This window comes from Ochlerotatus camptorhynchus, unplaced genomic scaffold (genome assembly GCF_037179485.1).
Source record: "Ochlerotatus camptorhynchus isolate MF236.1 unplaced genomic scaffold, CSIRO-AGI_Acam_v1.1 ptg000341l, whole genome shotgun sequence".
NCBI lineage: Eukaryota > Metazoa > Arthropoda > Insecta > Diptera > Culicidae > Ochlerotatus > Ochlerotatus camptorhynchus.
In genome coordinates, this window is record NW_027040829.1 from 258,107 (window position 1) to 330,195 (window position 72,089).

General features: G+C 41.4%; 4 protein-coding genes and 1 pseudogene across 4 annotated transcripts; 3 read left to right on the top strand and 2 right to left on the bottom strand.

The window, feature by feature from the left end:
* Nucleotides 1–1,590: 1,590 nt before the first annotated feature.
* LOC135708907 (uncharacterized) lies at nt 1,591–22,720 on the bottom strand. The gene is made up of 4 exons (XM_065231088.1): nt 22,647–22,720; nt 21,018–21,366; nt 1,745–1,880; nt 1,591–1,679 (listed from the first exon to the last, which is right to left on the bottom strand). Exons 1-4 carry the CDS (start codon nt 22,661–22,663, stop codon nt 1,591–1,593), a joined length of 591 nt encoding a protein of 196 aa, XP_065087160.1. The 5' UTR covers nt 22,664–22,720.
* Nucleotides 22,721–38,331: 15,611 nt separating this feature from the next.
* Nucleotides 38,332–39,021, top strand: LOC135708908 (G2/M phase-specific E3 ubiquitin-protein ligase-like). The gene is made up of 2 exons (XM_065231089.1): nt 38,332–38,367; nt 38,440–39,021. Exons 1-2 carry the CDS (start codon nt 38,332–38,334, stop codon nt 39,019–39,021), a joined length of 618 nt encoding a protein of 205 aa, XP_065087161.1.
* LOC135708909 (DNA topoisomerase 1-like) lies at nt 39,018–40,067 on the top strand (annotated as a pseudogene).
* Nucleotides 40,068–43,228: 3,161 nt separating this feature from the next.
* Nucleotides 43,229–46,706, top strand: LOC135708919 (sterol O-acyltransferase 1-like). Its single transcript, XM_065231100.1, has 5 exons — nt 43,229–43,469; nt 44,764–44,831; nt 44,907–45,259; nt 45,322–45,467; nt 45,525–46,706. The coding sequence occupies exons 1-5, from the start codon at nt 43,376–43,378 to the stop codon at nt 46,586–46,588; spliced, it is 1,725 nt and encodes a 574-aa protein (XP_065087172.1). The 5' UTR covers nt 43,229–43,375; the 3' UTR covers nt 46,589–46,706.
* An 11,085-nt stretch (nt 46,707–57,791) lies between these two features.
* LOC135708920 (mucin-4-like) lies at nt 57,792–62,740 on the bottom strand. Its single transcript, XM_065231101.1, has 4 exons — nt 62,622–62,740; nt 62,347–62,543; nt 61,783–62,274; nt 57,792–60,842 (listed from the first exon to the last, which is right to left on the bottom strand). The coding sequence occupies exons 1-4, from the start codon at nt 62,642–62,644 to the stop codon at nt 57,832–57,834; spliced, it is 3,723 nt and encodes a 1,240-aa protein (XP_065087173.1). The 5' UTR covers nt 62,645–62,740; the 3' UTR covers nt 57,792–57,831.
* Nucleotides 62,741–72,089: the final 9,349 nt, after the last annotated feature.

Below are 72,089 nucleotides of genomic sequence, written 5' to 3' on the forward strand. Positions count from 1 at the left end.
GTAGAGAAAAATGCGAGTGTGGTGCTCTCAGAGTGAATTCAAGATGCTCAGAAAGAAGAAGCGATTGCTGACAGGAATCAATAAATATAATGATGATGATGATGATGATGATGATGATGGTCCCACTTCTTACCCCTACAAAGGTTTGAGCTGGAAGATTTATCTGTAAGCGAAGACAACATATCAAGAAGACTGGCAACTCTTCCATTTTCTCATACGTCCGGTATGGCCCAGGCAGAATCGCGTCATCTGTCGCTCAAAAGTAAACGCTCCGAACGAATTCGATAGCAAAGGTTCCATCCTCAGAATAATGGTTTGTGTATTTGCTCATTTTTCTATACGTTGCTTCCACATTCACTCGAGCGCAGCGCTACCATAGAGGAAACTCTAAGACCAGAAGGTCCCGAAGAAACGTGCTCAACTTTTTGGCTCAGCTCTGATACTCTCTTCGGTCCCAAGCTAATCGATTCAACCCTGGAAACATAGGAAAATCCACTAATCCCTCATTTTATCTGTCAAACTTTCATAGTGAATCAAAACAAACATAGTGTAGTACTGGAATTTATATTAGAATGGGGTACGTTAATCGATTTGCTTGGGACCAATAGGCTAGTCAAGTAGGGAGCCAATTTAAAATTAAATTGATAACGGTTATCGATTAACAACCGTGGTTAAAACCGAGGGGGCGACACATCTAAATCTCATTTCTAGATGCTCAAAAAATCTCACACCAGCGAATTAATCTTCGAAAAATCTTCTCTCATTTCTCGCATCTACTTGCATCGGGCATAATATTTTGCAGGAAATCTTCAGAATCGTCATCAATCTTCTTTCTATCTACTCAGCGTGCACGCAGCTAGTCACAGCAAAACACAATCTTTCCTGCATCGTAGATAGAGTCGTCCCCCTCGGTTAAAACCATGAAGAATAAGATAATACGGTCGTTAAAAACGATTAACACAAAAAAATGTAGAATTCAGTTAATCCTAGATGGGTATCGCTTGGTTTCAGTGTTCTTAGTTTCTTTCTCTTTCTGTAGAAACAGGAATTTACTTCCCAATGCGAATTCCGTCAAATTTGCATTCCTCCGTTATCCAAGATATATGGACATGTCTATGGATGCATTCCACTTTTATATAAACCAACTGTTTTGTTTTGTTATGAATATACCAACACTTGTCCAGTTGCGTGTATAATACATGCGTGCATAATAAATTCTTATCAAGGCCCGGTGACAGGGTGGAATGCGATAGAACAATCTTTTAAATTTGGGCAATTTTGGTGGTTGTATCAGATGGCGACGACGACGGCCAGCCACCTTACCAAGTTCAGAGTTAATGAAATTTGATCTTCAAGAAAGCACATACATAGTATATAGGCAATATACCAACAATTCAAACACGAAAAGTTCTTGGGCGCGTGTAGTACGTTGATTTACGTCACCCACTGCATACTACCCGTACCGTCTATGTAGAATATGCGGTTTTATCAGAAGTGGTTGTGTTTGACCTAGTTTTTTCCCTACATAGCCGTATCGGGCTGTATCCACATTTGTACACATTAGAATTAATGCTTTTTATTTTCAACTCATTAGAGATTATTCTCGGATGGTCGTCGTTGGGGGGTCGGACCTTGCTCAAACAGTTGCACGCTGGGCAAGTCGTCTCCGTCGTCGTTGCCTTTGTTGTTGACGAGACTTATGGCCGATAGAGGAGCTACATATATCTCATATTATGCTACTCACCAATCCACGAGCCCATCTCCATATCGATGAGCAGCGGCTCGCTGACGTTGTAGAGCTGAGGAAGCAGTACTGCCGAGTAGCCAATTGGCATACCGCATGCTGCTGCCAGCAGCAACACTGCACATGTTACAAGACACTGAAACGAAAGAACAAACAAACAAACACAATGATCATTGAGTAGCATCAGCAACTGTTGTGTTTTGACGACATCGATTAGGGCTTTTTAATTGGTTAGAGTGGTTGGGGTTACCGAGGGTTAAAACGAACGCGTGGAATTGAATCAGCTGGTAGACGGTTTTGATTGAGGACCGTCAATTGACTGTTTTAATTTGTTGCATCAAACCGGTTGCTTGATGATCCCGCTGATTGCCAGGCTTGTCAGATGATTGAAAACAAGTTGCTTTCGAGCGGGGCTAGATCGCTAGACGATGGGAATGTGTGACTTTGTCACGTGTACAGTGTTCAAGTTTTGTTTGCATTTTTACAAGGTGCCAATTAGCAATCGAATTATTCATATCTAATGTGCAAAGAGACGTTCGCAAAACTTGTTTATTAGAAAAGATTCATATTTGTTTAGCATCGATCAACAGCCGCCGGCCCTTGTGGAAATAGCTAGATTCAAGAAACGTCGAAACGTGAGGTGTCACATGCAAATTTGCTTTGAAAAATTGTATTACAGTGCTTTCCAAATTTTATCAGCTCCCTATTTTGTCTACCCTCGATTTTGTTAGGTTTTTTTTCCCGATTTTGTCAGCCTGCAGATTTCACTAAATTTTTCAGTTTCTAAATATGAATTGTCATACTTTTCGCTCTGAATGATGTTTATTCTTACCCTTCGCTAAAATTTGAATGCTAGGGGAAGTGGAGGTAAAATGGGCATACAGGGTGAAATGAAAATTTGACGATTTTAAGTGCTTATGAATGCAAATATCAATCATTTCAACGCACAGGACTTTCAACCAATGTACCTTTTAACTTTTAATTAATTTACATTCATAGATTTTGAATGAATTCACTGTTGAAAAGATCGGTTCATTCTATTCCCTGTTCCCCTACTAGGAACTATTAGTTTTGAATTGCTGTTTGCTGGAAAAAAAACGGAAACCTACACTTAAAAAAATCTACACGCGCCGTTCATGTGTTTCACATTTGAATTGGCGCAATGTGGCAAACACATTCATTTCAAATGTCTAACTTATGAAATCAGCCATACCTTATCCATGCTCCATTCACTTACAGCACACATGAATTTCATGTGATTTAAATGTCAAAGTCATGTGCATGATTTATTACCATGATATGTTTTGCATATGAATATGTTCTACAACACATGCTAAATTTAAACACGATGCACATGAATTTGATGAAAGACCTTGTAGCAATCTAATAGTATAACTATTGGATTCCAAGTTGATTTGTTGCTCTGAAATAGATAACTGAATTTCATTTAAGCAAATCGTAGTCATGCATACTGCATTCCAATAGTATCATACAAACAGAAAAATTGTTATCTGATACGCTTGAAACTCAATATAAAGAACTACGGTCTACTTAAAAGATAATTATTGAACGGGGTTCAGTATGTAAAAATGATAAACACGATACATTTCAATTTTGATACATTAATTTACATTTTCATATTGTTTGTACAGTATATTAATCGTAGAAGATAGCTTAACCTATGCCCTGGATGCTCTAATCCTGTTTTTCGTTGGATCAATGCCGTGTTCTGTAATGAAAATATTGCATTAATGTTATAAATATATCTTATCATACAAACAATGTACTCACGGTTAATAATTTCTATAATTTCGTTAGGAAAACCTAACTCCACTAACAAACTTACTCTCCTCGCAAAGTTGCTGGTGCCTTCCATGTTTGTTTTGACACTTTAGGCACTCTTCTCATCATTATAGTGAGATCCGTACGATTCATGTGTCATACACGTTAAAAACACTAGTGGAAAACAGTAGCGCAGAATTATATGAGGATCTCATGGATTTCGATAAGTAAACACATGAAATCAATGTGTGGTTAGTATTGATTTCATAAGCAATAAAAACATATTATTTTTTTGTGTAAATCTCATGACATCCGAGGGAAAAGCACATGATTCTATGGTGACAAGCAATGAATGGTCTTCATATTCCAAAACACATGAATGGAACGTGGCATTTTTTTTTTGAGTGTACGTTTTCTCGAGGGGAACGACACATCTAAATCTCAATTCTAGATGCTCCAAAAATCTCACACTAGTGAATAAATCTACGAAAAATCTTCTTTCATTTCTCGCATCTACTTGCATCGCACATCATCTTTTTGCAGGAAATCTTCAAAACCATGATAAATGTTCTTTCTATCTACTCAGCGTACGCGTAGCTAGCCACATCAAAACACAATATTTCCTGCATCGTAGATATGTAGAGTCGTCCCCCTCGCGTTTTCTATACTATTGGGATGAAAACATTACTTAATTGTCAACAACATTTATTCTTAGAAATTAAGAAAAAAGAGTAGGGGAATTTACGTATTCTCGTCAATCTAAGCAGTGTCCACACTTCTATTAGCATTTTCTCAGCGTCACGCACATATATGACGTGTCTGTTGGTTTACATTCATCTGCTGCTTGCTTCTCTATCCATTTTAATCGACAGAATTCTTCAAAAGTGTTTGAAAGCGTTTTTACAACGCTCAAAACTTCTCAGGTGAGTGTGGCTATTGTCGGCAGCCTCGTTTTCTTCGGCATCCTTCCCATTAGAACTGCGTGTTAACCAGCTGTTCTATTATTGGCAACTTGAAATCAACCCCATTTTAGAGTACGTATGCTTCATTTGAATAAAAATCTGCCATAACAGGACTGCTCAGACGTACACATACAATCAGATTGAAGCTGAAAGACTAAAGAATCGTTTGGATGCATTCAGGGAAGTGTGTTGATGGGAAAACATAGTGAAATTAACGTTTAAATTTTGGTTGCCGAAAACAGTCAATGGGTGCCGAAGCCGACATTTACCCTATCACAATTGTAAAAAAGTTGCATAAAAGTTTTGATTGACTTTCAATTTTCAAGAAATTTTGTCATCGCAAATTCTCGAATTCGACGGAAATAAATAACATCACAAGGGGTCCACGGATAGAAATCTCCTTATACCTTTTGGAAAATTTCAATTGCTGATTATTCATAAAATGTATAAATCGACTAATAAGCAGACGCGTTGCAAAAAGTTAATGAAGATCATGTGTCAAATGAAATATATAATCGGTCACACATATCTTTTATAAATTCTTATAGGACCTATGTGGTTTGTCTTATGGAATGTATAAGGCTGATGTTTTGGCAAAAATGGTTGGTTGGTTGGTTGTCTTTATTAAGGAGATTTTCAGTCAGACGCTGGTTCATCTCCGTGGCAAAAATGTATAAGTGAAACACATGAATAAAATAACTGATTTTCGTTCCGTGTAGGTCACTCAGCACAGTGTGCCAAAAACACAGTAGGGCACACCATGGCTCACTCATTGGCACTGTTTGGCACCCATGGTACATAATTTTTGTGATCTCTAAAGTAGCTGACATCACTGAATTATTTCTGCGCCTGTGCAGTGAGGATGTGTCAAAATTTGATTGTTGCACCAAAAAAATTTTTTTGGTATCCGCAACAGATATTTTTGCTGGAGCCTCCAACTCACCCTTACTGCTATGGTCCACAACCGGAGCAACGGAAGATGTCGATATCACAACGACGACCGGGGGGATTTAATAAAAATGTTTGGAAGCCAACGCAGGAGTGCAGAAACTGACACGGAATTGGGTAGTTTATTCCAGATGTTTCACTGATTTAAAACAGTCACTAACATTGTCTGTTGTAGACCTCCAGACATGGATACGCTATCCGGCACACCAACCGGCCAAATCACCAGGAAGCATTTAGCGCTCAACCAGGACTAGTTCAGGATTGATTAAAATAGAATCACTGCTACTTCGCCACTAGACATTTTAACCTCGAATAAAAATCATTTAAAACGAATCCAAAAATATAATAATTAAATAGCAGTAAATCATAAATAAAATTACTGAAATTCTACAAATAAATGATTGAAAAAGGCAGCAATTATTTTGCTGACTTAAACGGTAATTTTGGTCATTTAAGAGATTCTGCAATTTACGTCATCGGATGATTTCCTGCTCCAAGTGAAAGGTTCGGAAGCAACAAGAGAAGCATCGACAGGATGAATAACAGAGTGATACACTGAAACAAATCGACATGTACGATTTATTGGATCCATCTTATAACATAGCAACGTCAGAAGATTTATTCATTTTATGTGATGATTGATAGATTCCATTGGATTATCAGTTAAAAACTAAAACTACGATATGGAATGATTTCTATCGTAATTTCACATACTTAGTACATGACATTCCCTTGCTTCTGACGTGGTTAGCGATGGGTAAGATGTATATGCAGTGTTGTGAAAATATCAAAAGATCTAATCTCACCAATGTGCATAATCCATTTGAGTATCGTAAACCAAAAACTCAACACGCAAACAACAGCCGATGATATTACAAGCTGTGATACGGTTGCTATGATATCATGCTAACAAAACTCCCCGGCTACAATTCTCACCAAACTGTGTTGAGTTTGAGCTTGAGGCAGCAGTGACTTCGTGTCTGCCATCTGTGAAGCGTAAAGAAAGATAGCAAACTATGCTTTCTCTTTCTAAGAAAACGATGTGCAAAGGAATCATTTTTGTGATAAGTCAACTCGTGGCTGCAATTTTACATGTTCTGAATAGTCTCGCAATATCAAAGGAGCTTGTAAAAACAATATCATGCTTGATATTTTATTCCAATATCATGCGTGATATTGGGAGCCCTTGAGAGCGAAACAAAATCATTTGAGTGAGGATTATGCCATCACTGTGTATATGAATATTGTCTGATATATTTTATAGTGAAAACCTGTTGATATGTCATGGGTGGGAACAGAAATCTAGAAACTAGTGGAAATTCATATAAGTTTGCACTATAAGCAAATCCAGTAAAACAAACCTGTTTTCGTGATGAATATTGCTCACTAAAAGATATATCTTATATGACAGTCATGTATATTTTATTGAAGTTGCTTTTAACGATTTTTGACATTTGTTGATATTTCGCGTGTAAAAAGACATGTAGAAAGTATTGGACAGTCATTTAAGTTTGAACTATAGGAAAACATTTATATCGCTTGTCGGAATAGCTTCCGACAATTTTTGAAGTTTGTAGATTGTTGACAGATCCATGCCAATCATTAGATAGTCATATAGATTTGCCTTTTGAGGAATCCAACAGCAAACATTTGTTTTGGCATGGTTTTTGGGATGAATATCGCTCCCAATAAAATACATATTATATGATTGTTCTGCATACATTATTGAAATAATTTTCAACGATGTTATCGTATACTCATTGAACATGATTGTTAGTCGAACTAAATACTGCTTACAACAATGATACTTATAATCTTTACTTGTTATTGTCCAGAAGAGAATGTATTGAAATTGAAAAAAAAATCTACTGCAATATTTACTTTGCTAAAATTATAATTGTAAGCCTTCTACATGGCTTATTCGGATTCCCCAGCACTAGTACTGGAACTTCATGAACCAGTTCCATGAATGCATATAATTTGGTCATTGTTTTATTGCACACAGTAGCATTAAGATGGATTAGAACCACCACCGAAACGGAACATAAGTTTGTCAGTGCTTTATTTCTTCACTCTAGCATAACGAGCATAACGTTGCACTACATTCCAAGTTCGAAGAGTTGATGTTACTTCATGCTAATTGAACGAGCTCAATCTCCAAGTCATTCGTGGCCCAGTGGAACCGAGCGCAGACACCGACAGCATTACACCTCAACAGTCCTGGATCGAATCCCAAATCAGCTACAATAAAATAAAATAAACGCAACTGTGAAAGCACTCGAAGCACCACCTCCCACTGTCGGATGTTTATTTTTCGATTTATTTTTAGAACCGATAAAATATATGTGTCAAAACAAGAATTAAATATCATGTGATTTTCATATAAATTTTAATAAGATTGATTTATGACATGTATATGATACTGTGGTGAAATGTAAAGCTTATGCTGATGGGTTTCAAATCCATTTCAGTTAATTCTTATAAGTTGACCAATTTTCATTCATCATATGAAGATCATATAAAAGTTACCTACATATCAGCATTGGAAATGTATCAGATATTCATATAAAATTTACCTGATAGATTTTCAATCATATCGTTTTCATTGGATTTTCTTATAGCGCAATTTTATTAGACTTCCATATAACAGGAATATGTCATATTGGTTTAGTGTAGAAGTACGTACGTAGGTGTAGCAAGGTGTAGTGTAGTAACCGAAGGTGCATCGTCGGACAACAACAACCATCAGGAAACAGAAGAAGGTCCTGGAGGAAGACGTGCTTGAAGAGAAAATGGCACAAATTGACAGTAACCCTGTTACCGGGATAACGAATACTACAAATATTCTTATACAACCATAGCAAAACGATATAGTGCAGTGGTTTTCAAACGGGAAGCGGTCTAGGGGGGTTATGCGTGAAGGAATATAACATGTCATTATAATTGTTGGTCAAAACTTCAAAGAAATTTTCACAGCAGAATCATTTCAGTACTTCATGATTCAGCACAAAAGTATCCTATGCAGCATATTAACATTTGCTTCATTGCAGTTCAGATTCTTTTCTTTGTCTCGGTCTTCCCAAGGGGGTGAGGTAGCTGTCAAATACGAACAATCGTCGCCTACCTCGCATAACTGGTTCCAAACGTACACAAGCCATAAGAAACCTATAAGGTTTGTTTACGTTTGTAACCAATTTCATACAAGAATGATCAGTAGGCTGATTTGACAGCACGTCCCACCCCAGGGTCTTTCTCGGCACTCTCGATCAGTTTCGTTATTGGCGTGCATCAACAAGCAAACATCAACGTGGTTTTTACTTAACTTTAAACCCGTTTTCATTTTTGTTCAAGCTGTGTTGAGATATTTGTTAAATATTCCAGAAAGAACGTTGGTCCTAGATATCACAGATTTAAGATAATCAAATCGTGACCGTGATTATTGTGTTGTTATTTGCAGAATATTGCCATGGGAGATAAGAAGAGAAAATTCGCTGGTTCATATCTCCAGTTTGGTTTCACATCCATAACGGCGAACGTGAGACCCCAATGTCTGATTTGTATTAAGGTTCTGGCCAACGATTTCTTGAGAACCAGCAAGCTGAAACAAAATCTCCGGAACTTCCATCCACAACATTCCGATAAAGGTGAGGAATTCTTCGAAGGCAGTGAGCGGAATCTTAAAAAGATGAAGATGGATAGAACGGGATCTTTTTTCGCAACGAAATCAAGAGTTGTGGAAGCATCATATGTCGTTTCGCTAGAGATTGCCAAACAGAAAAAAAAACCTCATACAACTGGAAAAACTTTGGTTAAATCTTATGCAATGAAGATGGTGGAAATAGAACTTGGAAATAGCCTGGAGAAAAAGTTAGCGGCTGTTACATTGTCTGATAACACTGTCCAGCGACTAATAAGTGATATATCCGTGGATATCAAAAACCAAGTGGCAGATCAAGGCGGCAACATTTGGACTTTTCAGTATTCAGCTTGATGAGTCCGAAGATGTTTCATCTTGTGCCCAGTTAATGACCTTTGCGAGATACGTTCATGCCGGAACTATCAAGGAGGAATTCCTGTTTTTTCGGCTGTCGAAACATCAACGAAAGGAGCTGATATTTTGGCGAAAAATGGTTCGTTTTTTTATTCTACTATAACCACTATAACAGACTTTCCTGGGACAGTGTTTGTGTGGTTCCCGTACCGATGGTGCACCAGCAATGTTAGGAAGCAAATCAGGATTCCAAACAATGCAGGGGAAACATGTCAGAAGGGTCTAACTCGAAATGTAAACAATGACTTGGATCGTCGGTTTCTTACGAATGACTAAATACCCACTCAAACTAATAGCGAATTCGTTTATTATCGGGGTTAACACCAGTTCCAACCCAGTGCGAAACCGAACTTTTTGTCAGTGTGAACCTCAACCTGAGCTAGGTTTTAAAAACAAACGAGCAAACTGACGTTTGTCAGAAAACAAGCAGACCCAATCTTGATACCCGATCCAGGTTGGAACTGAATAATAAACGAATTCGCTATAACTAAATCATCTGACAGAGAAATGAGTGATCAAATTCCGTGGGTGTGTGGTCATTCAAGAGAAATCGACGTTCAAAGTCATTGTTTACGTTTCGAGTTATACCCTTCTGACATGTTTCCCCTGAATGGTGAAGAAACTTAATCCGAAAGTAACAGGGACTCATTCCATGATTCACCGACAAGCAGTTGCTTCTAAAACGCTACGAAAATCTTTGGGTGTCGTTTTGGATCAAATGGTTAAAATCGTAAATTCAGTAAAATCAAGTGCATTGAATTCGACACTTTTCAAGCAACTTTGTGCCAACATGGATTCTAAGCATCAAACGCTTCTGTATCATAACAACGTTCGTTGGTTATCGAAAGGAAATGTTACGGATAGATTTTTCAAACTAAAAGCGGCAGTGAAATCTTTTTTTGAACTCTAAGGAAAAACTGAACTTTTGGATGTAGTCAGTGCTGAGATTTGTCATTGTCATTGACAGACTTTCGCGCGATATTGACAAAATTGTTCGTCACATAGTCACTGACAGACTTGATCCTCAAAAAAACCTTCGTCAAAAACTCATTCATTTTTTCGTCAATGACAAAGATTCACCTGGTAACAAAAAGTGTAATTTAGTACATTCTGTGTCATATTATTGTTATTCAAGTAGCTCAGGATGTAGATACTTGTTCACTAAAATGGATCCATGTAATTGTTTTGCTCAAGTCATTTAATTTTGTTACAAATTTAGCTAATAAACAAATCTGCACATGTTTGTCACTGACACTATTGTCATTGACAATTGACATGGTTTGCCTTGACTATTACTGTTAGCTAAAATGAGTGACCAAAGCAGAATTGTCAATATCACCGTGTACACTGAAGTCTTTTTTTACACGGTTTTTTTTTACACGGTTTTTTTTACGACGATTTTCGAAATAACGCGGTTTTTTTTTACACGGTTTTTTGAAACAACGCGGTTTTTTTACACGGTTTTTTGAAATAATGCGGTTAAAGAGCCAAAACATTCGAAGTGTTTTCTGAGGAATGGACTTAGCCAAAAAAACAAACTTGGAAGTGTACTTCGAGTGGATTCACCGGACAACATGGGTGCATACATATTTTCGGAACGGGAACGACGTATAGAGGCCGGAAATCGATGATTCACGCCATTTTGGAATTCAAGATGGCGGTTTCCGGTTTTGTAAAAACTGTCAAATAGCCAACAATATGGATATTTTCGGAACGGGAACGACGTATAGAGGCCGGAAATCGATGATTCACGCCATTTTGGAATTCAAGATGGCGGCTTCCGGTTTTGTGAAAAACTGTCAAATAGCCAACAATATGGATATTTTCGGAACGGGAACGACGCGTAGAGGCCAGAAATCGATGATTCATGCCATTTGGAATTCAAGATGGCGGCTTCCGGTTTTGTGAAAAACTGTCAAATAGCCAACGATATGGATATTTTCGGAACGGGAAGAGGCCAGAAATCGATGATTCATGCCATTTTGGAATTCAAGATGGCGGCTTCCGGTTTTGTGAAAAACTGTCAAATAGCCAACGATATGGATATTTTCGGAACGGGAACGACGCGTAGAGGCCAGAAATCGATGATTCATGCCATTTTGGAATTCAAGATGGCGGCTTCCGGTTTTGTGAAAAACTGTCAAGTAGCCAACAATATGGATATTTTCGGAACGGGAACGACGCGTAGAGGCCGGAAATCGATGATTCATGCCATTTTGGAATTCAAGATGGCGGCTTCCGGTTTTGTGAAAAACTGTCAAATAGCCAACAATATGGATATTTTCGGAACGGGAACGACGCGTAGAGGCCGGAAATCGATGATTCATGCCATTTTGGAATTCAAGATGGCGGCTTCTGGTTTTGTGAAAAACTGTCAAATAGCCAACGATATGGATATTTTCGGAACCGAGACGACATCCAGAGGCCGGAAATCGATGATTCATGGCATTTTGGAATCCAAGATGGCGGCTTCCGGTTTTATGAAAAACTGTCAAATAGCCAACGATATGGATATTTTCGGAACCGAGACCACATGCAGAGGCCGGAAATCGATGATTCATGCCATTTTGGAATCAACGATGGTGGCTTCCGGTATTGTGAAAAACTGTCAAATAGCCAACGATATGGATATTTTCGGAACCGAGACCACATGCAGAGGCCGGAAATCGATAATTCATGCCATTTTGGAATCCAAGATGGCGGCTTCCGGTTTTGTGAAAAACTGTCAAATAGCCAACAATATGGATATTTTCGGAACGGGAACGACGTGTAGAGGCCAGAAATCGATGATTCACGCAATTTTGGAATCCAAAATGGTGGCTTCCGGTTTGTGAATGTTTCAAAAAAATGTTATGCAACAAATTTTAATTAACTTTAATTTAACATTGAACTTCATAAATTCAATGTTGAACAACATGTGATACCAGTGACTTGGTTGTGGAATGCATGTAGCACTAGAGGTTATACAGGTACAAGTGGTAATGGCCTGCCAAGATTTGCTCAGTCGAGCTCGGTAGAAAAAAAACTAAGTGTGTGGATAGTACTTAACATAACAGGAACTGGGGTTGAAGTTGTCGCTGACCGAATAGTCAAAGTCATGAAACACAGTGAACGAAGAATCCTTGTCACTGAAATCGATGTTTAGCCAATAAGACATCATGGACACTGCCACTGCCAAAGTAACTCTAGTTGGAAACCTGGCAGACGTAAATCTTATTTACATAACTAAGACTTATCGATACTTAATACAAGCAAATGATGAAATTAAAGCATACCCCGTCAGTCAATGCTAACCAGTATATTATTGCGGTAATGCTCTTCGACAGAGGAACCATGCCATTAGTGCGAAGCATTTTTAGTCCACTGATACCAGCGCTCATTTCTGGAAAAAAAAACTTATAATTTTTTCATTGCTTGCAAAAAGAATAGATGAATCAGGGCACATGTATCAGAATAAATCAAAATATAAAACTCTATAGTGTGAAAAAAATCAACAAATTGAAAAATTTACTCGGAGTCGTATGTTTGCGAAAATAATTATTTCGCGAAGTTCTCTTTTGCGCAATTCCGATTTGCAGAATCCTATTTTGCGGAATAAGGATAACATTTCTGCAAGGTAGGACATTACGCGAAATGGGATATTCTGCCAAATAATATTCCGCTTGATGAAACAGGTTACCCCGTAAATCGCGATTGAAATACCACTGCCGTCAAACTATAGGGCGCCTTGATTATGTTGAGCCGACTCTTTCAATTCATGGATGAAATGGTTTTGCAGAACATACATGTATACCACATTTTTTTGACCATGTCAAACAGTGGAATTTAAATTGAAGTTTAATTTAAATGGTCTACTTCAGTACATACCGTGCACTGGTAGTGGCAGTGTCCATGATGTCTTATTGGCTAAACATCGATTTCAATGACAAGGATTCTTCGTTCACTGTGTTTCATGACTTTGACTATTCGGTCAGCGACAACTTCAACCCCAGTTCCTGTTATGTTAAGTACTATCCACACACTTAGTTTTTTTCTACCGAGCTCGGCTGAGCAAATCTCAGCAGGCCATTACCACTTGTACCTGTATAACCTCTAGTGCTAAATGCATTCCACAACCAAGTCACTGGTATCACATGTTGTTCAACATTGAATTTATGAAGTTCTTGTAAATGTAAGAAGATTAATTACAGATTATCGAAAAAAAGATTAATTAAAATTTGTTGCATAACATTTTTTTGAAACATTCACAAACCGGAAGCCACCATTTTGGATTCAAAAATTGCGTGAATCATCGATTTCTGGCCTCTACACGTCGTTCCCGCTCCGAAAATATCCATATCGTTGGCTATTTGACAGTTTTTCACAAAACCGGAAGCCGCCATCTTGGATTCCAAAATGGCATGAATCATCGATTTCTGGCCTCTGCATGTCTTCTCGGTTCCGAAAATATCCATATTGGTGGCTATTTGACAGTTTTTCATAATACCGGAAGCCGCCATCTTGGATTTCAAAATGGCATGAATTATCGATTTCCGGCCTCTGCATGTCGTCTCGGTTCCAAAAATATCCAGTTTTTCCAAAAATATGACAGTTTTTCACAAAACCGGAAGCCGCCATCTTGGATTCCAAAATGGCATGAATCATCGATTTCCGGCCTCTACACGTCTAGATTATACCATGCAAGAGTGGAAATGGCTGAATTCCAACACAAACCTGTTTCATTGTCTCTACCGAACAATTACAATTGAGGGAGTTAGAAGGAAAGGGGTGTAAGTGACTTTGATCGATTCTCTCTTTGATCGATTGACCCCCAGCTTAATGTAATTCTGAGAGGTAAAATCTGAAAATCGTTTAATTTTTCGCTATTTGGCGAAATTTTGAGGATCACCATAATCAGCAAGTTTATGTGTACCGTAATGTACACTCAAAAAATAAATCACATTTCCAATGGAACATATCCATTAGAATTTCACATAACTTTACATGTGATCTCATAATTGGGAATCGCAATACAAAATCTAATGAACCTTATGTGTCCAATGAAATTTATGTGATTTATCACATAGAATTCATGTGATCATATGAATGTTATGTGAATTTCAGATAAGAATCATTAATTTTGTTATTGGAAAAATATCATGTGCGTTCCCAATGGAAACTATACGAAAACTTTTTTCGGTGTACCCTAATTCAAGAGCAAACTTCCATTACAAAGCAATTAGTTTTTATATTCAAAAGTCTGTTTGCCCTCGTCGTTTTGCTTTCTTATTATTAAAGTGAATAAATCGAACTGTTTGTTGCTAAGATGATTTCGGTGGTCCTAAAATGCACATAAGGAGACGTGATTGATAATTCTCCCGAATATCCTGGTAAAAAAACTTTGACTTAAGTAACCTTATGGGGCCATTAAATGACGTATAATAACTTTTGACTTGAAAACCAGTACTTTTTAGCATTAAAGCTAGTGATCTGCTTTGTATGATTAAAACCCTGCTTAATATGTTAAACATTGCTATCACTATGAATTGAAATTAGGATGCACCACGGTATGCACATTTGCACCACGTAGATATTTAATTCATACAAACATATGTATGTACCTACAACGTTTTACTGTTCATTACTCAGCTACGGGAGCAGCTTTGTGGAAGCCAGCTGCTTTCAAGATGGTTAGGATTTACAAATGAGAGAAAATTCCGAAATGGTGTGATCAAAGCATTCGGAAGGTCTTTACCTCCAGAAGAACTTTATCATGAACGAATATGTTCTAGGTGATCATGACTTACAAGTACCGAATAAAATTCCATGCACACTGCTCAGTTTTTTGTTATGATGAATTTTGAAATAACACGGGTTTATCACACTGTTTTGTGAAACACATGGTTTTTTTTAAACGGTTTTGTTTAAATATCGCGGTTTTTTTTTACACGGTTTTTTTAAACAACACGGTTTTTTTTACACGGTTTTTTGAAACAACGCGGTTTTTTTTTACACGGTTTTTTGAAACAACGCGGTTTTTTTTTACACGGTTTTTTTTTACGCGGTTCGTATCCCCCGTGTAAAAAAAGACTTGAGTGTACTGTCGAGATTTTGCAGCACTGGATATAGTAAGTGATCCTCATTGGATCTTACAGTTAGCTTATTTGGCTGGTAGTTTTGAACAGCTAAACAAACTTAACCTTAAACTACAAGGCAGACATACCACAATCACACAATTTGTTGATTCGTTAAATGCGTTTCTAAGCAAACTACTGAAAGATTTCCATCGGTAATTGATGAAGAATCCAATGAAGTCCCGATAAGCATCAAAAGTGAAATTTCTCAGCATTTGGCAGCACTTCAAAATGAATGCGAGCGATATTTCCCTGAATTCAAAGAACAAGATCTTGACTTGGTTCGAAACCCTTTCCGATTAACAGTGGATAAAGTGCTCGATAAATTCCAGGATGAACTTATTGAGTTCCAACATGATTCTACCGCGAAAGATTTGTCATTTGTGTCTACATACTTGTACGAATCCGGATTTTCTACAATGTTACAGATCAAAACAAAAACCCGTAACAGAATGGACATCGAAGACGATATGAGGTGTTGCTTGTCAACGACAGCTCCGAGAATCAAGATGCTAGCTGAAAGTGTTAAGGTGCAGGTTTCGCATTGGATTTTATCTTACAAAACCAATGTTTCCCATTATTTTAATCAATAAAAGATTTGAATTGTTTTAACTAAAAGGTCCAAATTTTGTGTAGGGTGTTCATTTTGAATTATTCGATATGTGTTTCTACATGGGGGGAGGAGGGATTGCGAACAAGGGGGAATGAAACGGAAATGGTTGGGTGTTCGAACCTGACGTTTGTTTTTTTCCGTGGTGTTTTTTTATCTATAATCGGTTGCTGATCTGGCCATAACCAGGCCCAGGAGACAATTTCTAGGTCCCTATTATTTGCCGCTGAGAAGCTGTTTCGAAGCTAAGTAGAACCTCCACGAGGCGTTCCATCATTCGTCCCATCATTCGTTCCATCATTAGTTCCATCATTCGTTGAGTCGCAGCGTTGAACCTGAGTATTGGCCACGAAAAGGCTTGCCAATGCACATCAAAAATCGACTATTTACATCCGAACATTTGTTTATCTCAAATCGAAGGAAGACATTTCGCGCAACTACCATAAACTGGACTAGTTTATGTTGATCTTCGTCAAGCTTCGTCTACAATTTGGACTTCTACATTAACACATGTCAGGCAGCCTTTAGGTTCAATTGGCTAAACTTGGTAAGTTCGTTCCATTTTATTATTTTTTAGCTTTTCAAACCAGTAACGTTGGGAGATCACCTTTTTGTGGCGCGTTACTGGTATAAGATCTACCACCGAACCCTAGTCGTGACAACTTCAAACTAGGGAATCAGGATTTTCCAGTAATCAAAGGATCACATTTTAGTCCTTGTTACTTTTTATGACTTGACAAGACTCGGGTTCTGCATTTCTATATTGTATATTTCAAATAAAAAATATTGTTTATGTTAATAGATTTCACATGATCCTTTTACCTTTGTCCTTCTCCTTTTCCTTTCCCTCTTCTCTTTTCAGAAAGCGAGTAATGGCGCTATAGCCATAAGTCATAAAAGGCTAGGACAAGAGTTAGTGCTCATACCCCAACCGTCAGAATAAAATGGAGCATCACACCTTTCTAGCTTTGATGCTTCCAACGACCAACCAATCATATAATTACCAAAATCGGAACGTACGGTACGAGATGTCCACGTTTCATCCATTTATTGGATTCTGAAGCATCGTGTTTAAATCATCAATTTAAACAGGCCCGATGTTTTCTGAATCATCTTGCCCCTTAAATGCTGCACAGTAGGCCTGGCCGTTTTAATATGTGTGACGCATCTTCGATGTGAAACATATATCAAATAGACAAGAAAAATGATGTAGGTATATATATCATTTTCCAGGATGCTTTCAAGAACTGGCTGTGTTGGTGTTAGATTAGATTAGATTAGATTAGGGGGAATGAAACGGAAATGGTTGAAAACCACTGATATAGTGGTTCTCAGAATTTCGTAAAAGTTGGTAGTTCTGTTCCTTATCGCAAAATATTAGACCCGTATTTTTTATTTTGTCATTAGGATTACCATTTCCATATTAAGGTGGTCCATGGTCAAAAATTACCCTTTTAAAGAATTTATAAATTTCGAACCACTGGGCCAATTTCAAAGATCAAAAAATCAAATGAAAAGTACCGTAAGAGGAGGTAACAATTGGCCATGAAATCAAAAAAATTGTTCACTACCTTCCAACATTCAAATTTTAGCAAGGAAAACAGTTTGAAGCGTGTAAATATATTCATCAATGATATTTTTTTCCTTTGATTTGTTTTCCGTCGATCTTGTTTTCCGTGCTGAGCACCAATGCTACCAACGCCAGGAAGGCAGCTCCCACACCTGGACCCTACCTATCGACCCATCAAACTCATGGACCGGGGACCAACGGCTGTACTTCCCTTCCGAAGGAAGGCATGATCAGAGGTGTTATGCCTTAGAACATCCCGGCGGCGCCGACTGGGATTGAACCCAGGCCTGCTGGGGTGAGGTGTGATCATGCTCAACCACCGGCGCTGCTCAATGATATATTTACAACTGTCATGGAAATGTAAATCGAAATTGATACCTCATTTTACTAAAATTAAATAAAAAATAGACCTCTGTAAAACCGAAGACTACATATCAAGAAGACTGGCAACTTTTCCTGTCACAGTAGCGCTGAGCTCGAGTGAAGGTGGCAGCAACACATAGAAAAATTAGCAAATTCACAAACCTTTCTTCTCAGGATAGAACTTTTGCTATCCAATTCGTTCGGAGCATTTACCTTTGAGCGGCAGATGACTCGAAATATCCTCGAAAATATCTTCAAATATGTAAACGTAACGTAGCTATTAGGAGTACACTTGGTTATGATCACAATGTACTTCGTATGTATTGGTAAAGATCGCGTGTAACCCTCGTCTATCGACATAAAAGTTTTGTTCATTTTTTTGTTTGCTTGTGGACATTTAAAAAAACGTATTTTGCTACTATTTATGATTTTTAACTTTACAGCACTATTTAAATAAAACAACTGGTCAATTCATTCATAGTGTTTTATGTTACTTCATACGATTTTCATGAGGTTTTCAGAGTTGGTGAGTGTGATAACACATTAGCTAGATAATGGTCTTAGAAGATGGTAGGTAGATAGTTCAATTAGAGTACGGCAGTGTGAAAATTTAATAGAAGTTGAAAATGTGCGAAGGGCCATTAATGCGACAGTGCAAGTCAAATGCACTCTTTGCCTAACCCGTACGATGTACGCGGAGATTTGAAGTATGTATTCAAATCTACAGACAAAAAGTGTGCGCTTGACTTGCTAAAATACTGCCTGCGGCTGTGGAATAGTTCTAGCGACGTTTCATCACTACCTAAAGTCTCACGTTGCCGAAAGCATTTCCTGTCGAGCGTGTGTTATATGTTAAATTTTGGCCCAATGTCACCCCGTCTTACGGTAATTAAAAATACTATTTAGAAAATATAATGATATTAAAAAATTGGAATTTTGTGCTGAAGAGCATTGATTGTATTTGTGTTTTATGGTTTTCATGGTTTGTAGGCAGAGGGCGCAATATGTTTTTTTTTTATATTTTTCCTTGAACATTTAGGCTTTTTTACACAACATATAAAAAATTCACCGATATGTGTGTATTTTTTTGTTTTTGAGTTATATGTTTTTGAAGTTATCAAGTTTTGGGTTTTCACTCAATACTCCTATGCGACTAGACTACCATGCGTCATGACCATGTCACTATAAATCAATGGAAAAGCATGGAAATGGTCACCCTAATGACAAAATAAAGAAATACGGGTCTAATATTTTGCGATAAGGAACAAAACTAATAATTTTTACGAAATTATGAGAACACTATATCGTGTTGCTACGGAATGGCTGTAATTGTGAGGCAAGTACAATCATACTCTATGCCCAGGGAACTTCCCAACCCGAAAAATTCCTAGACCGGACCGGAAATCGAACCCAGCCACCTCCAGCATAGTCTTGCTTGGTAGCTGCACCTTTACCGACTGAGCTAAGGGAGGCCCCATATGTACCGTGATGCACCCGAATTCCAATCAGCGCCTAGTTAACTCCGTTCACGTGGGTCGAAGCGTTGAATATCAAGTCGATTTGTCGCTACCGCTGCGTTGTGAGAAAATTCCGAATGATCTGAACTGAGCATCCGGATCCGGAAAATCTTTACCTCCAGAAGAACTTGTATCATGAACGAAAATTTTCTAGGTTCATTAACTACGTAGACCTACGCGGTCTTTTGGTGGTTGTAAACATTAGGGTATGGTCACGTTCATTATCCAAGTAAAATATCCGTTGAATTTGGTCAGCACCTGGTCATAAAGCTTAGGGGTTCGATTCATTTGTTTGCTGACTGAAAGCCTTCCCAGAAATCACTTTGCCAATGATACTGTGGGCGGGCTGCACCGAAGTTTGAATTAGGTTGATTCCACTAATGTGAAGTTCCAGGTCAAATAGCGAAAAAATAATCAAATTTTAGATTTCACCTCTCAGCATTCCATGGAACATCGCATAATCGATCGCAAGGGGTCATGAACCAATTTTGTGCTGAAATGCGGCCATAGGTTAACTTTTCAATATGGCGTCTTCAATATTTTTCGAAAACGGCTCATCTAATCGAAATGGCGTCTGAGACAATGTAGTGGGAAACTGGTTTGTTTTTTTCAAAAATAAATACACACTTAAAAATATCTAAACTTTTCGTCAAAAAAAAAAAAAAAATAAAAAGCTGTTAAATATTTAAATAACAAAAAAGCGCATTTTTAAGATTTTTAAAATTATGTTTATTTGAAAGCATATCAAAAATGATAAATGGACACAATGGACACTTCAAAATTGACCAAAATCGTAAAACATAAACTTTTAGTCCAAATTTTGAACTTTTTATCACGCAATATTTATGTGATTTGTACATGAGAAACGATTTTCTGGACTAAACAAATATGCTTTCTGAATAAGAAACTGTAAAAATTAATTATAGTAAAAAAAATGCAAAATGTGATAAAGAGACAAGGACAGGTTTAATGCTTCAGTTGTAGCAAAATGTGCATCCAAAATGATCAAGTAGTAGCATATGTGGGTCAACCATGTAAATAAACAACACCCAAACGAGTATATTAAATTCTCATTCTGAAATATGAGAAAATGCACCCGAACAATAGTTCTGCTCTTGTTATCTGTAATAACTCGTTAACATGTAACAAGATACAGTGAAACTAGTAAACAACCAAACTAGGATAGTGGGTGGCGTTTGCGTAAACATAATTAGGTTAATCTTGATACACACGTCTAGTTAAAACCTTAAATGACCAACCACTTCACTCAACAAATGGTTTGAATTGCTTCACCACTTGTCTGTTATATAGCTATATCAGCTGACATCATGCATTATTTGAAAACGTTCAAACCTACCTGATGAAACACTCCTTCGGTTGTCGAGTTGAATTTCTCGTCGTCGGCTTCCTCTTTCTGCTGCAAATACTGCGCATCCAGTTCCACTAGCTTCCCATCCATGTAGAACGAAGCCAAAACAGTCGATTCCAGAAGCTCTTCCGTTTGATCCTTTGCTTCCGAGGAATCGTTCGTCAATGCTCGACCTGATGGCAGCGAGTCTAGCTTTTGCACTTCACTTTGACCGTTCAAACTTTCTTTGCTACCCCTACTGGCGGTGACTGCCAGCCTGACTGAGCCATGCTGGTATTCGGCCGGTTGCAGCTGCGTTTCGATGACGGTATCACCCGCGAGGGGAGACTTTGCACTGCTGTTGAGGTAAATAATTTGCACAGTGTTGGTGGTTATTGACGGTTTAGCAAAATATATTTCCCGGAAGAAACATGTTACTGATTCTAAGAAGATTGGAATTTGTAATTGATTCTGTAATTGATAAATGATTCTTGGACTTCGGACCGCAGTTTGGAACATCTATAGTTCTGTTACACAATAAACTATGTCATTTTTTTGAATTGTTATTTTGAGAATGCTTTGCAAACCTAGAACAAATTAATTTGTGGATATTTCAAACTAATTTTTGATTTGGAACTGTTTTTGAAAATTCCGACTCAGGATAAACTTTAATTTTTTTGTTTGGAATGTTCAAAATTTCAATATTTCACAATACTTGAAGCGTGCGATTTCCAGTCTCTATACATTTTTGGGCCTGTTGCAGTGAATGTAAAATTTGTTCAAACTTGTCTCTTAAAATCTGAGTTTGGGAGTTCCTCAACACAATCTAATATAAATTTGAAAAACCATGATCTTTGTTAAATTTGTTGAATTCAACATCCTAGATTTTTTTAACCGCCTCAAACTTTGAAAAGAATTTTTAAAATTTTCTACTTGTGAAATGTTTGACCATAATCCTCAGAAAATCTGATGATTTACGGATGTATTTGCATCCAGGTCCTCGTTCAAACTATTTTTGAATGTATTGGACTTAATCATGCTAGTCGAAATAATTGTAAATGTGTTGTCCTCTGATGTTATGTGCTTACGATTGTAGCATTAAACATCAAGTTAACATTTTTCAAACCAAATTTAGTGCTCTTGTAATTTCTCTGCTGCCGCCTTAGAATTCCCTTCCCACTTTCTTCGTCCAGATGTTCGACTTCACGGACGGCACTCAGAGATCGCCTCTCGTATCACTTCGCTTTAAATTTAGCTCACAAAATCATCTGGCCCATTTCCCAAAATTATGTCATTGCCATCGTTTTATCTATACGAGCGCGATTCTGGTGTTCTCGATTCGGTACACGCACGTATACATTGTGCATATAGACCTGTGATGCCACCCATCCCACACTGTCGGTCTTTGACGTTCGGGGACGTCTCTAAGGTTATTCTCTTCGTCCACATATCACTTTCATTCGCACTCGAAATGGTATTGGGACCTTTTTACGCTTCTGCCCCTCGTTTATGTATTATCCTTCCAGAAAGGACCGATCCATGTGTGGGCTGCTAACGTTCGTTGACCTTTGGCTATATTTACACATGCCTGTATGTACTTCCACTCTGCATCATTAACCACACCTATCGACTATTTACCTTTTATCGAACTTCATTTTGGTTTCTTCTTACTAAACTTGCACACTGCCGTACATAATTTCTTTGTAGACAATTCACTTCACCGAACAAGCTGGCACTTCAGTCTCTCAATCAATCAAACACTCAATATCGCCAGTGAAAAATCGCAAAGATCACGCGCACCCACTTCGACGTCGTCGTTGGAGGGTCTTATCAGTACAGCAGTCCAGCAGCGAATGTCCACTGGCCGCTAGAATCGATTTGGTATATATATTTTATCCGGTTGTGGTGTGGACTTGCACTTTCAACGACTCCGTGATGATGTTCGCGCGTGAGGCGACTGATATGCCTCGCAGTCTCGTGCCAGTTTCGGTGGATGCTGGTGGTGACGTGATAGTCATCGATTCATTCGAGAGAGAACTATGACGTCGCTGTTCTGTGAGCGACGAGTGAGAAATTTTCATTCGTGAGAGCGTGATTGCGAGAGTAACTCTCTGTTTTTGTTTTGGTTGGAAGCGATAGCGAAACCATCAACAAGCGAAACAGGTTCCAACAGCTGACTTGTGTAGCAGTAGTCGTGTCATCGAGCGTATGACCCTTTCGGTACCCGATGTCTTTGGTTGGCTTCTCAAGAGTATACATACTCTTTTTGAAAATCTTTTCCAATGTTCTACGAAAACCATGCACTTTTTCAGTGTTCTTATTGCACCTTAAACATCCATCCATCTTGAAGATGAATGAGAAAGATTTGGAATTACGGTTATGTGAAATTGTTGAAAGATAGAAGTCTGATGCGCAGAGGGGCTGGCAAAATCGGGTCATTACTGTATTGCGAAATTTTACTGCACTTAGATTCGATCGACATTAAGGTGCAAATCAGATTGGATTTAGCCTTTGTATGTATAAGTATGCATAAATGATTTGAACGTATGTATTGGTTTTGGTGCAGGTGTACCAATACATACAGTAAATTAGTGTTTCTCTTTATAAAGGGGGGAAGTATTGTAATTTTGCAGTTTTAAGTTTAACTATATTTTTTTCTAAAAACTTCAGGGCAAGTGTAAACTTCAGATTCAAATAAATTCATACATGTAAGGGGTCATGTACTTATTACGTAAGGGTTTATTATTTATCGGGGGAATTGAGTTCAGCATTTTCTTATTTTTCAAAATTGCATTATTTACCGTCGATTTCCGTCGATCTTGTTTTCCGTACTGCTACCAATGGGGGGGGGGGGGTATGGAAATCTAACTCATGACCATCCACTTGAGAAGCAAACGTGTAGCCAACTACGCCACGGGACCCCCCTCTGTGTACTTATATCTCAGATTTGTTAGAGAAAAAAGGGTTGAAAAAAAAACTTAAAATAGAGTTGTTAATGGACGGGTCCTAACTGATAGGAATAAGTATTTAGTTTACATGACACACCGAACACCATAGCACAACTTCAAGTTTTCGGTTATGGTCTAATCTATAATTTGTGGATCCGAAGTTCCGAAAGAAGCAGCAATTTCAATAATGCTCCTTCGACGATATTGATATGTTTGATGAGAGAACAGATAATAATGGTATTTTTTTGTGTATAAGCTTGTTCAATATGTGATTTTCAGATAATATTTACTCTTTATTTCAAAATCACTGAGATTGCATCTTATCCGGCCATAAAGTTTATTCGGTAGTTTTTTATCAACTCAAATAAATACATAGCTATCAATACACAGACCATCAAAAAAAATATACACACACTTAAAACGTTCGTAAATATCAGCATTTAATAAAAGTGTCATCTTCGACAACTTTTAGTGACTGCTACAGAACGGACTTGCCATGAATCTTGGTAAAATATCAACGATGGTTTTTTCGCAATTATGATTCAGCTACTTATTGTAGAGGAGTAAAATTATTAAAGAAATATAATTTTCAATCTCTGTTCTTGCGGAACAATATAGAAAAAGTATTTTGGAGAGTACTCGGGATTTTTTTTGCTTCCAAGGTTTTCAGGAAAACATATTATTTTGGAAAACGGCATTCATTGTGGTCTCTCCTTAATTGTAATTTGACAACACAGGGAAATCGGCATCAATAAAACTATAATTAAGAATTATGTATGACATACCTTCATCCTTTTCATTTCTGTCATCATCATGCACATGCCGTATATTTTCTTCATTTTCCTCGGCCATTTTAACACATTCAAAAGCACTGCCTATCGTTTCCATATTGTCAAACAAATCCATCTTTTCAATATCCCCGAGAGAGAAGTTCTGCAGCTCACTGCATGTGGAAGCATTAAAAGTTTCCCATACACTTCCGAAACCAAACGCGCAGGTCTCATTACCGGTTTCGATCATCTGAACATCATCTTCCTCGACATTGGCATCTTTAACCTTAAGAAAACACTCAAATTCACTGCCCTCACTATTGACCGAACATGCTGAATCAGATTCAGAGAGAAAGTTCAGAATCTCTTCAAACTCCTCATCGCTTTCCGGTTCCGGTTCTGGATTATACATCGCCACGCTTTCACATACTGGATTCCTGTTTTTACGCTTTAAAGCTTCGCGTTTTAAAGCCGCCTTTTTTGCCTTCGTTAAATGCGGCATTTTTATCGCTGATTTAAAAACTGCACCCAGAACACGAAGAAGTTACGCACGAATTGAGCATAATTTTTGCATACATTAGTCAGCTGGCAGTGCTGCCAAAAGCAAGTTTAGTATTTAGTTATAATATCTGTTAGTACTCGACATTATCATTTACGAAGTAGAAATGCATTATTACGCGTAATAAGCCATCGCAATCAATATTTCTTTCAATTTTAACGCAATCCTCACGCAACATTCATTTGAGAATTGATGTTTTATTTTGAATTCGGTGAAACGATTCTAGCAACCTTGTGAATCAGCACAACTGAAAATAAACACACACACCCTCTCCGACTGTGCCAACAAAACAAGACTGGTCATGTGTTTTTTTTTGTCCCTTTCTCACTGATGTTCGGCAATGATGATGACGTAAAACATTTTGCATTTTAAGAGTGCGAGTGTAAAAGAAACAACAAGCCTGACAGCCAGACCAATGCATAGAGAATTGAACAACAGGAAAGTGCTAGTACGGCGCCGGGGGGAAGCTCTCGACGTTTCCAAATTTTCGCAAAGTTCGTTTGGTGAAGTTTTCGCGATTTTGTGCTCGTCGCCGCGGATTTTTTAACGTTTTTATAATAGTTGAGTCATAGACCAACAAAGTGAAGCCGTGTACAAGAGCGGAAAGTGTTGTGAAACATAAAAAAATTAGCAATGAACCAAAACATTGCTTTTTTGGAGTGTGTTAGTGTAGTGTAGTGAGAGGGTGTGCGTTGGCGGCCCAAAATAAAATCAAAGCGCGCCTCAATTGAAATGGGCAGCTTTTTTAATCGTAAAAGGTTAAAACTCAGATTCATGTGAGCGGTATAACAAGGTAAGTGTTTCAAGTTTTTGTTAATGGTATTCCCAATTTTCACTGTGTGCCGGAATCCACGTAAAAATGGGTAATTCAGTAGTGTCTCTTAAACACACATACACTCGCAAGTATGAGTTTGTATGTAGTTGAATTTTTTGAACTGAATTCCACCTTAATATCGTCGTTTGCAATATTTCAAGAGCAAATTTTCATTACGTCGAAAGTAACAAAGGTAAACAAAGTCGATCTATCAGTGTCAATCGATGCTCCTGCTATTACGCTGTATACTGTCCGAATATAGGATCACATCCCATTTTTAAATTTATTTACCAGTCAAATTGCTTTTTGACGTAATCACCTTCCGATCGAAATATTTTTCGATGTTACAGAAGTCACCCGATTTCTATGGGGATGCCGTTTGTCTCAAGTAACAGCGCAGGGAAACCCGTAAAAAGTGTACGTTCGTCGTTTTGCTTTCTCATTACTAAAGTGAATAAATCGAAATGTTTGTTGCTAAGATGGTTTCGGTGGTCCTAAAATGATGAATGGGCTGCACGTAAGGAGACGTGATTGATAATTCTCCCGAATATCCTGGTTAATATACTTTAACTTAAGTAACATTAGGGGGCCACCAAACGACGTATTATCACTTTTTACTCAAAGACCAGTATTTTGACGCAGGACTACGTCTGTGATTTATATATGAGGGTACACTTTGTGAAAACCGAAAATGGAACATGTAACAAAATTATGGAAGATTTTGAACATTAATAATTCAGCTGCCCCTGGACCAATTTCAATAATTTTATCACCAATCGATCAGAAATATTTCTACGCATCAATAGTGATGCTTCCGACTGATGATTTTCAACAAGAAACTATTGCAAAAGGGGTAATGTCAAGCATTATCCAATGAACAAATAAAAAGTGATAATTTTATCACTGTTTTCATGAAATAAACGTTATTTCCCAACCCAGTCGTTATAATCGAGTACCACTTGGTTGCACGTCATTCTGCTTTAACCTGAAAAGATATAAAAGAGCGCTGCTATCTAGCCTCAACTCATGACTCTTTGCTCGACTGTTGAGCTGTTCAGTTCGTTTTCTTTTTCGCTCGAGTTCTCGCTTCGATTCGGTTTGTGCTGTCGCGTTGCGCCGTGGAAGCGTCGCCACCTTCGCGCGTTCTGGCAAGTTTACTGCAACTTGCCAACACGAAACAAATGGTGCGTAAACGTACCAATGATTCAGCAGCGGGCCCTTCAAAGAAGGTGGTAATCCAGCACATCGCGTCGCAGGATGACGCCGGAAAACGGGTACTGCAAGCCAACCAGTTTGCGGTGCTCCCCGAAGAAAATGGCGATGGTGACGTCGTTCCCATCGCTGCAAGAGAGCGGATTCCCCCGCTTTTCACGCCGGAGAAGGATGTTGCCAAGCTGCGTGCCGAACTGGCAAAACACAAGCTGCTGCCTCGCTTCAAGCTTTGCAGCATCGGCACCAAAATCATGTGCTCCAGCCTGGAGGAGTACAATCAAACAGGATGTTTCCTAAAGGAAAACAACGTTGACTTCTTCACGCACGATCTGCCATCGAGCAAGCCACTGAAGCTGGTATTGCGTGGATTACCGTCGTTCGAGGCGGCTGTGGTTAAATCTGAACTGGAGCGGCTTGGGCTCAAACCTGAGGCGGTGTTCCCAATAAACCGGCGTTCCAACCACAACACCAGCTTCCGTGACCAGTTGTTCCTGGTGCACTTCACGAAGGGATTCACCAGTCTAGCGGCTCTGAGATCCAAAATCCGGGACCTGTTTCAGGTCATCATCAGTTGGGAGCATTACAAATCCCAACATCGTGATGTTACGCAGTGTATGAACTGCCTCTCCTACGGCCATGGCACCAAAAACTGCCATATGAAGACTATCTGCGGCAAGTGTGCTGGAACTCACTCGACTGCGTCCTGTGAGCAAGATGATGACATCGAGCCAACGTGTGTCAACTGCGGTGGTAACCACCAAGCCTCCAATCGCGGATGTCCCAAGCGAGTGGAGTTCATCAATATCCGTCGGAAGGCTACGATCAATAATCAGCCCGGTCGCCTCCGTAATCATCGTTCGCCTCCTGCACGCACGGAAGTCCAGTACCCAGCTCTCCAGCCCCGTCGACATGTTCCGAACTTAGAACCACTTCCGCTCAACAACCAACAAGTCAAGCATGTGAGTATTCCTAACAATCGAACAGTCCAGCATCGTCTCGCTGCTGCTGCTGCCCAGCCAATGCCAGGTCCCTCCACCGCCCCTGGTTTATCATACGCTGGTGTTGTCTCAGGTGAGCCTGTCGACGATTCTCCGTTCACCTCGGAGGAACTTGTGACGCTCGTGGCCGAGGTCATCATCATCTTGCGCACCTGCAAGACTCGATCTGAACAGCTTCATGCTGCCCTGTCCCTTGTCACTAAGTATGGACCGTGAAGCCATCAAGATCGTAAATTGGAACGCTTGCTCCTTGAAGAGCAAAAACATCGAGTTTGTTGAGTTTCTCAATGAACGAAACATCGACATTGCCATCATAACTGAAACCCACCTGAAGCCTGAAACAAACGTCTACCTTCCCGATTTCCGGCTCGTGAGGCTAGATCGAACCAACTCTGGAGGAGGAGGAGTGGCTATTGCAATAAGGAGAAACATCTGCTGTCGACTGATGCCCAGCTTTCAGCTGAAGATCATCGAAGCCGTAGGGGTGGAAGTTTCTACTCCTATCGGCCCCATCACCATCGTCGCGGCTTACTGCCCCAAACAAGTCAACATCAGGGACGGATCGGCAGCAGATCTGCGACGAGATATTATCAAGCTAACACGACGACGGGAAAACTTTATCATCGCTGGCGACCTGAACGCCAAACATCAAGCTTGGGGCAACAATCGGCGCAATCAAAACGGCACCATCCTGAACAACGACCTGCAGGAAGCGCAGTACAACATCTTGAGTCCGGAAACTCCCACCCGGTTGAGTCGGTCCGGTGTTCACGCTACCATCGATATCTTCATCAGCAACATGGGCAACAACATCGCTCAACCTATCACCTATCAGGAACTCAGCTCGGACCACTACCCGGTGGTGACTGAGGTAGGATCCTCCGTAAATCGATTTGAAGCTTTCCGGCGCAACTATCATCGTGTTGACTGGGGTCAGTTCCAACATTGCGTCGACACCGCTGTAGACTACGATGTCCAACCGGAATCGTCCGAAGATGTTGACCGGTGTCTGCGCTCCATCGATCAAGCAATTTCCCGGGCCAGGGAGCTACATGTGCCAGTATCCAGACAGGTGAGTAATACTCTGAACCTTGACAGGCCTACTAAAGACCTTATTAGACTCCGCAACACGATTCGTAGGCAGTACCAGCGTACTGGGCTGCCTAACCTGAAGACCAATTGCAACCGTTTGAACAAAATCATCCAAGCCAGGATGGTGGATCTCAGAAATATCGATTTTGCAAACAAGATTCGCTCTCTCCCAGATTGTGCTAAGCCATTCTGGAAAATGGCAAAGGTTTTGAAAAATAAGCCGAGGACCATTCCTCCCCTTTCCTCTCCTAACCAAAATTCGGACCCATCTTTACTAATAACTCCATTTGAAAAGGCCAATGCTCTTGGACAACACTTTGTAAATTCACATAACCTTGGCCACGCCATGGTGAGTCCCCACGAGCCTGCAGTATCACAGGCAATGGCTAGTGTCGCTGCCACCCCCGTAGTTGTCCCTGACGAAAGTAGAATATCGGCTGATGAGGTGATAGCAGCGATTAAAGCAACAAAGAACATGAAGGCCGCTGGTGTCGATGAAGTGGTCAACCTCGAGCTGAAAAACTTGAGTGTTGACTTCTTCAAGCACCTTGCAGTGGTCTTCAACAAGTGTTTAATGCTTGGCTACTTCCCTGCATGCTGGAAGTTAGCCAAAGTTATTCCAATTCACAAACCTGGCAAAGACCCTACCAGTGCCAAAAGCTATCGCCCCATCAGCCTCTTGTCCTCCATCTCAAAGCTATTCGAAAAATTGATACTCAGCCGTCTGCTGGTGTTTTCAAATGATAATAACATCTTTCTCAAAGAGCAGTTCGGGTTTAGGAAAGGCCACTCTACCATCCACCAACTCGCACGGGTTACTAACATCATCAAGCGGAACAAGTCCGTTTCCAATACATCTGCCATGGCATTGTTGGACGTCGAAAAGGCGTTCGACAAAGTCTGGCATGATGGTCTAGTGTACAAGCTGCATCGATACAACTTTCCGAACTACCTCGTGAAGATCATCAAAAACTACTTGTCGGGCAGATCATTCCAGGTCTACTTGAACAATGTCTCCTCTGATACGTTCAACGTTGATGCAGGGGTCCCTCAAGGTAGCCTGCTTGGGCCTATCCTATTCAACATTTTCACGTCAGACGTTCCTCCCCTGCCGGGTGGTGGTATCCTGTCAATGTTCGCAGATGACACCTCCATCATCTATAAGGGTCGAGTGATCCGTGCTCTGGCGAGTAAACTACAATCAGGCCTGGATGTTTTGTCCGACTATTTTAAGAGCTGGAAGATTTGTATCAATGCAGCTAAAACACAAACCATTCTGTTTCCACATACGTATTCACCTCGGCTTGTTCCGCCTGCTAACGTCAAGATCCATCTTGATAGCACTCCCATTGAATGGTCGAGTGAAGTAGTCTACCTTGGTCTCACCCTCGATAGCAAATTGCTATTCCGATCCCATGTGGACAAGACATCCACCAAGTGTAACATCTTGATCAGGTCGCTCTACCCTCTGATCAACAGGAAGTCCACCCTGTCCCTTAAAAACAAGCTTGCTGTCCACAAGCAAATCATTCTGCCGGCTATTGAGTATGGTATGCCAATCTGGGAGAGTTGTGCTAAGTGCCACCACTTAAAGCTTCAGAGGATCCAAAACAAGATCCTCAGAATGATCCTTAACAGTCCACCGCGAACTCGTAATTCTGAGATTCACCACCTGGCCGGTCTTCAAACACTCGAGGAGCGAAAGACTTCCACGCTGGAAAGGTTCAGAGTCGCCTGTCTGCGATCAAACCACCAGATCATTCGTGATTTGGCAACCTAGTTTAAGTAGTTAGGTGCTCAAGTAGGTAGGTTATCAAATTTTTAAATTCAAACCAAAACAATCCCACAAAGGGTATCCTGTAAATTAGCGCTAAACGCAATCATCACATTAGAATAACCAATTAACTAGAACAAAGATGAAGAGCCAAAGGCTAACCAATTGAAATGTTAAATCAAATGTTGAAACATAAAACCCAGAAAATAAACGTAAATTTTACTACTAGCCTCAACTCATCATTCGTTGCAGCATAGTTCGTTCGTTCGTTCGTTCGTTCGCTTCGCTATCGAGTTTTTTCTAGTTCGTTTTATTGCTACGTTCGCGTCGTGGAAGTGCCGTCATCGACAGGCGCATTGGCAAGTCTAATTGCACTTGCCAATAAACAAAGCATGGTACGCAAGCGTACTACTGCTCCTGCATCGGAGGGCCCTAGCAAGAAGGCCCAAACGGATCCCAGCGCTGCTTAGGATGACGCAGCAAATCGGCTGCTACAGAGTAACCAATTCTCTGTGCTCGGAGTAGGAAATGGCGGTGGTGACGCCGCTGAAATTGCGAAAAAGGAACTGGCAAAACGCAAATTGTTTTCGCGATTCAAAATCTGTAGCGTTGGAACAAAGATCATGTGCTCCAGCCTACAGTACAAGTCGGTCGGTGACCTGCTGAAGAACAGCACAGTGGAGTTTTACACTCACGATTTGCCTTCGATGAAACCATTGAAGGTTGTTTTACGAGGTCTGCCGTCGTACGAAGTGGCTATCATAAAAGATGAGCTGGTGAGGCTCGGATTGAAACCAGAGGCAGTCCACCCAATGAATCGACGGCCTATACCCAATACCAACTATCGTGACCAACTGTTTCTGGTCCACCTCACGAAGGGCTCCACCACCCTTGCTGCGCTTAAGAGCAACATACGTGACCTGTTTCAGGTAATTATCGACTGGGAATACTACAAGCCGCAACACCGTGATGTGACCCAATGCACAAGTTGCCTCTCCTTCGGCCATGGCACGAAGAACTGTCATATGAAACCACGCTGCGACAAGTGTGCTATGGCCCACTCGACGGCGACCAGTGCTCAAGCTGATGACACCGACCCAAAGTGCGTGAATTGCGGCGGAACTCACCGTGCCACTACTCGGGACGGTGGCTACTAGCAACCAGCCAAGCCGGCATCGAAACAAACGTGCACCACCAGCCATCACGGACGAACAATACCCGGCAATCCATCCTCGTCGTCTGGTCCCAAATCTTCCACCGCTACCTCTCAACAACAGTCAACGAGCCGCCCCCTCAGCTCAGCATCGCCTCACTGCTGCTGCAGCTCTGCCAAATCAAGCTTCTGCCTCGGCGCCTGGACTATCGTATGCCCGTGTTACCTCAGGTGACTCAGTTGACGAATCTCCGTTAACATCAGAGGAACTAGTAACGCTGGTTGCAGAGGTGATCGTCATTCTGCGCACCTGCAAGACTCGATCTGAACAGCTTCATGCTGCCTTGTCACTCGTCACCAAGTATGGACCGTGAAGCTATAAAAATTGTAAATTGGAACGCTTGCTCACTGACGAACAAGCATAGAGAGCTACTCGATTTCCTCAACACCAAGGAGGTCGACATTGCTATCATCACCGAGTGGCATTTGAAGCCCGAACTGAACGTATTCCTTCCCGACTTCCGGCTCGTCAGACTTGATCGCACCTGCTCTGGAGGTGGAGGAGTGGCCATCGCTGCAAGACGGAACATCAGTTGCCGGCTGCTACCAGACTTCCAGCTGAAAACAATTGAAGCCATCGGAGTGAAGGTGAGCACATCACTTGGCCCAATCACCATCATCGCGGCCTACTGCCCCAAGCAAACCAACATCAGGGACGGGTCGTCAGTGGCCCTCCGCAAAGACATCATCAAACTCACCCGGAGGAGCGGGAACTTTATCATTGCTGCGCAACTACCATCGAGTCAACTGGGCGCAATATCTACACTGCGTCGACACAACCATCGACTACGATGTCCAACCGGGGACGTCCGAAGATGTTGACCGGTGTCTACAAACCATCGAGGAGGCGATTTCCAGGGCCAGGGAACAACACGTGCCAGTATCCAGACAGGTGAGTAACACTCTGAACCTTGACAGCCCTACCAAAGATCTCATTAGACTCCGTAACACCATTCGTAGGCAGTACCAGCGTACTGGCCTGCCTAACTTGAAGACCAATTGTAATCGATTAACAAAGATCATTCAGGCCAGGATGGTGGATCTCAGAAATAACGATTTTGCTAGTAAGATCCGCTCTCTCCCAGATTGTGCTAAGCCCTTCTGGAAACTTACAAAAATTCTTAAAAACAAGCCTAGGCCCATTCCCCCACTGACCCCACTGGATCGTCCCGACGACCCAGTGGTTCATATGATAACTCCTGAAGAGAAGGCTGCCGCGATAGGTCAACACTTTGTCAGCTCCCATAATCTCGGACAAAACATCGTCAGCCCTCATGAATCTGAGGTTGCTGAAAATGCAACCAATCTTCTTCAGGCTCCTAACATTTTTTCAGAGGAATCCGAGATTATGCCTGACGAACTGTTGGCCTATATCAAATCATCTAAAAACATGAAGGCTTCGACAACATCCTGCATCTGGAACTCAAACACTTGAGTTCCAGATTCTACAACCATCTGGCACTGATTTTTAATCAGTGCCTCAGACTTGGCTACTTCCCCTCGTGTTGGAAGTCAGCTAAAGTCATACCCATCCGGAAACCTGGGAAGGATCCGTCCTCTCCTTCAAGTTATCGACCAATCAGCCTTCTCTCAGGGTTATCAAAACTGTTCGAAAGAGCACTGTACCAGCGGCTCCTAACATCTGCCGATGAAAACAACTTGTTACTCGAGGAACAGTTTGGTTTCCGGAAAGGTCGTTCGACCTTCCACCAGCTGACTCGAGTAACAAACATTCTCAGACGGAACAAGTCTGTTTCGAAAACATCTGCCATGGCGTTGTTGGACGTTGAAAAAGCGTTCGACAATGTCTGGCATGATGGCCTGGTCTTCAAATTGCAGCAGTACGGTCTTCCAATCTTCCTAGTGAAGATAATAAACAACTATCTATCAGACAGGACGTTCCAAGTCTCTCTGAATGGCATCACATCGGATGCTTTCAACATCGGTGCCGGGGTTCCACAAGGAAACATCGTTGGCCCCATCCTATTCAACCTGTTCACCTCCGATATGCCGGCTCTCCCTGATGGTTGATCGTTGTCTCTGTTCGCTGATGACACATCCATCGTCTACAAGGGTAGGGTCATCGGGCATTCAGGTCGCCCCCAACGATGAATCGGGAGCTAGTACGGGTGATGACGGTCAGGTCTTGAATTGAATTCCTAGTCCATTGTTGGTGGTGCACTGGCGTGGGCAGTAAGCAGCGATACACCGGACGTTTCCAGTTGGTGATTCCACCTCCACACTAACGGCCTCGATGATAGAAGTGCGGACGTGGGGCAGAGTGCAGAACTTGATTCCCTTTCTGACGATGACCGCTACACCACCCACCTGGAGCTGGTGCGATCAAGCCGGATAATGTAGTAGTCAGGCAACCAGAAGCTGTCGCCGAACTTTAGATGGGTCTCGGTTAGTAGGCCCACGTCGATGCTGTGGTTGCGGAGGAAGTCGGCAAGCTCAATCTGTTTTGCTTTTACAGAGCAAGCGTTCCAGGTAGCGATGGTTAGCGGTTTAGACACCATATTGGATTATTGGCTTATTGCGGCACTTATGTAGAGCACCGGTCATGTTGATGGAAATCTCCATCAATTCAGCGGCTGAGAACAGATCGGGATTATTTTGTTGAGCTGTTGGTTGTCTCCAGAATCCAGGGGGATGGAGAGCTTAGTCCGGCAGAAAAACCAGATGTTTTTTGAAGGGGGGCGGATCGCACCCTTGGATTCACTTGTCCGTGAAGAGGCGGAAAGTCCTCCGCCCTGAAAGCCGGAGCCTTATCCTTCCTTCGTCCTGATTGATTGTTGATGGACGCCTGTTTTCGGATGCGCTTGAAATCCTCGCGTTTAGGGCACTGCTTGTCAGATCCTTGGTGAGCACCACCACAGTTGGTGCATTTGGACGCCACAGCTTCATCCTTAGCACATTCGGAGGTGGCATGGTCTTGAGCGCAATTTCCGCAGCGTGGCCTAATGTTGCAGTTGCGGGTACCGTGTCCGAAGTTCAGACACCGCTGGCACTGAGTCACATCGCGATGACCGCCACGGTATGGCTCCCAGCGAACGATGATGGAATTGATGGACCGGATGGCTTTCAGTGCGTTGAGCGTCACCGTTCCCTTCTGGAAGTGTACCAGGAAAAGGCTATCCGGATACGCCTTCACATTCTCGTCTCTTCTTGTCATTCGATACACGGCACTTGGGGCCAGCTTGTACCGGTCCCTGATTTCTGATTCGATAAACTTCGGGTCGAAGTTTGGTAGGCCCCTGATGACGACCTTGAACGGCTTCTCACCGGGAATGTCGTGGGTAAAGAACTCCACCTTGGAAGTCCTCAGGTGGGCGACGACCACGTCATACTCCGTTTTGGTACGGAGCACCACCTTAGTGCCGACTCTGCCCAACTTGTATTCGGCTTTAACGCCCAGCGTCGCTAGATCCGTAATGAGCACATTAAGGTGGGCATTTTTCACTACCAATGGAGGTAGCTTCACTTTTGCCGTGCTCATTTCGGCAGTATTCTCGGTTTCGGCCGAGGGGGGCGACACATCTAAATATCAAGTTTAGATGGTCAACAAATCTCAAACTAGCGAATCAATCTTCGAACAATCTTCTTTCATTTGTCGCATCTACTTGCATCGCTCATCAATTTTTTGCAGGAAATCTTCAGAATCGTCATCAATCTTCCTTCTATCTACTCAGCGTGCGCGCAGCTAGCCACAGCAAAACACAATCTTTTTTGCATCGTAGATAGAGTCGTCCCCCTCGGTTTCGGCAGCGTCACCGAAATCTCCAACATCACTGTTGTTCGTCGGAGTGACATCGGACTGGCCTCGATTCTTCTTCTTCTTGTTCTTGCTATGAGCAGAAGCAGGAGAGCAGCGCTGATTTATATTTTTTCAGGTTTAAGCAGAATGATGTGCAACCAAGTGGTATTCGTTTATGATGACTGGGTTTGGGAAAAAGGCTTATTTCACGAAAACAGTGATAAAATTATCATTCGTACATTTTCAAAAGTTTAATTATGAAAAAAATTGAAAAATATTTATTTCAGCAGGTTTGTAATGTAATATCCTATCGATTGGCGTATTTGGATTTAAATTTCATCTATAAATGACAAAGTTACAAGCGTTCAAAACCTAACACCCTTCACCACACATATTTTTCGATTTGCACCCCAGTATAGTCGACAAAGACGTAGTTCTACCAACAATCAATACGAAACTAACGATTTTAAATTGGCTCACCACTTTAGTAGCCTATTGGTCCCAAGTAAACGATTAACGTACCCTATTATAGTTGAAATTCTATTACTACACTATGTTTGTTTTGATTCGCTATGAAAGTTTGACAGATAACATCAGGGGTGTGTGGATTCATGCAGAACATGCAGGGGTGAGTGAAATAGCTTGGGACTGCTTGGGACCGTTGTTCTGGTACTGAGTGAGCCAAAAATAATAATGATTTTCTTCGGGACCCAGTGGTCTTAGAGTTACCTCTATGGTTCTACGTCAAAACTAGCGATCTGCTTTGTATGATTAAAACCCTGCTTAATATGTTAAAAAATGCTATCACTATGAGATTATAAAGGGCGAACACGAAATTATTGCGACACCGAAAATGTCATGCCAATTTTCTTATAATGTTTAGAATCAAACCAAAATTTTAGGGTAGTTTTATACATATATTTACTTCAAAAATCAAAAGAAAAGTTAATCGATGGAGCCTTGAGTGTAAAATTGAACACATTTTCGCTTGATGCCCTCCATCAAAGTCTTTACAGTGTCATCCGGTACCAGTTTCTCAGTTTTTTATTCCATTTTCTTAACATGTCCTTCTCGTCTTTGACTGTCTTCTTGCTCTTCCGAAGTTCCCGCTTCATTATTGCCCAGTACTGCTCCACCGGGCGCAGCTCCGGACAGTTTGGCGGATTCATGTCCTTTGGAACAAAATGGACAGAATTGGCCTCATACCACTCCAGGACACTTTTAGAATAGTGGCATGATGCCAAATCTGGCCAAAATAGCGGAGCTTCGTCGTGCTGCTGCAAGAACGGAAAAAGGCGCTTCTCGAGGCACTCAGATTTGTAGATCTCGCCATTTACCACAAACGAAGTGACAGACGGAGCGGCTCGAAATTTGGTTTGACGCACTTACATTTGAAATTTTCGAGTGTACCTCACGGCAACACTATCTACTCATATGTACTAGCTTAAAGTAGTTGATGCTATTGGGGCACCGCCTGTTATCTCTTTTTCTCTAACGAAAATTGAAAGGGAGAGCCTGTTGTCAATGTCACTATGTTGTGTTCATTGTTATCTGCACTTCTTTTGTATAATGAAAGACCTTAGGCCAAAATGATTAGGAGTAAACACATCGGGTTAATATTTGCTTACAAATAAACGATGTTGAGCTGTCAATGACTCGCGCTTTTTGGCGGCAATTGTTGCTAAAGATTTCATCAGTCGGTGCTCCTAACCAAAGCCATGGTCATTCGCGACCGAGAAGATATCGTTGTTGGACGCCAAACAGGACCCGCCCGTAAAAAAATCCAATAAAAATACAATGATTTTGAATGGAGATTTTTGTTGATTATCATAAAATCAAAACGAAAATCATGGTATATGAGAAATGTACAGTAAAAAAGGGGGGTTGTTAAGCATCTTAACAATAAAAAAACTGATTTTTCTCGAACAAATATGATATCATCAAATTAATTTTCATTGAGAATTGTATCTTTTAAAACGAAATTTATTTTTTCACCCGTCCAATAATTTAACAATAAATTTATAATGTGCCCGAAATTCAACCGTAAAAATCATTGTAATTTCGTTATTTTATTATAATTATTTTATTTTTCGGGTGGCCATACTCGGTATGCATTTGCTCCTCCGTAGAGGAACTGAAAGCTTTTGACGAGGGCGATCTGAAGAAGGAAAATTTACTCCAAAATCATGCCGAAATCCATCGAATCGATCGACGTGCTGAAGGTGAGATGGTGAGAATGAAGGAGGATCGGATGAAACCAATTTTGTTCAATTTATTATTTATTTCGGCTAAAGATGCTGTATGTCACGCGTTTGAGCATGATTGCGGTACGATGGTGCGATGCTCTATTCTGGACCGGGCTACTAGACGTGGCAAAACTAGTCATTATGCCTGCTACGTGTACCTTGTTACCTGAAGACGAGGAGGGAATCTTCGGATTCATGGAGGAGGACATCAGAAATGAGGAAGCTCGTATCCGAGGACAAAAGTGTTACATCTGCAAGGAACGGTATGCAAACGTTTGGTGTTGCGCGAAGAAGTGCTTCCGTTCATTCCATACGCTTTGTGGGATGCAGAATGAGTGCCTGTCGCATTACGTGGAAACGTTCCAGTCGTGGTGCGATAAGCACGTAGCGCTGGTGGATAAGGTGAAACACTCCGAGACCGAAGCCTGTGGGATTTGCTACGATGATATGGGACCGTACAGGAAGCTGGAATCGATTCGTGACCCGTGCTGTCAGAATGGCTGGTTCCATCGGAGCTACGTGGCACAGTTTGCCCAATCGGCGAGGTACTTTTTCAATTGCCCTTTGTGCAACAAGGACGACTTTAGTCTGCAGATCCATCAACGTGGCATTTATATTCCGGAAAATTAAGCGAAGCGGCGGAGGTGGGTGAATCGGTATTTGAATACTGAATATTTTATTTTAATTGTTCGAGGGATGCCTCGTGGGAGCTGGAACCGAATGTATTCAACGATCAGTTGGAACGTCCTTCGGAGTGTGACGCTGAAGAGTGTCGCTGTCGGTATGGGCGAGATTACGACGATTGCAAGCGTTGGGATCTGATCCTTTGTGCAACGTGCGGTTCGACTTGTCGCCAAGATCAGTGCATGGAGGTTCCCTCGAAGAACTATGTTTTCACCTTTTGTAGTCCGATTGTCCGAAAGACGCCGGAAGCGGTTTTGAAGCTAGCCGAGGCTTCCCGAAGAGTGGAAGCAGCAAGATGGGGGAAGCCGGTAACGATAGCAGAGAGGGGAGTTCTAGGGGCCGATCTAGTGGCAGACGTCAGATTGAATCGGATGATTCAGATTCTGAAGAGTCAGTTGCATTGACGACCAAACGCAAATCTCAGAAAAGACGAACCGCAATAGACAGTGACGACAGCGATTCCGATCTGGTTTCTACACGAAAGAAACCAACGTCGAAATGACGGCTGTCCACGTCTTCATCTAGTTCTTCCTCGTTCGTTTCTTCGAAGCGAAGAAATCAGTCTGGAGGAACTGGTCAAGAAGATTCCACTGCCACGAGGAACTTCCGTCGAAAAATCACTTCGAGTCAAACCGGTCGTAAGGCTCGAGAAGCTCAGCTCGGAAAAGATCAAATCGTTGACTTCTTCGGAGAATGAAGACGAAGCATCCTCCGCCGGATCGTCGACCGTGTTCGATTTCAAGTATCGTGTGAAGTTAAACAAAAAGCAGGGCCGAAAATCGATGGTAGAATTGCAGCCGATCAAACAGGTCATCCGCTCCGACACGAACACGCTAACGGATGCCTCGGTGGAGATCGTGCGTCCCAAGACGCCTGCCCAGAAATCTTTTAGAAAGCAGTTCAAACTGAAGCTTTTTGGGTCGAAAACCGTCCCACGAAAACGTTCCACCAGCGAGTCTGATCCGGAGTACGTTACAGCGAAGAAAAGTTGATTTAATTTTAATGACGAACTTGCAGAATTTTCGAGCACTAGTGCACTAAGCAGGTCTTTCCCACGGCGCAAAAGATTACTGCCAACGATGCCACCTCAAGCGGAAATGCGATTCGAGACCGGGTTGACGTTGATGCTCAAAAGCGAGAAAATGTTCCGGATTTCTCTACCCATGCGAATGTCAGCTGGTATCACACTGCTTACAGGTACTGAGGGAGAACCTTCCAAAACTTCTAGTGTTTGGACTGGTGGTATGGCACAAAGAATGCACAATGCACCACGAACCGACGGAGAATCGTATGTGCTGTGATCAATGTGATTGGTGAGGCAGAAGGAAACAAGCCAGCACTTGCATTATCACGACGTTCTTATGCATAATCTAGTGTGACGAAACGTTGGATCATGCGTAAGAACACCGTGAGAACGACAGAGTCGACTACATTCCTTCTGCCGCACCTATAGTAACGCACACGGCTCCCGCGCTGACTGTTTCTTACTTTCTCACTCTAATCAAAATTTCCTTCTATGAGTGAGAAAACAGCACCCCGTCAACACGAGCAAGGACACGAGTTGCCAGATCATTGCACACAAAACCAACTTGAATTAATTCAAAACAAAAATACTAGCGAACCTGGCGGTGAGGGGCGGAAGGTGGACTAAAATTCTATTACAGAGAACCACATTATTTTAATTCATTTCTTCGGAGAAAGTCGTCTGTAACTTCGTTTGTGCCATTTACTGTGCCCTTTGTCACGAAAGGCTCACTCCTCAGTCCGCAAGAGCAGATGGCCTGCCAAATGAGATATTTGGAGGCGAACTTCGACATTTTCTTCTTCTTAAATTTGTCGTCCACATCGAACTTGCTCTTGCCGGTGAAAAACTCCAACCCCGGAATTTGCTTAAAATCGGCTTTTATATATGTACGTTTCGTCGTCCATCACACAGCAGCCATATTTTTTCAGCATCTTCTCGTAGAGCTTCCGTGCCCGAGTTTTAACCGTCGATTGTTGCCGCTCATCGCGGTTTGGGAAGTTCTGTACCTTGTATGTATGTAGTCCAGCTCTCTTCTTTGCATTCTGGACGTAGCTCTGCGACATGCCGATCTTTTTAGCCAAATCACGGCTTGAGACGTTGGGATTTGCTTTAATCATCCGCTTCACCTTTCCCTCCGTCTTTTTGTTCTCCGATTCCGGTTTTGTTCCAGCTCCTTTGCCGTGGTCCAACGTCAACCGCTCCTGGAACCGCTTCAACACTCTGGAGACGGTTGAATGGTGAATGTTCAACATTTTTCCCAACTGCCGGTGCGACAGGTCAGGAAATTCCAGGTGTTTGGAAAGAATTTGTTCTCTCAACTCGCGTTGGTTCACCTCCATTTTCGTTGAATCGAAAAACACGACTTCGAGTTTGACAGCATGTACACAATACACATCAATGAGAAAGTGTGCAAAATTTGGTTGATTTTATGCCCTGTTGAATGTGTCGCAATAATTTCGTGTTCGCCCTTTAGTTTAAGACTCTGAGAAACATCCCCCTTTTATTAAATAAAAAAAAAAACTCGAAAACGAAATTTTTGAGATTTCTTTTAATTTTGACATTGCTCAATGGTGCAAACATTATCACGCATACGGTACACAATCATACAAAGCGTCATTTTTTTGAAGCATTCATATTCCAAACGTCTACTCCGTTCACATAAATTATACGAAACATCCATTATGCGAAAGTTCCTTATGCGAAACGTAACGTCCCACTCAGGGTGGCCAGACCTACCGATTTATCGGTAGTCCTACCGATTTTCGGGGTGCCTACCGATTCACAGACGAAAGGTTCAGAACTACCGATTTTTCACTTTTCCTACCGAGAATCACAGATTTTTAGAATATAATAAGAAAAAATGATTTTAACACGTTTAAAGCACAAGAACCGAAGGACAGTGCATTGTTCTGGAGCAGAGACACCCCCCCCCCCCGCTCACAAAAGTTTCAAGTATCTGGAAAGCCTTCTTAAGTCGACCTACCGATAACTACCGATAAAAGTTTTGAGAAGCTACCGATAATGAATAAAATAATCTGGCCACTCTGCCCACTAGAAAGATCGCCAACCATCGAAGCGATTGAGATCAAAGTCCTTTCGCAATCTCAAAACAATGCTCGTCCATCACGAGCAGGGCCTATTTACTTGGTCCCACTAATCACTTTGCACTAGACGGCCACGTATTAGCGGAGCTCATGTGTTACCATCTTACTGATAATGCCAGTGTAAACTTATAGGCTTGCTGCTGTTTAGTTTGCCAAGATTATCAGTCAGCAAATGTTTATTTTTTGTTATAATACCACTGTTTATCATGATTTTCTGTCATAGGGAGATTGATCAATCGATAAAAGCCACAACATTCCAGTCCAGCTACTCACTTCCCCAGTACAGAATGATCTCTCGCTTTTGATATCACATTGTCTCGCTGCCGATGAGTCAAGTGTCATAGCCATAATGCTCGTTCGCAGCATGGGGGTATATCCCGCCCGACCACGGCTACGAGAACGACAAAGACACGTCACCGAGAGGCCGCGCGGAATCACGGAATTGGACGCCGAGTACAGGCGTACTCGAAAGTACACATGTACCCGGCCTGCGACGACGGGAAGCCCTTCTACCTCTTCTAATGTGTACATTCAACGCGTGGGGAAGGCGATAAGGAACCACACACAAGTAAATAAATGCTATGATTGGAACTTCGAAGAAGGTTAGAAGAAAGTATGGGTAATAATGGTGTTTAAGCCTTGTTTGCTGCTGATGAGTTAGGTCAGTCCTTCGATTAGTGGGAGTTTGAATAAGGGAGATTGGTGCTTGGTGAGAACCTTTGTTGTTGATTGAACAAATTATTTACTTTTAATCAAGGTTGTAACCATTCTGTTGTAAGCTCGTTGTTAAGTGCCATTTGCAGCGAGCTGTGTTTGCTTGGTTGGGGTACACAAAATACACGGATTCCAGCATGTCCAACCCTCATCTCCCCTAGACAGGCGTTCTCATCAAGTGTTTTAATAAAGGTTTCCATTTGTTTAGTTCCCTACAAATGGGAGAACCTATACAAACAGCAGAAAAGAAACGAAACACATAAACTGATTAACCGAGGAAGAGTGCGGACGCATTTCTTACGCGATTGCAGTTCAGTCTGTATTTGTCCGTTGACCTGCTAGAACGGGTGTCATATTTCTGGTTTTCGGGTGTGAGGTGAAAGTTTGTTAGAATCTGGTAAAAGTGGTTCGAGTGTGGTTGTGTGTGTTTGTTGAAGTAAGAATTTCTGCGGACAAGATGAGTGAACTCAAAAATTCGGCCGACGATTCCAGCTCCAGATCCAGTTCCAACGAGGATATCTCTGCCGAAAGTAATGGAATCGAAAGACGTGGTAAGTTGAGTAGTTGGTGCATAGTTTAACTGTGGAAATGATGCGTGGTTCAATTAGGTAGGGGAAATGGCTCTAATGTTTTCTATTTATATTGAAATTTAACAATCTAAGATCACTGATAGTGTATGCCATTCTGAGTGAGGAGTGGTGCGGTCAATATTTGACATAAATGGATAGACTTGATTGAACTCACTTTGGGTGGAGCACTACTTCAGCATATAGGACCCATTTCCATTCCCAGTCATAGGTGTCAAAAACAATAACGACAAACAGCTACTTTCAACATTCATGCATCACATTATTTGCCCACGTGTTAAATTACGAGTGCTGTAAAACAATAGTACTGGGCTGTCGGAAAACTGATTTAAGGGGGTATGCCAAAGTGAAGTGCGATATACCGAAATGGTCACGCACCCTATATGCCGCTGTGACCTTGATCTTTAAATTGTTTTTAATTCCATACACTTCAAAAATATTATGTATTGATTACTATTCGCTCGATGATCCTATTGATTAATATATATATATAAGTGAACCGAACTACCGAAACCAACTTTCACAAGATGGAGATCTCAACGGAAACTTACGTTTCTTGACAAATTTTCAACTAAACACGATAGTTACTAGAATGAAGAATGGATTGACATGAAAACATAGTTTTAGACTCAATTACTGTATTTTACCGAAGACATCATATCAAGAAGATTGGCAACTTTTCCAGAATCCAAGCCACAGATACAATAGCGCTGCGCTTGAGACTTAAAAGATTATCAAAGAAAACTGGTGCAATTATTTGGAGGCTAAATAGAACAAATCTAGAAGCCATTTAAATCTGGCCGTGAATCATTCGTTTCTTCAAATTATTCTTGAGACTAGAATCGATTAGTCGTGAAACTACGTTGAACATCTTAAAGTGTTTACCTTTATGCTTTTACAACCACGTAATTCTGACGTGAAAGCTACGAACGAACGGAGCTGAATTGCATAACAAAACTAGGTAAAGCTATTACAGATTACCGCCATTCTCCACCTATTTCCACCGTCCATCGCGTTGTATGCTAGATTCTTGCATGCGTAGTTATATGCCACTTTTAAGTAAACATCGATTTACGATCGATTATGTACGGTCTTATCAATAGAAATTTATGAAGCACAGATAAAATGTTCATTGACACCCACGGAATTGTACGCCTATAGTATTCAGTTCATTGGACGCATTTGGTAGCGAACCACGCATCTTAGCGCTGCGCACTGACAGACTAGATTTTTCAACTAACGAATAACTGAATTACAGCACAACGCGAGTTCAAGGAGGAAATCGTCAAGGACATGGCCATCGACAAAATGCGGGAGAAGATGGATGTAAGTTGCGGGATCAAGTACTCCATAGTTCTGCCTGGTGACAGGTGCGATAAATGTCTCCGTACTTCATTGTAGACCATCGTCCAAAAGCTGGAGAAGGACGTCGCACGGAAGCTGGACCTGCTGGTAGATGACCTGGTCGGCGAGGTGAAGTTGTTCAACCTGAAGAACTACGAACTGCGGCAGTTGTTTCGTGATTCCAGTTCAGCGTCGTTGCAGCGATCGGCGGATGATTCGAACTCGCGGCGATCCGACAGGAAACGACGCACCGACGGAAAGCTACCGGATAAGGTATTCATGGCGAGGAACTCTCTGCTGACCGATTTGTTCGAGGTGAAGCACATCAAGACCATTTACCATATATTTTTGGTGATTTTGATCATCATGTTCCTGAACACCGTGGTGCACGACTTCGTCGATCGGGGGAGGTTCGTAGAATTGACCGTTTCGAGTTGTGAGTCATAACTTTGATGGAGTTTTGCGTTTTCAGCATAAACCTGGGTTTACGTCCAATCGTAGCCGGTTTTGGAAAGTTCCACACAACCCTGGCGTTGTGGGGATGTATGCAGTTGTCCGTATTGTGCGTCTATCCGTGCTTCTTCCTGTGGGCTCACGTTCGTAAAATTTTCAAGACAAGTAAGTTCTTCGCCATCTGCCATTCCCGACATTCTAACTGTTTGCTTTCACTTTTAGATCAGTACCGGAAAATATGGGACCTTTGCTCCATTTTCGGAGTGGCCCTGTTTCAGTGTTCGTTCGTCACTTTGGTCATCAAGACCGTTCTTCATCTGGACTTTCCACCGGCATCTTCCGTAGCCGTGCTCATGGAGATGACCCGATTTGTGATGAAGGTGCATGCCTTCGTACGGAGCAACATCCCACGTGCCCTCGCGTCAAGTGGGAAAACTTCAACCGAGGACAAACCACCACATGCAGTTATCGTGCCGTCGTTCGGCAAGTTCCTGTACTTCCTGTTCGCTCCGACTTTGGTCTATCGGGACGAGTATCCTCGCACTAAGAGAATCCGCTGGTCCGTAGTCTTCCGTCACATGCTGGAAGTGGTTGGCGTCATCTTCTACATCAGTTTCATCTTCGAACGATTCCTGACTCCGCTGTTCGATCGGTTCGGAGGTGCCGAGATCAGTTCCGGGAAGTTTGTGCTGGCTCTGTTCGGCAGTATTATGCCTGCATCGTTGTCGTTCCTGTGTGGATTTTACTGCCTGCTGCACGCTTGGTTCAACGCAAGTTCGGAGTTGCTTCGCTTCGCGGATCGCATGTTCTATCGGGACTGGTGGAACGCCTCGTCGTTCGCAGAGTATATCCGATCGTGGAATGTGGTGGTGCACGATTGGTTGTACACGTACATCTACAAGGATTCCGTTGAACACGTGTTCAAAAACTGTAATGCCCTCGCAACGGTGCTGGTGTTTACGGCTTCGGCAGTCTTTCACGAGGTGATTCTGGCGTTCGCGTTCCGGTTCTTCTACCCGGTGATGTTCGTGCAGTTTGAGTTCATGGGACTGCTGTTGATGTTCCTGACGCGGAATTTGAGCAAAGATACGGGCAATATCCTGTTGTGGTTCATGCTCTGCATCGGAAACGGCATCCAGATGAGTTTGTACAACATAGAGTACTACGCGAGGAGGAACTGCCCGGTGAGCGGTGAATCGCTGGTGGATTATATGATTCCGGTGTCGTGGACGTGCCATGGAATTTCCCATAATCCGAACTGGACCTTCAGTGCCGTGGAATACTGACATTAGGGGTAGTTTATTGTATGTTTAGGGTCAGTGATATTTTGATAGAAATACTGCTTTGTATGTGCTACTTTTGCTGGTAAGAGTAATAAACAAAAGACTGTTGATTGTAATTGTATATACTGTGGTGCAGCGTTTTTCAATCGAATTGGGTCGCAGAACATGGGGCATCCCTTAGCTCAGTCGGTAAAGGTGCAGCTACAAAGCAAGACCATGCTGGAGGTGGCTGGGTTCGATTCCCGGTCCGTTCTAGGAATTTTTCGGGTTGGAAAATTTCTCTTCTATAGTATATCTAATTTCATCTTGGCTTCATTTTTTGTGAATGCAAACCATTTAACGAGCCGAATCAGTTGTGCGAGCAGAAAGGCTAAAGGCCGGCGCACAATAGATACGTTTTCAGGTTTTTTGACAGTTAGCCCTGTCAAAAAACCCGAAAATGTATCTATTGTGCGCCGGCCTTAACAGATTGTTTGGATGCGGTTTTCAACAAATTCGACTTTTGATAAAATGTCGGCCTTTTGGTTTTCGGCCATTCTGGCTTTCGGCCTTTTGTAGTACCTTAGAATATTAGGTTTTGCACCGTTGGGGTTAACCTCAATCTGATGACAGTTTAGTGGTACTGTTTACGTGGACTTAGTCGATTTTTTCTTGGGTGGATTTTCTCGATAAATTTTCAGGCTGCAGTGAGGTGTAAACCACACTTCTGCAATGCTCACGAGCAACATCCTTGCAACGTGCTCTTCCTCGACAATTTTCAAGTGAAAATTCGGAAATTTTAGATATTTTGTTTCGAAAAAACGACCTTTCCTTGTAAACAGTACCACTGAACTGTCAAAAAGGTTCAGCCGATTAACACTGAGTTCATTTATGACGTCACGCTGCAGTACCTAATTTTCTGCCTTTTGTGTTTCGGCCTTTTGTGATTCGGCCTTTTGTGATTCGGCCTTCTGTACGGGTCCCGTTCACATTTGTTTGCTGCTGACCAGTGATGCCAGATTTGAAGATATGTCTTCACTTCATGTTTTTTGAAGGCATGTTAAAATTGATACTTCTAAAGACTGTTTTGATTTTTAGCAGACAAGTGATTTTTGATATAGAAATTAGGATTCGACTTTACATTTTGACCTATTTCTTGATAATTTTGATTTTGAATAATGTTATTAAAATCAGTTTTTTATAGAATAATACGTGACAATGAAGTGTTTGACACCTGGAAGGAATGAACACTGTCGTGTTCTTCATTCTAAAAATTTGATTATGATAGTTTGCATTCTACTCCAGCAGTTTCAACAATTAGGTTCTGCAGCGTGACGTCACAAATGAACTCAGTGTTAAACGGCTGAACCTTTTTGACAGTTCAGTGGTACTGTTTACAAGCACTTAGTCGTTTTTTCGAAAAAATATATTTTAAAATTTCCGAATTTTAACTTGAAAATTGTTGAGGAAATGCGTGGTGAAAGGATGTTGCTCGTTGACATTGCAAAAGTGTGGTTTACAGCTCACTGCAATCTGAAAAACGATCCAGAAAATCTACCCAAGAAAAAATCGACTAAGTCCACGTAAACAGTACCACTGAACTGTCATCAGATTGAGGTTAACCCCGACGGTGCAAAACCTAATAATTCAAATTTTAGAATATTACTTAATCAACCCGATGGACTTGATTGCAATCTACGATCAGCACGATCTAGAAAGGCACTTTTTTTTTAGCAACTTCACTTACCTTCTGGAGCATTTCCAAGTCAAAGATTTTTTTTTAATTTGGTTATTTTGAATTTTGCGAAAAACTTCAAATGGCGTATTCGATAATTCAACAAATCATGAAAATGAATGAAAACGACTCAAATTTGAGTTTAGTTCACTCATAATCGCTAAAAGTATAGGAACTCAGCGATGAGTGAAATAGACATGACTGTGGAAATCCTCAAAAATCTGCTGGAATATGAGGTAAAATGACGAAAATTTTACTCAGTCCAGGAGTAATGCCAATAGACTGAATGAATCCAATTTTTACCTTACTCATATTCGGGAAGTTTTTCATGGAAAAACCTGGAAACACATGAGGTAAGTTCAGTCATTACTGAGCTCCTGCACTTTATGTGATTTATGAGTAAACTAAACTCAAATATGGGTTGTTCTCATTCGCCGTGTACTTGAAAACATGTTTTGCAATCGAAATGACGCCTGTGAAAATGTTGTACGCGGAGAACCAAAACTACCCAACGGTTGAGTTCTTTAAAATTACACTCAGGTCTTTTTTTACACGGGGGATACGTACCGTGTAAAAAAAAACTACGAGATTTTGATTTTTCGCATGCTTAAATGTTTTTAAAAAATCGGATGTTGATGCCATTTGTAATTAAAGCATGATATGGTCCATATAGACATATTTTAAAAATTTCTGTATTTACACCAAAAATTGTGATTTTTTTTAAGTGTGCCATTCGATTACCTACACTGTAACTGGCGAGTACCCATTAATGGGTGAAAAAGTACCCATTTTGTGGTAGTGTATGGACCTGTCAAAAAATGCGTATTTGAAAATTTCAAATAGTGGGTAATTTTTCACCCATTTCCGAAACCTGTTCAGGGATCCAAAATGGGTACATATTTACCCATTATTGGGTGAAAAATGTCTTTGTTGCACCATAACGTTGCTGACATACTTGGTTTACATTGTCGAGTGCCTTTGTTTCGTTTTGAAAAGTACAAAAAGTGATATATATGAATAGTTTAAAGAATGGTGATAGCTTCAAAAAGCTTCAAGGTAAGAAATACTATATGATTTGAATGATTTCTTAGCTTATAATGTTGTTAAAAGCATATTTGTTTCATTCCACAAATTTGAGTCCCATAAATACATTTTAAAAAATGGGTACTTTTTACCCAGTTACGGAAAACAATGCGTTCTGGAAATGGGTAAAAAGTACCCCATGATTTGACGTATAAGCTCTTTACCCATTAGTGGGTAAAGACGTTTTACCCATTTTATGAGTTTACCTACTTTACCGCGAAATGGGCACTTTTTCACCCATTAATGGGTACTTTCCAGTTACAGTGTATAGCTTGAAACGGATAATGTGATTGGAAGCAAGTCGACAGGTTGTATCGTTGTCGAGAAATCGTTAAAAACGTACCGTCTAAATCGTGGAAAACCGTGTAAAAAAAAACCGCGTAAAAAAGACTTCAGTGTACTTTTGAATTGATGCCTCTCACTTGTTGTTGTCAAAACTGAAAAGAGCAAAACCACCCGTGTGCAACGACGGATATCTACGCACAGAAGACACTGTACTGCACCACTGCACTCTAGCCCGTAGCCTCCTTTAGTCCATTCAAAGTCACTTCACTGAAGTTATTCGTGTACCTCTGTAAACTCTAATTTTGTGAATTTACGTGGAAAGTGGAAATCAGTTGATTCGTGTTGACTTTATTTAGTTTTACCATAGAGGTAACTCTAAGACAAGTAGGTCCCGAAGAAACGTGCTCAACTTTTTGGCTCACCTCTGGTACTATCTTCGGTCCCAAGCTTGTCGAATCACCCCTCGAAACATAGGTAAAACCAATAACCCCTCATTTTATCTGTCAAACTTTCATAGCGAATCAAAACAAACATTGCATAGTACTACAATTTCGACTAGAATGGGGTACGTTAATCGTTTGCTTGGGACCAATAGGCTACTAAAGTGGTGAGCCAATTTAAAATCGTTAGTTTCGTATTGATTGTTGGTTTTACCGTATATTTGGTGTTGTGAAATTGCCAGTCATCCATTGGCAAATCAAAGTTGGCACTCGTGGAGAATAGAAGAACTATGAAAGTGATGATGGTTTCAAAATTTTCCACGGGGAAGTATATGAGTGCAATCTTAAAATGCTTTTATTTTGAAAATGGAGCATTTTATTTAAATCTGTTTAAATCTGTCTGAATTTTCTGTTTGTTGTGCTAGTGGTGTTGCAAAAACCACCTTTCGATCGTTCATCTAACATTCGACGCGCCACCTACATCTGGATTTAGTAATCTGCTTATTGGGCATTTTACGTGTATAGGGCATTAATTCCGTTCAACGAAATGACCAGTACAAGCACAAACGAAGTGACAGACGACTAACTGGCGAAGAAATCCATTTAAATAATGTGGTTCACTGTGATAGAATTTTCTTGGAAGCTTGTGCTATCATCCACCAGATGGGTTAGTTTTTTTGTTTTGATTTGAACAAAGTTGATTTTGTCTACAATGATTCTTTGACAGTGTGCAAAGAGTGCGTATCATTTTGCCATTTTTTTATGCATTTCAGTTTTGAGTACAGTGAAAGAGATAGAACCAAAACATTCTAGTACATTTGGTGAAAATGCTAGTTCAATCTAGTAGTAGTGTTGCCATGTGGTACAATCTAGTAGTAGTGGTGTTGCCACGTGGTACACTGAAAAATTGCAATAGCAGGTTAGTCACCAAAGTTTTCGAGCCGCTCCGTCTGTCACTTCGTTTGTGGTACAAGTGCGTGCGACCGCTGTGCCAAAACAGTGAAACCGGACGAAGACCACATCGAATGTATGGGGTTCTGCGACCAAGTGTATCATGTGAGATGCATTAACTTGAACTTGCCGTTCGTCAGGATTCTTCGCGAGAAAATCAATTTGTTCTGGATGTGTGATGAATGTAGCAACACAGACAAACAGACATAACTCATTGAATATTTCTCACTGTAAAACATCGTCGCTAAAACATTACCGCCATCTGTTGAGTACAGTGTGGTGGGTAGTACGCTGAACAGATGGCGGTAGTGCGTAAACGTCAAACGCAAAGGAATTGAGTATGCGCGCCACAGGTGGCGGTACTACCAACTACGATACTTATAAATTGACCGTTAAATGCTTGTTCGATGAACAACTTGCGAGTGTTATGTCTGTTTGTCTGTGGTAGCAAGTTGATGAAGTACGCCCGATTCAGAAACACTGTTTCATCCCTCGGTAACGTAATTTCGACGGTGATAGGCAGTCAGCTGACCGGCTTATCCGAGCTGAAAACCGAAATGGCCAAAAACAACAATCAGGTCGCTCAACTCACTCACATAGTTAATGCTGCTACCCCAGGTACATCTGCTTGACCGAATCATGATCGTCCCTCAAAACGCCGTCGAGGTGATACGGAAAAACCGACTAAACCGACTACTGGAACAAGAGTCATTGGAACTAGCGATACGCTCGCTGTCAATGCTCCATCAAGCCTGTTTTGGGTTTACCTTTCCCGGTTTCACCCCAGTGTTAAGAGAGATGTGGTTGAGAAACTTGTTCGTGATGGACTGCGAACGACTGAACCAGTTAAAGTCGTCTCTTTAGTGAAAAAAGGCACCGACCCACTATCGATGAACTTCATCTCATACAAGGTCGGCATTCCAATGAAACTAAAAGAGAACGCTTTGAACCCTGAAACTTGGCCACAGGGGATTGTATACAGAGAATTCGAGGATACTCAGGCGAAAAACAATGTGTGGCTACCTCCTGATATCCCAGCACTTTCTGCTGTTCCAGAGACTATTCCGGGTGGCTCTCCAACGGGCACACCGTTTGGGACACCAGCACCTCTCGATATGCCAGCCCCTTTAGGTACACCCAGTATAACAGTCACCCCTTAATCCCCTCATCTGACGAATCAACAATGCCCCCGAGACGCACCGTAGAAAGTCTGATGGAAGCCCCCGATCGCCCCAACACAGTCCCGCCTACCGCCGCCTTCGTTCAACATAGTCGTCTCGGCCCTGTAGTTGGTGGTGGAAAGGGGGTCTTCCACCATGCTTGCATAGGCAAGTACCTCTGTGATTTAAGTTTATCGTTGCGTGATGAGTTCTCCCATACTCAGATTATTCTGACCCCGGTCCAAAGCGAATTTTCGGTGATGCCCTCTGAAAATCTATTGAGGCAAATTACTTCTCAACCAGGACGCAACGTAGAAAGCATTTTGGGAGTCCCCAGTTCCTCTAAATCAGTCGCGCCTATTGCAGCCAGCGTTCATCCAAGTCGTCCTGGCCCTGAGTTTAGATGTGGATTGAGGGTATCCCAGCTTGCTATATTAGGCAAGTACACACTTACTAGCGAACTTTCACTGCCTGATGATGATCATAATTCCAGTGCCTTCAACTCACCTCAAACATCTGCCAGTCGGCAACATGGAGCCACCACAGTCAACTGCACTCCGGGACGCATTCTTGCCGTCCGCCCTGAGGAAGCCCCTATTCCACTCATCGCAGTCGAGCCCCTCCTGCCAGCAACCAGCAGTCGTCCCGGCCCTGCGTTTGAGATGGGAGAAGGGATCTTCCACATTCCTGTTATTGGCAACGGCCCTACTCAAACATCCTTCCTCCGTCAAGTGACATCTACCAGCTCCCAAATGCAACTACACGCTGAACCTTCCATTGTTCCCGAACATCGGAGGTCGGACATAACGATTTACTATCAGAACGTTGGCGGTATGAACGGCCTCGTGGAAGATTATCATCTGGCCGTCATGGATCATTGCTACGACATTTTAGTTTTGACCGAAACATGGCTCAATTATCGAACCATTTCAAACTATGTCTTTGGTGCTGGCTACGAAATATTTCGCTGCGATCGAAACACGAATAATAGTAGGAAAACTACTGGGGGAGGCGTCCTTATCGCAGTTAATTCCAAGCTGAAAGCAGAAGTTATCGAGGACGATTCCTGGAACAGGGTTGAACAAATGTGGGTGGCTATTCAACTTGGTGATCGTCAATTGCTTCTCTGTGCAGTGTACATTCCTCCAGATCGAACCCGTGACTTGGAGCTTATTGACGCACATTGTCGATCCGTCTTGGCCGCTTCAGACAAAGCAGGGCCTTCCGAAGAAGTTATTGTAACCTACCGGACATTGCATGGACTCCAACCCATAGTGGTTTCTTTTGTCCTGATCACGAGCGTTCATCTTTTCCACGTAGGAACCATCCAGCTCCTGGACAGTTATAGCAACAATCAATACGAAACTAACGATTTTAAATTGGCTCACCACTTTAGTAGCCTATTGGTCCCAAGCAAACGATTAACGTACCCTATTCTAGTTGAAATTCTATTACTACACTATGTTTGTTTTGATTCGCTATGAAAGTTTGACAGATAACATCAGGGGTGTGTGGATTCATGCAGAACATGCAGGGGTGAGTGAAATAGCTTGGGACTGCTTGGGACCGTTGTTCTGGTACTGAGTGAGCCAAAAATAATAATGATTTTCTTCGGGACCCAGTGGTCTTAGAGTTACCTCTATGGTTATAGTACCGCAATTCTGTCACAAATCAATGGTCTGTTGAATGAAAACAACCGCACCCTGGATCTCTGCTTTGTGAGTGCTCGTGATACAGCTCCTTTCCTCTCCACGGCACCCGAACCTTTAGGTAGTGCATCATCACCCTGCTTTAGTGATCGAAAATAATATTGTCCATGATTTCACCAGCACTCCAAACGCTGTGTCATATGACTTCCGTAGAGCTGACCATTGCAGTATCGTCCATGTGCTGTCTAACCTAGATTGGGAGCATATTCTAGATCCTGTAGACGTCAATGTTGCTGCGCAAACCTTTTCTCACATCTTGGCATATGTCATTGACAGACACGTTTCCAAAAAGATCATCCATATCGACTCTCGCGTCCCGTGGATGACGAAAGATCTTTGCTCGTTGAAAAGAACTAAGCAGGCTGCTCTCAGAAGATTTACTAAACTCCGCACACTGCCACTGAAATGCAACTATGTCAGACTCAACCACGAGTATAAGGGAGCATCCATAAATGACGTAGCATATTTTTGATCAATTTTAGACCCCTTCTCCCCCCTCGTAGCGTATTTTGCTATATTCAATACATGGTCGGTCACAAACTCTGAAACCCCTACCTCCCCCCTCAAATGCTACGTCATTTATGCATGTTTCCTAAGCGGTTAAGTCGTCTCTGTTTTCAACGCTATCAAAGGAGGATTCAACGGCGGCTAAAATCACACCCGAAATCCTTCTGGAACTTCGTAATTGAGCAACGCAGGGAAGTCGGCTTACCCTCTTCCATGATTTTTAATGGTGAAACTGCTGGAAATCAACAAGACATTTGCAACCTGTGCTCAGCCAAATTTGCTAGTGTGTTTGAAGCCGAGCAACTCTCCGCTAATATCAGTACTTCCCCGGCCAGTAATGTTCCTTTGATCAACCAAACGCTCAGCATGGTCGAAGCCACTACAGATACGATTTCTAGAGCAGCATCTAAACTTAAGACTTCAACTAAGGCTGGACCCGATGGTGTTCCGTCGATTATTCTTAAAAAGAACATCACTTGTCTTTTAGATCCACTGCGCCGCATATTCCAGCTCCCTCTTTCCAGCGACATCTTTCCGTCTTGCTGGAAGACTGCGGATATGTTTCCTGTTCATAAAAAGGGAAGCAAACGCGACGTAAACAAGTACCGGGGAATCACGTCGCTGAGTGCTGTATCAAAACTTTTTGAATTGGTTGTCATAGAGTCCCTAAATGCGCATTGCAAGCAATATCTAAGTACAGATCAACACGGATTCATAACTGGGCGTTCCACAACTACGAACCTGCTGTGCCTAACGTCTTACATCACAGACAGTTTGATTGCTCGGACCCAAACGGACGTTATCTACACAGATCTTACGGCAGCCTTCGATAAGCTGAACCACGAAATTGCGATTGGTGGAAATCTTTTGAGATGGTTTCGTTCATACCTCACGGAGCGCCAATTGACAGTAACTTTGGGTACTTGTCGCTCAGCAAGCTTCTGCGCAAAGACCGGTATACCTCAGGGCAGCCATCTGGGACCATTGCTATTTCTCCTCTACTTCGACGACGTTCACCATGTTATCACAGAGCCACGATTATCGTTTGCAGACGATCTGAAAGTTTTTCTGCGCATCCGCTCACTCGCCGACTGTCGTTCTCTCTAAAATCAGATTGACATCTTTGCTGACTGGTGTAGTCTAAACCGACTGGTGGTCAACCCAGCTAAGTGTACAGTTATTACTTTCTCACGCAAGAAGCAACCGATTATTTTCAACTACAAACTACTAGGCACGACTATCGAACGGGTGCAATGCGTGAAAGACTTAGGCGTTTTTCTAGACTCAAAGCTGACATACTGACACCATATATCGTATGTCGTCGACAAAGCGTCCAGAACGCTTGGCTTTGTCTTCAAGATTACTAAGAACTTCACGGACATTTACTGCTTGAAATCGCTCTATTGCTCTCTCGTACGATCTACGTTGGAATACTGCTCTGCTGTCTGGAGCCCGAACTACAATAATGGGGCCGAGCGAATTGAATCTGTTCAACGACGTTTTCTTCGCTTCGCGCTCCGTAAGCTGCCTTGGAGATACCCACTTCGTCTTCCAAGCTACGAGAATCGCTGCCAATTGATTAATATCGAGCCCTTACGTATCCGAAGAGATGTTTTCAGAGCCTTAACCGTCGCCGATACTCTGCAAGGAAGAATCGACTGCGAAGCAATTCTGCAACAAGTGAACATTAATGTTCAACCTCGATCACTACGCAACAGTCTTATGCTGAGACTTCCACTTCTTCGAACTAATTATAGCATAGGGAGCGCTATTTACGGCTTGCAGCTAGTGTTCAACCGAGTAGCGTCGATGTTCGATTTCCACTTGACACGGAATATGCTTCGCCGAAGATTCTCTGCCTTTTTTGCTGACCGAAGGCGCTTTTTTTAGGCGCTAAATTTTTAGTAACTTGACAATGCTTTCCTAGTTATTTTCGTTTGTAACTGTAGTAACTGTAGTATATGTATGTCGTCTGTATAATCTGTACTTTTTTACAACACATCATTGGGACTATTTCTAGTCTGTTGATGCAACCATAACAAATAAACAAATAAACAAATAAACCCATAATTGAGTTCTATTCACCCAACTACAAGTTGACAAATGAACAACATTGACATGAATCCGTCTCTTAACTCAAAATTGAGTAGGCGCTAGAACTCTAAATTTAGTTGGCGCATGGAACTGCCAACCTGAGTGAAAAGAACTCAAAATTATGTACTACCGTGTAGCAAAAACTAATTGAACATATCCTTCAAAGACCTTCGCGTGGGTCCCTTCGCATTGCTCAATTTTGGGCAATGAGAAGGCGGATTCACTTGCGAAGGTGGGCGCTATGGAAGGCGACATTTATGATCGACAGATCGCCTATAGTGAATTTTTCTCTATTTATCGTCACAGTCGCTCGTTAGCTGGCAACATCAATGGAGTGAAGGGAGCTTGGGACGATGGCTACATTCAATTATCCCTAAGGTGTCGAAGTTTGCATGGTTCAAAGGGTTGGACTTGGGTCGAGACTTCATACGCGTGATGTCTCGTCTCATGTCCAATCACTATTGTCTAAACGCTCACTTGTTCCGTGTGGGGTTGGGAGACAGCAATCTCTGTGAATGTGGACAAGGTTACCAGGACGCTGATCACATCCTTTGGTCTTGTGCGGAGTATCGTGGAGTCAGATCACATTTTTATGATTCCCTTCGGGCTCGAGGTAGACAACCTAATGTTCCAGTTCGGGATATTTTGGCTAGACGCGATCTGGAGTTTATGAAACTCATATATGTTTACTTTAAGGATATTAACCTTAGATTGTAAGTTTGATTAACCTTGTGTTTAGTTTGTGTTTTGTACGTCTGGGGTTTTTTTTTTCAATGTTTGTTTTCAAGATGAATAGAAATAATTTCATGCTTTAGGATTAATTAAATAGTTGTATCGTAAACCACATTTAAAACCTCCTTCTTCCCTTTTCCCATCCAAAAAATTGTAAATTTCCACTAACCTCGAGACGACCGCGAGTACTCGGTCCAATTCCTTTAACTTTAAATATAAGACAGTAATAATGTATAACGCAAAAGATAACTCGGCTCTGTAAAGTTTATTCGATTGAGCCTGTACAAATAAAGTAATTACAAAAAAAAATATCCTTTAAAGAGCCTAAATTTCAAAGTCATTCCAATCGAGCAGAAGACCTGTCAAATGGATAATATAATATGTCGTCTCTTTTATAAATGCAGGCTCTTTAATATCCTTGACCGGGTCCAATGTTTGAAAATCCTTAAGCTCCTCGAAATCGGCATTCTTTCAAACAGCCATTAAATGCAAAGCGTTCTAAAATTCATTCGCTATTTATATTATCTTACAAATATTCAGCCTATAAACCCTATAAATATTTACATACCCCTCACCACCCGCCGACCCCGGCAATTGTATGCCTGGCACTCACCGTTCCACCAATCACCGCTGCCGGTCCTCCACCATTGTTCGATGGGCCCCTCTTCTCGTTGATCTCCGGACAGATGGTGCTGAGATTGAAGTTCGTTAGCGTCGAACTGCTACCACTGCCGCCAACGACTGCTGCCGAAGCCACCGGCGACGGCTGGTACGGTTGACTACCGAAGGAGTAATTCGGCATGGTGGCTTGGTACGATTGTTGGTAGCTTGTGGTCGTTACCACATTGTAGCCACTGAGGGGATCGTCCAACGTTGGTGCTGGCGCTAAACTAGGTGGCGGCGGTAGAATCGTTGGGAAGCTCGATGGAAGGGAGCTGTAGTCGGTCGACGGCAGCGGCTGTTTGTGGTGCTTCTTCGGTTTCGCGTTGGTAGGGTTAGATGGGAGTGTTCGTTTTTCCGTCGCAGGGACATAATACGGGATATCGGGAACGGTACCCGATTGGTAGGAAGAGTTCTGATAGTAGCTACCGGTGGCAGAAGAGCTTGATTGTTTCTTATCCGACGGGTATCCATAACCGGCGTAGCAGCTGGTAACCGGGAACGATGACGAGGAGGGGGTCGTTAAAGTGGCCGATGATATCGTAGAGAGACCGTAGCTGTTGTCAACGAACGAAGGCATGTAGTTCTGTTGGCAGCTGTAGTTGTAGTTTTTGCTGTAGTCGGTTGAATAATCGAAGTTGAACGAGAGACCAGCTCCGGAGTTCACTTCAGGTTGGTACGTACTGTAGCTGTTGTAGCTGGTATCGGTGTAGAATTTGTCTTTTTTGCTGGAACTGCCAGTGGACGTTCCAATGAGCGATTCGGCGGAATAGTTGTTGTTCAACGGCTTCTGGTTGGTGGAGTAGTTACTGCAACTGGAGTAATTCTTGCTGGTTGTACTTTTCCGGGGCTGATCGACCAGCTGCTGAACGGAAAGGAAGGTGCTACACGAATCATTAGGCTTTCGTTGCTGATGGATCGGTTTGTTCGTATTCAGGGGGCAGTTGAGGGCTAGGTCTCCGTGCAGGTTCGGTAGGCTAGTGGTGGTCGATGGATAGTACGAGGACGTGGTGTCGTTGAGGATGTTGGTAAGCTTGTTCGGTGACCACGTTACCAGGTTTTCCTCGCCAGATGGATGGGCGAAGAAGATGTCCGATTTGCGACTCAGATCGATGTTGGTTTGGTAGGTATGAGACGGCGCAGTGTTGAATTCAAGCGACGGGAGAAGTTGACTGTAGTCTTGGTTGTTGGTAGATGGTTTCGGATCTTGCGAAGTCATCCAGTTGACATCGTATTTGGACTGCGAGTGTGTTGATGTTTGTGTTGGGAATGTTGACTGGACAGTGGAAATTACGGGGTAGTGATTGACCTTCTGCTTCGGTGGTGTTTTGTAGAGATTTTGGCTGGTGACAGATGATTTGGAGGCTTTGTACAGGCAGTCTTCGATTTTAGCGCACGAAGATGCCGAAGTGGTAACGTATGGTGTGGTGTACGATGACGAAGAAGCCACTACCGGTGGATACGTATTTTTGGGGTTGGTTTTGGTAGTCGACGTTAGCGAGAAGGTGAAGCTTGTTGCAGGTTTCTCTGCTTCCAAGAAGTCGTACTTTTTTGGAGTCTTCGACTCCGGTTTGGAAACTTCAGGGAAGTAGTTGGAGTTGTAGTTGGCGGTTTTACTGGCTTTAGTTTGATAACCATAGGTGCTGTAGGAAGGCGTAGTGATGGTTGACGAGAAGATCGTACTGTTCGTATATTGCGATTGGACGGTTTTTGGACCACTCTGAATCGTACTCGTCAGAGAGAAGGTGAACTCACTGACGATCGGCAGTTTTGGAAGGCCGAAGTCGTCAATGGGTTTGGTAGCGCTCGCGGCCGTGGGATAGAAGTAGTTGGACGATGAGGCGTGCCGGTAATCGTAGGATTGAGTCGTTATGGTATTGCTTGTAGATGTTAGCGTAAACGTGAAAGGCGTTGTGTTGTATCTGCAGTCCGAGGTTACCGTTACTCGGGGTGTCTTATGCTCGATCATACTGTCGATTGACTGGTAAATCGTTGAAAAGCTGGAAGATACTGCTACGGAAGTAACAGGGATTTCTACAATTGGCTGAATCACACTGTCCAGACCAGCGTATATGGTTGGATTGAAGTATGACGAGAAATTGTCCAACAGCAGGCTAGTATCGGGAGTTTGCTGTGAAGTCTTCTTATCACCTTCGACGCAATCCGTAGGCTCCACCTCTCCAGCACCTTCCACGTGATTACCACTAGCCTTTCCACCCGTGGAAACCAGCGGGAAGTTCATGAGGTAAGCTGCGGTCGGCGAAAGGGATCCTTGATTGACGTCCGGCTCCTCGTCTGGAACCTGCAGGTTAGCGAAGATGTCTACAGTTAGATCTCCTTGATCGAGGTTAATTTCAAGCGAGCTGGCTCTATCGTCCACTTGAACTGTTTGTCTTTCCTGAACCTGAATTACATTCTCAGTTGGTTGAACTTCGGGTTGCTTTGCTGCCTCAGGTACTTCTGGTACTTCACCGACTTCATCAACCACCTCCTCACTCTTACTATCGTTCAACTTCGCTTTCTTCGCTTCTCCAATCTCTTCGTTCTCCTTTTGTTCACTTGCTTTCCGTTTTCTTCGCTTCTTTCGCGTTTCCTTTTTCGATCTTCCTGTGGGAGGAGGTCGCTTCAGCGGTGGGATAGGAATCTTTCCGTTGACAATCCGTCCCGGAATGACATCGATGGATTTGATGGTAAATTTCCCCTTTCGAGCAGAGTTGGTCTTCGAGGACGAAGGTTTTGAGCTGGAACCGGATCCCCTCGTCTTTCGCAGGCTGAGCTTCGACCGTACATCTTCGTTGCTGACGATCAGAAGCGACGAAGTTGGCGGTACTGCCAGTGGCATTTGAAGGAGGTTCCCGTTGTTGGATATGATGACCCCGGTGGCCATTATGGGTGTTGGTAGCAGCGCAGGAGTGACGTTCACTAAGAAGGCGTGGTTTCGTTAGTTGGTAACTTGAGTAATAAAAGTGAGGCGTAGAGATCGTATCAAGACCACTTCAGAGCATTGTTTTTTTGATAAGATTTAGCTACTCTAGAAACACATTAATGAAGACAAAAGGTTTTATCTGGAAGGCTTTATTCAGACATGTCTACACATTTTAAAAATGGTATAATTTTGTTGAAAAACGATCCAAAACAAACATTCAAATGAAACCAAGGACTACTGGAACTGCAGATTCTTTTAGAAAGCATTTTAAACCTTTTTTAGAGATCTTTAAATGTGTTTCATTGCTCAATACATTTTCGGTTAGACTAAACGCTTAGTTCTTTCTAAAACATGCTTATTCTCTTTCTGAATCATCCTTAGACGAAGCCTAACCGATTTTTTCGGTCTGCCACGGTGATGACATTTATAGCAGATACCTAGGGGAAATGTCGGCTTCCGCGATATCTTAACCTATTATCGTCAGGGGGTAAACAAAGTCCTAGAGCACTTAAATTTGGCCAATAGATGCTCTGAAACATGTATCCACATGCCAAAATTGAGCCCTCAAGGACGTTGTTTACCCCTCTGACGATAATAGAATAAGGTATTGCCGAAGCCGTCATCTACCCTACTTCAGTCTATTCAAGAAATTTCTTACACCTTAGCACCTACAGGGACATCATTTTTGTGGAAAGAAGACTCCTTACTACAAGAAAATGGCATGCAAGTGACGTTGGACACATACTAAAGGCACTTTTTTCATCGTTAAAAAGAAGTCTATGACTTTTCCTACAGGTTTCTGAAACCTTGCAACTACAATCTCTATGCAAAAATCCTGATTCTCTATTGGAAGCACTTTTTTATACGATCTCATGGCCTTTTAGAAAAAAAATCCTTCTTTGTCTTTTAATAACTATGAATTGCATTCGTACTTACCGCCATTCGACTGCTTCAGGGTGCCCACGATTTGATTGTTGGCCATAACGAGACATGTGCCGGAGACACTGGTTGTAACGGCAACCGGAAGAGCCGTAGCCGTGACATTACTCACGGTTACAACCGCAACGGCTTCCGCTACCGATTTGCTCACAATTTCGGAAGTAGAAACAGCAGTGCTAATATCACTGCTGACGCTACTGATGTTTTCTATCACAGAATTTGTATCCGTTTTACCCGAAGCTTCCCCCGCTTTTCTGTCGGAATCTTCCTTATCCGACGCTTTCTTCTGCTTGGAAGGTGGCTTCTTGCTCGATTTAGCTGGGTCCAGTGGTGAAGCATCTTGTTTCCCTACGGGTGAATCCTTTCCGCTGATTGGCGACGCTAGCTTGCAGGGAGGAACGTTGATGTTGGATTTCTTCAGTAGAGCTGCCAAATCCTCGTTTCTTGCTATCAACACCTGCAGACGTTCCTCCAATTCATCAACGTGTTCTAAAATGAAAAATTTAAATGAACCCACGCCGAACACAATTTTCAACACAGCAAAACAAATTGAAATTATACTCTTGAGCAGGGTGTCCCGTTCCTCGAGGAAGGCTTTAATCTTGTCCTGTAGTTTCTCCACATATTCGATCGTCCGCTGGAGGACTTCGATTTTGCTGAGCTGAGTTGCCGGTTCATACTCGGGCAGCAGTTTCGATAGACTGTCGAACGTTTGATTCAACCGGTCACGGCGTTCCTTTTCCCAGATGCGGTTTTGTCTGTCCGAGCCGAACGATGGGATTTGGAGGGTTTATTTACACTTTGATTGAGAAGGATGGAGAACAAAATATACTCACGGCGATGGTTTCTTTTTGGTCATTCTAACATCCCCGGCAGTAGAGCCACAATGGTGAGCACATTTTAATTCGCTTGGGAGAAAGTGTTCCGCTAAAAATTGAAAAAAATTTGCACGAGCAGCTCTGATGCACAAATTTTAGAAGGTGGTTTGTTTATTTGGTTAATTTCACACTATTTCAAAACTACCCAAGTTTGGGTAGAATCCACCCTGGTCGGTCAAAAATGAACCTACCCAAAAATGGGTAAAGTATGTGCGGTGTGACAAGTTGACAAATTGAAAACATCAACATGAATCCGATCGACTTTGTTCATTTGCCAATTTGTCATTCCCAACTTAGTTTATCGATTTTTAAGTAGGTTCAGTTTTGATCGATCTGGATTCTACCCAAATTTGGGGAGTTTTAAAATAGCGTGTACATTATTGCATCTGGCTGGAAGTGTCAAAACAAAAGCGATACCATTGGTTGCTTGTTTCGAGTAGGTTGACTCGATGAATGAGTGGGCATGGTTGTTAGAGAGGTTTTGTTATGCGTTTGGCGTAAAGATGTCGCTAGTTTCGATTTTCGTATTTTTTTCATAGGAATGTAAATAGATTGCTAAAAAGAGGCCGTTCAATTTTTTCTATTAAGTTTATTGCCCATAATTGCATATCAGTCCGAGTATCAGTCCTTGATTTCCTATTCACATGGTACTGATATGCAATTATATGCCAGTATACGCATATTTTAGTAGTTGATAGAGACTAATTTAATATTGATATTTTATTGTCTTCACACATCACTTGCCTTGAACATGGATTCTGCGAACAATCAATGTGACAGATAGTTCAGTAGAAACATTCACTTCTTATTAGTAATCCTATATATAGAGATTCGCGGAACAATTATGAGACGATTTGGCAACGTGATTTGTTATGTTTACCGAGGGGGACGACTCTATCTACGATGCAAAAAAGATTGTGTTTTGCTGTGGCTAGCTGCGCGCACGCTGAGTAGATAGAAAGAAGGTTGATGACGATTCTGAAGATTTCCTGCAAAAAATTGATGAGCGATGCAAGTAGATGCGACAAATGAAAGAAGATTGTTCGAAGATTGATTCGCTAGTGTGAGATTTGTTGACCATCTAAACTTGAGATTTAGATGTGTGGCCCCCCTCGATGTTTACCAAAGCTGCCAACACTTGCCGTGGAGAAAAATGTTCCAGCTTAGTGCGTGACTTCAACGTTGTCTACGATACGAGTTAGTGTGTTAACGTTGTTACGTTACAATTTTTGAATAACGAAGTGTAACATTTTTTCCGGTTTCCGAAAAGCGCTGAACTTTGCAAAAATGGCTAGAGTTTGGAGGAATACCGTCGGATTTTCTCTAGTGGATTCTATACGTTCGTGCAGTGTATGTAACAGTGCTTATTATTTGGATATATCTGGGGGCAGGACAGCTTTTGATCATGAGTTAGAATGGAGTTAATTTTGAGTTACTCTGAGTAACTCGAGCTGCTTAAAATTCTGTTTGTATTGACTCAGTAGCCATGTTTTTTTTTTGGTTTTTTTTTTTGTTGTGCTCTTCTCCCAATTGTCAAACAACAATACATTCTAGCCCCGTTTCATACCGGAACATCATTCTCAAATTACGTAACTGTTCGTCTTCCGGAATGTAGTGTAGCCCATCCCCAATCGATTCTAAACGTATAATTGTTCCATACCGTTTTCAGATTAAGCATAAGCCCTATAGTTGGCATAAATGAATATTTACTAGAAGACATTTGGTTAACGGCTCTCAAAATATTCAAATGATTTTTATGGGGACAGTGATAAAATTAAATGCAGCAATGTTGCAGTTTCAGGGTTACAGGTTATATTCAATTATTTTTTTATTATTCCAACTGGACATCGTACATTATACATTAATGAAATTGCAGTAAGAAATTTCCTATTGTTGATATCTGCAAAATTCCATTGGCTGGGATTTAATGAAAATAAGAAACTGGTATTCATTTATTCATATTAATCATTTTATTAATCGATTATTCAAAGAAAAAGTTTCCATCCTTCTTGAATAGGTAACTTATCCTCTTCTTGGGGCAATACTTGTAGTCACAGGGGCAATACTTGAGTCACAGGTGTTGGATTGACAAGTTCTGCGATGTTTATCCGACGTCCCTAATCAGTAAGGACTAGGAGGAATCCCTTTATCGGTTCGACAAAGCGTGGCCTTGTTGTCAACGACCGACATAGACAGAACGAAGCACCTCAGCATTGGAATCAGTTCCACATAGCCACGAAACTGCCATACCAGCCCAAGATGGAAGGATATATAGGAGGCACAGTACTCACGGTTCGCTAGTGTTGGTTAGTTATTTGCCGTTAATCTTCATCAAAAGTTTACTATATGCCATAGACGGACGGACGGATTTGGACCTGGTGTATGCTGGTCAAAAATGCCTTGTCAAATTAATTTCCTACGCAAGTGATCAATCTTTGATGTGAATTTCGCGAATAAACACGAGTAGGATTGATTATATCCAAACTTGCCATATACAACTGTCATGTTCATTTTAGTAAACAAACTACCACTTCTTCCTTCTGTGGCACCTGTACTAATCCATCTAAATACTAGCCCACTACCCAACTGCCATCTCACTAAACAACGGTACACAACTAGCCAAACCACCATCTTGCTGATAGGATAAGCTCAGTATCATCCGCCATCATCGGAATCGGGTCCGGATCCTCATCACAAGCGTTCGTTGGATTTCAGTCGATGTTTATTCAAACTGATGACAGATAATGTTTATTTAAAATGTTTTCGCATGTTGACGTAAGACTACTTTGATCATTTTTGAGTAATTATGAGTAACTCAAATTTACTCGATGCAAAAATATTAACTCGGAGTACAGCTGGCTTGCCCCTAGGGATATATTTAGTTAAAATTTAATGTTTCTTCCAGTACCACTTCAAGCACACACAATTGCATTTTGCTAAAGAATTTTGATGTATTAAAAAAAACAGCGTACAGTTTTATTTATATTTTCAAAACTGAAAAATCAATAAAAAAAATATCCATTCACAATTTATTATATTATTGTTAATTATGCTTGAAACTCTCTTATGTTAACATCTCGGTTAACATACGCGTTTTACTGCTATATATTTTTTTTATTTATAAACGTTTCGTTTGAATTTATTTCACCCCGATTACAATACTTTTCAGCTTAATAATAAATCCTCTAAATATTTTCTTATCAGAATGCTCGTTTGGTTCACATTTTGACAGTTCTCGCTGCTCGATTGACTCAAAATGTCCGCTTCCGCGAATCTCTATATAAAGGATTACTACTTCTTATGACATATTTCAGGTTCATCAGTCCTATGCTATGTCAGAATTATGTAATTCGCCATAGGGGTATATCGGCAGAATTACAAACTTTCTTGCATCAGCCTATTTTCCCAAGGTCTGTCGATCCTCTTCAAGCAGGGGAGAAAATCCGTAGTGTATATCCCCATGTATACCCCATTGTTCGAGACTAGACTATTTATCAAGAATGGTAACAAGTGTTCCGTCAGAGAGGCAATTCTCTAAAACTGGTGAAACCACACAGAATCGATATCGGCTCAATGCAAAACCGCATGGCTCAATTAGCTTTCGTGGGATCTCTCTCGGATGAGTTTTGGGATATCTGAATTAAGTACTTTCCGTACTTATCTGATTTTACACTTCGAACATCTAATCGTTTTGTGTCATATGTTAATCTTTTGTTTTTTAAATCGTTCATTTAATACCAATAAAACGAATATTATAGTCTGTTAAATCACTCACCTAATCAAGTATCCTGAGCAAAACATTCCACATGTCAAATGAAATCAAAATAGTAATTTACTATATTCTCATCATGTAGAGGGGTTACCAACCGGTGAACACTCGTGTTTATTTCAGTTACCGTTTGGACGTAATTTGTGATGAGCCCCGGTCCCTTTCAAATTGTATCATTATTTATGTACGGCCTTAAATTTGAAATGACGTTTCACATTCATCTAGTGATGGCCGCTTTTCATTCGAATAATCGATTAATCGATTAACGAACCGAAAAGTAAAATATTTCTCGATGAACATTTCAAATGGTCCTATCTGCTTTGATCGATTCTCTTCATCGACTTTCTCTTTCGTTAATAACTCAGCTGCAAAACCTTTCCCTGTTGTATTTGACGTTTTGGACGCTAGATAAGAACCTCCTTTATCAAACTATGTGGTAGAATTAGCGCGAAATCTGTTTGCATAGCAGTGGTTATGAAAAGAGAAAGTCGATAAAGAGAATCGATCAAAGCAGATAGGACCATTTGAAATGTTCATCAAATTTTGTAATCGGTTATATCATGCCGATATAAGCATTAACATCTCCAGAGGATCATCACCCATCGTTTCAAACATGCACATGGTGGAAAAATGACAGCACAGCGAAAAAAAAATCGATTAGTTGTTAATCGAGTAATTGAAAAATGGGACATCTCTGATTTTGGTGTGATTGTTTTGATAAAAATGAGCGAAAAATTTCATCTCTACCGAGGGAGCAGCAAAACCACAAAATTACCTTGAATACGGGGGGTATTCATTGGATGAAAGGGACCGTGAAAGAGGACACTAAAATAGAAAGTTTTTCTTCCGGCAGTTTCATCTTAGTATTCATCTTTGGGGTTACTCAAAATAACTAGGATAGGTAAATTTTCGGTCAACTTTCGGTTCCCCCCGGGGGATTCCAGTGACTCCGGAAAGGCCAATGTGGTCAATGTTTCACCACAGACAAACAGACATAACACATTGAATATTTTTCACTGCAAAACATCGTCGCTAAAACATTACCGCCATCTGTTGAGTACACTGTGGTGGGTAGTACCATAGAGGTAACTCTAAGACCACTGGGTCCCGAAGAAAATCATTATTATTTTTGGCTCACTCAGTACCAGAACAACGGTCCCAAGCAGTCCCAAGCTATTTCACTCACCCCTGCATGTTCTGCATGAATCCACACACCCCTGATGTTATCTGTCAAACTTTCATAGCGAATCAAAACAAACATAGTGTAGTAATAGAATTTCAACTAGAATACGTACTAGAATCGTACTAGAATACGAATAGGGTACGTTAATCGTTTGCTTGGGACCAATAGGCTACTAAAGTGGTGAGCCAATTTAAAATCGTTAGTTTCGTATTGATTTTTGGTAGTACGCTGAACAGATGGTGGTAGTGTGTCAACGTCAAACTCAAGAGAAATGACTATGCGCGCCACAGGTGGCGGTACTACCAACTATGATACTTTTAAATTGACCGTTAAATGCTTGTTCGATGAACAACTTCCGAGAGTTATGTCTGTTTGTCTGTGGTTTCACTTCAAGTAAATAGAAGGGATATTGATAAAAAATCCACGAAGAAAGAGCTGTCGCACGGCTTGTTTTTGAGTAAAAACACAATTGTCCTCGCTAAAGGTTCCCCCGGGGTATCTTAGTTGTTCCAAGAGCGTCCAATGTGGTCAATGATTCACTTCAAGTCTATAGAAAGGATATTGATAAAAATCCACGAAGAAAAAGCTGTCGCACGCTAGATCGCACGGCATGTTTTTGAGTAAAAATGCAATTGACCCCTGCTACAATTTCCCTCGGGGAATGTGGTCACTGATCCATTTGAAGTTTAATGAATGCCTATTCATGAAAAACCATGAAGAATGAGCTGTCGCACGGCATGTTTTGGTGTAACAATCCAATTGTCCCTTGCTACAGATTCCCCCGAGGGCATACCGGAGGTCCCGAGAGCGGCCAATGAAATGTGGTCACGAATCCATTTAAAGTCTATCAAAAGCCTATTCGTGAAAAGCTTGCAGAAAAAAACTGTCGCACGGCATGCATTGGAGTAAAAACGTAATTGACCCCTGCTACAGGATCCTTCGAGGGCATACCGGAAGTTCCGAGAGAGGCCAATGTGGTCAATGATTCATGTTAAGTTTATGGAAAGCCTATTCATGAAAGACCATGAAGAATGAACTGTCACACGGCATGTTTTTGGTGTAAAAATGTAATTGTCCCCTGCTTCAGGTTCCCTCGGGGGCATACCGGAAGTTCCGAGAGTGGCCAATGTGGTCAATGATGTATTTAAAATTTATCGAAAGTCTATTGACGAGAAACCATGAAGAAAGAGCTGTCGCATGGCATGTTTCGAGTGATTAAATGATCTGCCCGCATTCAGAACCCTCCACCAGAACCGATTCCAGGGAAATGGCTATATCTCGGTTGAATATAGACAGAATTTAGTTCTTGGTATATGATTCGCTTTAGAAATGGTTTTTATTTCTAAGTATTTACTAGAAATATATATTTTTAACCAGCATCATATATAAAATCTTATCTAAAATTTAGCAAGTTAGACAAGACCTCCGAAAACCCAGAATATCTCCGGTATCCGGTGACCCGGATTATTTTCGTGGCTGCATCGTAAAACAATATTAGTTTTCCAGACAAATGCTTCTGACAGATTTAAAATCGGATCATATTTGACGAAGTTACAACACACAAAAGTTGACCAAAAATTTGCCTATCCTAGTTATTTTGAATAACCCCTGTACTCAGAGGGAGAGATAGGCGGAGAAAACAAAATACAATTTGGCAGCAGGGATTTGTTCCTAAATTATCTTGCAACCCTTGCTAGAAGCTAGCATTTCAAATGACTTTAATTTTTTATTCGATTTACGTGCAAAATAATAATTGATTGCATCGCAATATTTTGCACATTTCTTGGTGCCATTCATTAACCAACGAAGATCAATTAATCAATAGAGTTAGAATATTGCTTTTGGTTCCAAAAACTAGTTGAATTTGAGAAGCACACAAAACGTAAAGGTGATTGAATTGCTGTTCGATTGCAATACTCTCAAATTTATTCTAGTAAGAATAAGAAATCCTCGGAAAAAAATCTAATTGGAATGTTCGATTGGCTAAGATTTTGACAGTTCATTTGGCTCAAAACATTCTCTCCGCCCATCTCTCCGTCTGAGTATTTCTAGTACGTACTACACAGTTTATTTCTAAATGATATCAATCATCACACTAAATGACTATTATAAATAAAATTTCATAACCAGATAACTAGATACGTTATATTAAATTTAGACTGAACTTGGCGTTAACCTGCACCAACTTTCCTATGATCCGTTATATTTGAAACATTTTGAGCCAATTTGAAAAATGAATCGGTTCAAAAGATCGATTCAAAATGATTGATTAAATCGATGAATCGATTATTTTCAAAAAAATGAATCGATTCACCAAGATCGATTCTTGCTTCAAGATCGCTCAATGCTAATTAATGCAGAAATGGCTTATAACTAGGACCTTTGCATATATTTGCACTATAGTTGCAATCCAATAAATACCAATTAACAGCTAAGAATCAAAATAAACAAAACCAATCCGAGCTGAAATTCAAGAATGTGGAAAGTCGTCGTGTGAAAATGGCACATTTCTGCTGTGTTTGCGGTATTAAAAGGCATGCATCCACAGAAAAAAATACGTTTGCATGCCTTTCCGAAGGAATCTGACCGGTTGTCAGTGTGGTTATCGAACCTAAATCTGAATAGAGTTCCTGATAATATTTCGGCAGCTCGAATCTGCAGCCAGCACTTCAGCAATCATCAATATGAAACAACTGTTTATCCTAAGGCCGTTCGCAATGCTTAGTTTCAAAATTGTTTTAAACGACTTGACAATTCTATAATTTGAAACTGTCAAAAATAAAACTGCAACACGATCAGCGCAACGCACAGTTCTAAAAGATGTTTGTAATCACCAAGTTCCATAAAATTTACTGTTCTCTATGAAGTTCATAGAGTTTTTTTGTGAAGCTCTTCGAAACATCTTTAAATACATACAGAAATTTGAAACAGAGTTCCATTCGTGTTTCAAACTCGCTCAGAAATAAAACAGAATAGTCGAGCAGTTGCAAATCTGGTGCAAAATAGTGCTCGAATAATGAAACTGCAACTCAGCATTGCGAGAGGTGCGTTTCTGTTCTAGTTTCAAATTGAAACAGTCCTTATAAAATACAACAGCATTGCGAACGGCCTAATGGTGAGTAAATGTACGGCATCGCTCTTACTTAAAAAGCTTTTGAAAATGTTCATTTACTTAGGCGATTCGTTTACCAGACTCTCATGTAACGCTAGTCCCGATATCGTTTTCTCTTGGAATGGAATACTGTGTTCAATTTTCGTTTAGTGCACCACAAGCCGCTGTAAAGCTTTCATCTTGTGAAATTAAATTTATGGTATGCAACTAATTCGTCAATTCAACAGTCACTCGTCAGCTGGCAGAATAAGTGGAGTGAAGGGAGTTTGGGACGATGGCTATATTCGATCATCCCTAAGGTGTCGAAGAGTTCTTGGTTCAAGGGGTTGGATGTGGGTCGAGACTTCATTCGTAGGATGTCTCGCCTCATGTCCAATCACTATTCGTTAAACGCTCACTTGTTCCGTGTTGGGCTGAAGGACAGCAATCTCTGTGAATGTGGACAAGGTTACCAGGACGCAGATCACATTATTTGGTCTTGTGCTGAGCATCGCGGAGTCAGATCTGAACTGTACGATTCCCTTCGGGCTCGAGGTAGACAACCTAATGTTCCAGTTCGGGATATTTTGGCTAGACGCGATCTGGAGTTTATGAAACTCATATATGTTTACTTTAAGAATATTAACATTAGATTGTAAGTTTTATTAACCATGTGTTTAGTTTGTATTTTGTACGTGTTGGTTTTTTTTTATGTTTGTTTTCAAGATGAATAGAAATTCGTTCATGTTTTAGGATTAATTAAATATTTGTATCGTAAACCACATTTCAAACCTCCCTCTCCCTTTCCTCCCAGCTATGAATTGAGATGTGCTTGGAGGATTTGCGTGAAGATAACTCGCGTTTAAATTGTTCTTATGATGACACTTTTCTGCACACGTTTGTATCCGATTTTCAAGAATCGTTCGAGGGAACAGGAGAACCAATGCATTTTGAAGATTGTGAACATGCTGGTATGGAGGAGATTGAACTGGATGATGAATACTTTGTAGAATTTCAAATCAAAGGTTGCAGAACACATCTTCACAGGGGACCACCAACTATCGACGGAGGACATCACGATTTTACGAACCGTATCTACACCATGGAAATTGGATGTTGCAGAGAGCCTCGAGATCAACAAACAACGGAATTCAACTTTACTCAACAGGGATCAAGGAAACGGACACACATGGCTTTTCACGTTACTACCACGACACATCAACGAGTAAGCAGCGGAGTACCTGCTCCTACAGGAAATTAAATTTAAGTTTACCTAGTTTTTAAGTGAAAATGTACTTGTGTTAACATACAAGCTTTGGGGTGAAATTCGTCTTTCTCAAACCGGAACAATACGGATGACGTATGATGGTAAGTGAACAACTA

Excerpts from the sequence above, each read along its gene's own strand:
- LOC135708919 (XM_065231100.1), top strand. The coding sequence starts at position 43,376 with ATGAGTGAACTCAAAAATTCGGCCGACGATTCCAGCTCCAGATCCAGT. Across the intron at positions 43,470-44,763 it reads TAATGGAATCGAAAGACGTG|CACAACGCGAGTTCAAGGAG; the intron begins GTAAGTTGAGTA and ends ACTGAATTACAG. Across the intron at positions 45,260-45,321 it reads GACTTCGTCGATCGGGGGAG|CATAAACCTGGGTTTACGTC; the intron begins GTTCGTAGAATT and ends TTGCGTTTTCAG.
- LOC135708907 (XM_065231088.1), bottom strand. Across the intron at positions 1,881-21,017 it reads CCGAAGGAGTGTTTCATCAG|TGTCTTGTAACATGTGCAGT; the intron begins GTAGGTTTGAAC and ends CTTTCGTTTCAG. Across the intron at positions 1,680-1,744 it reads GGAGATGGGCTCGTGGATTG|GCAACGACGACGGAGACGAC; the intron begins GTGAGTAGCATA and ends TCAACAACAAAG.
- LOC135708908 (XM_065231089.1), top strand. The coding sequence starts at position 38,332 with ATGCCGAAATCCATCGAATCGATCGACGTGCTGAAG. Across the intron at positions 38,368-38,439 it reads AATCGATCGACGTGCTGAAG|ATGCTGTATGTCACGCGTTT; the intron begins GTGAGATGGTGA and ends TTTCGGCTAAAG.
- LOC135708920 (XM_065231101.1), bottom strand. The coding sequence starts at position 62,644 with ATGACCAAAAAGAAACCATCGCC. Across the intron at positions 62,544-62,621 it reads ACCAAAAAGAAACCATCGCC|ACAAAACCGCATCTGGGAAA; the intron begins GTGAGTATATTT and ends CGGCTCGGACAG. Across the intron at positions 62,275-62,346 it reads ACGGGACACCCTGCTCAAGA|AACACGTTGATGAATTGGAG; the intron begins GTATAATTTCAA and ends TTTTCATTTTAG.